Genomic DNA, 65,603 nt, shown 5'->3' with positions numbered 1-65,603 from the left:
ATCTCTGTGTTGATGGCTGGGAAATGTGAGGATTGGGTTTCTTTGTTTTGAGATAATTCTTGATTATAAATGGTAGCAGAGGGTTGTGCCAGCGATTCTGTTAACTGGGATTCAAGGTTTATGGCAAGAGAAGGAGGTGGTGTATGTGACGGTTGTATTGCCTGAAGTGGTGGTTGCATAATTTCTGAGATATGTTATCAAAATGCAGAGGATGGTTTTCTGGGTTTTGAGATCTTTGGGTAATGGTCAGAGGGGTTTGTGGATATGGCCGCTTTCCCTGTGATTTCGACTGAATATCGGAGGCAGGAGAACGAGGTAGGGTGTTTGATGAGTTGAGTTGAGTTCAGGCTTGAAAGCACACATTCTGGAGCCCAATATATAGAGGATATGTTTGGGTACCACAGCTTGTTCTGCCTAGTATTTTATTTCTTTTCTTATGTAAAAAACAAACCATGATCTCGAGTGCTTTCTCACATATCCTCGGATCTTACTGCAAGGACCATGGAGCTGACGAAGTTGCTGCAGCACCAGATTAACTTTACTAGGTTTTGACCTGTCTGAAAGTTCGAAGAAATAGAATGGAATCAATATTTTGATGTGGCAAACGTAAAGGGTCTTGACAGTGGAAGAACGAAACAAATTAAGTGGTAATGAACTAATCTCATCCATTCTATCCGAGAAGCCAGCAGGCCACTCTACATATCCGACTCTTCCATGCTCGGTTCTTTTCGCTATGACCACATGGCGAAGGCAAGAAGAGGACTAATTTTTCAAGTGTGCGCGTGCGTGTCATGCAACAAGCTATTTTGATTTTGAAAGTATTTTTGATACTGGAGTGTTGAACGTAAAAGTATGACCGGTGCAAAATGAAGTAATTTATTTTTTTATTTAATTTAATTGGGTGTTACTTTTTAAAATTAGTTCCAAACATGTTTTATGAAATTTTAAGTCTTTTTATTTAAAATTATTTTTTTATATTTTTGAATCATTTTAATATCCTAGTATAAAAAATAATTTATTTAAAAAATAATAATAAATATTATTTTAAATAAAAAAATATTTTAAAAAATAATCGCTACTGTATTTTTAAATATATTATAAAAAACATTCAACTTGAAAAGAAAGGCAAAGGTAAGGAAATGAAGAAACTAAGGAAACAATGATATATTTTTTTAGATAATTATTTTATCAAATTTGATTATAAATAAAATATAAAAAAGAGATTTTAATTAAATAATTAAGAGATACACATAATTTTGGACTTCAAGAATTACAGGTCCAAGCCCTCAACAATCAAACCACGCTACTTGTTACATTAGCCATATTTTCATAGACTTTATAATTGATCTGGTTTCTTCATAGCAAGAGATCTGATCAAAACAATACAAGCAGAAGCACTTCTACTTCAATTCACTTCCAACTTAACTTTATTAGCTACTTGTTTTAATTGTTAAATGCTTTTGTTCTTAATAAGAGCTAACTAAACTAGCTTGCTCCTATGATCTTAATCGCCATACCTGCCGTCCAAGTATCATAAAGCATAACTAAATTGATTGGGACATGCTCAAATCAACACTTGAGCACCTATGATATTTATTTTTGACATGCTAAAATCAACACTTGAACATAATTCCCTTAATTAGAAATTAGAATGGATGGATTACAATTAAGATAATTAAATATTATGAAACATTTGAAGTTCTGAACTCTCCTCTGAAGAGTCTGTCAAAAGAACACACAAGTGTTCCCAATGCAAATATGGGACGCCTTATTTGCACACTCATGTCGTGCTTGCTTGTGACCTTTGAGCACCTAGCTGCAAAAGGCAAAAGGAAATTGGCATTTGACCCCATAGCCTTGTATCCGACGAGACTCGCGTGTTGAGAGGGTAATTCTTTATACCGGTTGTGTTGAAAATCATCAATCCCATGACCATCCATGAGGAGCTGCGCCATAGAAGTGTCCGCCATTAGGACCGCGGATGTAGAACCTTTGGTGAGGAGGCTTCCATGTACATTCCTTTTTGTGGGATCCATGAGTTTGGAGAGGGGAGAAAAAGAAGGTAACCGTACCCGATCGATGATCGGCAATGAGGAGGAATCAATGGTTCTCTTTCTTTTCAAGACAAGGGATCTCCCGAACAAATCAAAATTTCTGCTCTTTATTTGAAAAATCACCCTTCTTTGTCGGTCCCACCACACTGATGAATTTCTAATTTCTATTGAAAAATATATTATTTTAGAATAGTGTAAAATATATTATGTTGATGATAGGTAAGTTTTGTTTTGGGTTGGAGGGTGTTTAATTCATTTTATATTAAATAAATTTTAAAATTTAATTAAGAATAAAATTTAGAATTTTTGTATGAACTTAAGTCAAGTTCATTAATCCTTTAAAATCTCCCTTGATCATGTTTAGAAAATTTTAAGGATGGGAGAAGGGAGGGCATATAAGGGGTTAAGTGATAACCAAAGTAAGTATGGAGTAACAAAAATGTCAAGATAGAAAAATTTACTTGTGCTTTTTTGATTTTTTGTTCAAACTCTGCATTTTTTTTAATACAGATAATCAATGGGTCTCGTAATATGTATTATATGTTAATTTTATTATATTTATTTAAAATTTGATTTGAAATTTATTGAGTCTCATAAAAAAATATTTTTTTCTCGAAACTTGAAGCCAATTTTGTAATAAAAAAGTTTTGACCCTAAAAAACTTGTTATGGTTCCATTTGGTAAGCAATCAATACAATTAATTAATAAAAATGAATTGGAATAAAAAATGAAATTATTTTATTATTGTTATTAAAAAAATTATGACTCAATTTTCAAATTCAATTTTGAATTCTTGATTGGGATTTGGGATTTGTGATCAAATTTAGATTTATTTTTCATGAATCAAAAAGTGCAAACAAGTACAAGCATATAATATTTCACAATTCAATCAAATACTTAGCAGAACAATATAAACATATAAACATATAATCCCATGTTCTAAATTAACTAATTGTATTTTTGATAAAGAGTTAATCAATGGAAAATAATTATATAAAAAGACAGAAAGTATTTAGTCTTTCACTATTTATTAAGACATAAATTATTATAATTTAAAACAGTATAAAAATAAAATTATTTTTAATATAAAAACTAGCTTAACATGTAATTAAGGGTAGAATTATCTTTTTCATGAGATAAATTTGTCATTAAAAAAATGATTGAGAAAAAAATGATCTCTTCATTTTTTTTGTTATAGTATAAATATTAATTTACACTTTAAGGCATAATTTTTAACCTTTGAGTGAGGGATTTTTTTGTCTTTTCAAAAAAACTAATAAACATTTAAGTTATAATTTTACCTTTGGAAGGAGAAAAAATATACATGTATTAAAGGGCTTCTCCATCTTTCTTTTTTTTTAAAATATCGAAAATACAAATTTTTAATGTCTGGGTGGGGGTTCTTATCCTTTGTTTAACTGAATTCTTCTTAAATTGTTTTTTAATAATATATTGATTGAGAATTGAGTTATGTATTTTTTCTATTAATGTGATGCTTGTTGTTAATGTTGGAGCGGTTTATTGTTAATGATTTATTTTCTTTTTTTTTTTATCTTTTTTCTCTTCTTTCTAAAAAATTATAGGTTAATCCTTTTTGTTATTGATATTCCAACTTCAGTTCATATTTTTTTAATTTTTAATTTTTGTTTTTAGCTTCTCCGTAAAAGTTTTATTATTTTTAATTTTATTATTCGTTATCAATTTATCTTCTATTATTTTTTAAAATTTGCTCCTTATGTTTTTATTTCTAATTTTTTTGTTCTTTTTGTAAAAGGTTTCATTTATTTCAACTTTCATCCTTCAATCCTAATTTGTTATATATTTTTTTTCCAATTGGGTCCTTATTTTTTTATTTGTATTTTATTTCTTGATTTTTTTGTAAAATTTTTATTGATTTTTAATTTTATTCTTCAATCTAAATTTATGTTATATTTTTTTTTCAATTTGTTCCTCGTTTTTTTGAACTTTTTTTTGTCTTTTTTAAGTTATTTTTCTTTTCCATTTCACTCTCTAATAAAAAATTGTTGTTGCCCTTTAATTTATTTTTTATTTTGTTTTTTATCCTCGTTATTTTAATTGATATTTTTTATTTTGGATCTTTTTGTGTGATTGCTTTTTCTTTTTTTATCCTTTAACATTTGATTTGTTGGGGATTGGATTTCATGATTTTTTTATTTTTTAATTTATGGTACTTCCAGTCAAATAACTTGATTCATGGGTTTAAAAAGTTAACAGGGATTGATATTTTTTTAATTTTTTTTTTTCAGTTTCATTATTCGACATTAGTTTTTTTTTTTAAATAGCTTTATGGTTTTCTTTGATTTCTTTTTTTATTAGGTTATCTTGATCTTATAACCTTGAACATGAATTTGATAAGTCAATTTGAGTTGATTTTGCTTTTATTGTCAAGATTGCATGTTTATCATGATAACTCAAGCTAATTTGTACTAGTTTTTTAATTCTATTTTTAGCCAATTTTATTTTATATTTAACTGGTTGAAAATTGGAAAACATTAATTTTCTATTCTTGGAAAAAGATTTTTTTCGTAGGTCATCTTGGTTTTTTTTTAAAATAATTTTGCCTGTTTATTATTATTATCTTCTCTCTCTTTTTTCCATCTTCTTAAAACAAAATCAACTTATTTAACCATTTAGGAGTATAATCCGAATCATTGAGTTTACTTTTTTATTTCTTTTTAACGTGATTGTGGAACCTAAACATTATTTTCTACACGCGAGGCGTAGCACCCGCGGACATCTAGCATTGCTTATCGGTGTTTTTCCCCCCTTATTGATAAAGAAGATGGGATAAATATATTAGTTGTTAAAATCTTTTAAATAAAGGAACAAAATCGACAATTATTTGACCACGGGCACCAACAACATCTGACTGGCTATGGATGCCTCAAGTTTGCTTAGCTGGTCTCCCACATTTGAATTAATGGCCTCACTCCTAACCCTTGCCCCGTGAATGTCTTTCCTATGCCCAAAAGGAGTATCTTAAATGATGGTTGGTGTACTTTGTCTTTGTCATCTGGATTCTAGAGCTATTTTCTTGAGAGAGAAAAAAACATGTATGCGGGGATGACATACAGTCTTTGATCTAGTAGCTTCTCCAATAGTGTTTGCAGAACTCAAGCATTATGTTTCATTCTCAGAATAGCCCTCATATGATCTATTTCCAAAATCAACAGTCCTGATCCCAAAGATGTCAGCCTATTAGAAACCTCGCTCCAGATAGCCTTTTGATTGATGATTAACACCTACCAAGAACAGAGTCAAAATTGTTGAGATTGCTACAGGACTGGAGCTGAACTTAGGCATGATTTATTGATCTCCTGTATCTTTACATTCCTTACAGGATGTGAAGTGAATCCCCGCCCAAATACATCCTGGATTTTTTCTTGTTAAACCTACCATCATCGCTTGCTGCATCCGATTCACTTAACCTGTTCGACCTGCAGCAGCACAAGTCTCATGAAGTATAATACCCTCCATCTGGTTTTAACTCTAATAGCTTCTTCAAAACCCTCTCCCCCATATACACATCGCCATGTTTTCTACAGGCTGCAAGCAAAACTCCCCAAACAACGTCATTGCTTGGTAATGGCATGCTGGTAATTAATTCAAATGCCTCCTCTAACCACCCTGCTTGACCTAACATATTTACCATGCAACCGTAATGTTCAATCCTTGCCTCAATTCCATGGTCTATCTGCATACTCTCAAAAAGCCTGTACCCTTCATCAACCAACCCCACACGTGCGTATGCACTTAAAACAGCTAAGAAAGTTACCCCATCAGGTGCAACCCCATAATTAAACATGTGACTAAATAACCCGAATGCATCTTCAGGGTTCCTGTTGTTAGCACATGCAGAAATCATTGAATTCCATGTAACCAGACTCTTCCTGCTCATGCTATTGAACACCTGCCACGCTCTATCCATACATCCACACTTAGCGTACATATCGATCAATGCATTACAAAGTGAAACCATCCATCCAAATCCATTCTCATCAATATAAGAATGCACACTAAACCCCATTTTCAAATCACCCAAATTAGTGCATGCTGAAATCACACTAACAAGAGTGACCTCATCTGGTCTCACTCCTTTATCTAGCATAGTCATAAACAACTCTAATGCCTCCCTCGAATACTTAGCTTGCGAATAAGCAGAAACCATAGTTGTCCAAGAAACCACATCCCTCTCTGGCATCTGATCAAAAACCCATCTTGCACGCTCTAATTCCCCAGCCCTTACATGAGCTAAAACCAAACCCGACCACGAGACAACGTCCACTCCCACCGTCTCATCAAACACTCTCCAGGCTACCACGGGATTCCCCCTCGCCGCATACAAATGTATCAACGCATTTCGAACAAACAAATGCGAAGAAAATCCAAGCTTTAGCAGGGCCCCGTGTATCTCATCGCACTCTACGACCAATGGGAGGTTACGATTTATATTCACTCTCACTCTTGACCGCGCTTTTATCAAGAAATTGAAAGTGAATTCATCTGGGTCTACACCATTTTGCCTCATCTGGTTAACTAAATGCAAAGAATAAGAAGGGATAGAGCTTTTAGCGTAGCCACGAATGAGGGTGTTATAGAAGAAAGTATTTGGATGGGGTAATTGATCAAACAGACGCTGAGCGTAGGCTAAATCACCGGAAGGTGAAACCGCAGCAAAGCGAAGCATCTTGGCAAGGATAATGGAGTGGTCGTGGAGGCCTGTTCGTAAGGAATGGGCGTGGATCTGCTTGAGGTGGGACATAGAGTTGCAAGCCTCTGCCATGGAAATAAGATTGGACGCCAGGGTGAGTATTGGCTTGCATTGTTGGTTGTTTGGCGGGTGCATGGAGGCTAAATTTTGAAAGTTTGTGCGGGAGTAAAAGCTTTATATATATAATATAACATGGATCTATTTTTGAAGTGATCTTTGCGACTGTTCAGGGAAGTATGTCATGCGCGTAGTTATTAAATCTAGACGGTCTAATATGTAGATTCAATTGATTTAATGGTTGGATTGATTTAGGTAATATAAAAAATTAGCAAGAGCAAAACAATAATAATTAAATTCATGACTCGGTAATTTGAAAACCTGATATAAACTCTTTATTTTTTTTTAATATATATTTTTTTAATTAGATATTTTTTTTATTTTTTAGTTGATTATTAATTATTTTTAAAATTTATTAGAAAAATATTTTATTTTTTAATGTGTAATTTAAAACCTTTTAGTGTATATATATATTCACAATAATTTTTTTTTTAATGTATAATAAATTTTTAGTTTAAATATTTTAACTTAAAAAAATAACATCTTTTCAAAATGGAATAAAAAACTTTTTAAAATAATATTTTAAATTTCATTATTTATAATATATCTAACTAATATTCAAACTATTTTTTAATTTTTTTATATAAAATATTAAAATTTTAAAAAAATTCTAAATTAATTCAAATTAATCTAAATTAACCTGTGTAACTCGAAACCGACCTCTTAATTGAATCAACTTTTAAATCAGATTTGATAACTATAATTACAAGGAGGTCTATACATATGTTTTAGAGCCTATTTTTGTTTTTTATTATTATTACTACTATTATTGTGATTGTTTTTTAAAATATTTTTATTAAAAAATATATTAAAATAATTTTTTTTATTTTTTAATATTAACACATATTTATAAACACATAAAAAATTAATTTAAAATAAAAAAATATAAAAAAATTTAATTTTTAAAAAATATTTTTAAAATACAAAAACAATTAAGAGCAGAGAAAGAAGTGAAGGGACGGAACCAAAACAAATAGTAGCAGTACTATCTTCCTTAAAAAAAACCAATAATTTGAACTAGCGTCTGTGATTAATCCATTATTATTCAAGTTTTAATTTCGATCAACAATTCAAAAACCAAAATAATCAATGTCTAGGTGTTTATTTATATATATGCAGCAAACCAAATAAAATAGAAAACCTACCAAAACTTGATTCAATAAAATAACCAAATTTGTAATTTAACTACTAAATAATAAATGCTAAAATAAAATCCAGAACAATCACACTATTAAAACTCCTAAATAAATAAAAACGAGTTATCATTGTCGTCATTAATTCTCCATCAGTCAGAGGAGGTCCCATATTCAAATCCTCCCTCCTCCAACGCTAAAGAAAATGCTGCAAATCAAGTAGATAAACTTGGGAGCTCCTTCAATTCAACTACTGCACTGGTTTTCAACTAATTAATATTCAAAAACATGCCCAAAATGAGATAGAGGTTATACTTTCTATTGTCAACATCTCTCAGCACTAAGAACTGCATGGAATCAACAAATTTGTTAGTGATGCGAGTCCTTGAAGTTTTAGATTGAGGATACAAAATGTTAATTGTTAACTGCTGTGAATAAATAGTTTGAGATACAAGAAAACCGGATGCTTTAAAAAGCAAAACTACAGCAGCTTCTTCCTCTCAAAATGTGACTTCAGATGCCAAAACTGTAAACCAGCCACAGATAAGCAAACCACAAGTGAAAGGAAACTAAGGCCAGCCATTTTGGAGTTCGTTGATTGATTAAGTTGTTGCATTTCTTCCTCCCTGGATCACCAACAGGGAAAAGGAAAAGGCGAACATGAAATTTAGAGCAAAAGTAATGCTTCTCTGTCAAATGAATAGCCAAAGAAAGAAGAAAAGCTAAGGAAAACTCTAAGATAATAATGCACAAGGACTTCGTTTTCGTGAAAACAGAGTAAATAAAAAGTTTTCTTTCTGGTATCTGAGGGTTATTAATTTAACCGAAGATATTTGGACTCTCTTATTGGAAAACTGTCAGCATCGACCATGTAGCAGCACATTTTGAAAACAATATCAGTGACAGCAAACTAGAAAGAGTGTTAAAATGCATAGCATCATGAACAACCAGTACCACTCACTAGCCTATCCAGACACGATATCAAGGCTTGGCTTCATAAAGTTATAGCGTTCATACCTCACACGAAGATGAAACATCTCTTCATTAATAGATGTGACAGTATCCAGTAATTTCTTCAACTCAATTTCCATAACCTAGAACAAGAGAAATTATGCATCAACCAAACATATTTAACAGGAATACACAATCACCCACCCTCACTCTTACCAGAGAAAAACGCCAAACAAATATAGTTGAATCCACCACTAAGGGTAGCTCCCACAGGATGCCCAAGGATAGAAATAACATTTTAGGAATGGAGTTCCAACAGCCAACAGAAGATTAGAATATTCCATACAAAAACTAAGCCAGTTATTCACAAAGTACATTCTTAGCAATAGCATACATTTGACACCCTGAGAAGATAACATTTGTAACAGAATTAAAAATCCCCTTGTGATTTAAATGCAAAACTGGGCATCAGAGGATTGACCCATGGCTTTTAGTATATTTCCTTCTTGCATGTACTTGTTATTTCATGTCACTACCTTTCGATTATTGGTTCATCATCCTAACAACAATTAGACACTCAAATTCTTTTGCCCCAAAAAACCTGATCACTTATCGACAGCACCATGAAAGTCAAAGAACCCACTTCAAAAGTAAAAAAATAACTCCAGAACACAACCCAGAGCTAACAAAACTGTTTATTCCTATCGGTTATGGTTGGAAGATAATGTGAGTAGATGGTACTTGAAGGATTCCTTAAAGCATCAATTAAATAAGACACCAACCTTTTAACCCTTTTAAATTGTTGATCTCCCCTTCCAGTCATCCCTTTCAATGACTGATAATACCATCTCAATTTAAAATGTCCTCCCCACGCTCAATTCACCCAGGTATAACTAAGAACCCAGCTCATATAGCAGATAATGCTCGCAAATGCATGATCATGCTATACTGTTCATTACAGTTGTAGAAGATAAAAATGGTCAGTGCATGTAATAAAATAATTTTACCAAAAATACCATCAATAATAAATCAGCAAATTCAAAAGATCTGTACAAAATTAAATTTTGTCACCAAAACCACCCAAAAATAGCAATATTCATTCAGCAAAGCAAAAAACATTTCAGGAGCAATATACAGGAGTAAACTTTATGAACAAATTATCATAAAATGTCAAATTAAACAGAAAATACAGGCCAAAGCAATCACTTACTTCAAGCTGTTCCTTCTTAGCAATCTTAGACCAATCCTTAGCAGCAACACCAGTTTTCCACTCAAATTCAATAGCTACAGTGGTTTCTGGTTTGTGATCAGGGGCCGTAAAGCAAGTAGTGTAATCACCAGCCTCAGCTGCAGTAAATGCAAAATTACCTGAATCCACCTGATCCCCATGGTGATAATTGTTCCCATATGGCGATGTCACCTGCATCACCCCCACCATTACCATCGCCAAATTTGACGCCAAAAATCACAACAAAAAACCAAAAGCAATCATTATTTATCACTGGTTAGCATTGCACTAATGTCCCCGACAAATCTAATGCAATTTCTCCACGATAAGATACCTTTCTAATATCAAAAGGTTTGATTTTTTAAATTTATTTTTATCAAAATAAATGGGCACAAACCCACATATGCAATTACAGATAGAAACCCAGATATGAACAAAAAATGCAAATATGTATAAATTTAACAGAACTTTTTTTTTTTTTTGGTAAATGGGTTTAAAAGAGTGTAATTGAGAGATTACCCTGACATTAAGCTTGTGGGCATCAGGGAGAGGATAACCCTCATTAGGATTGACAACATTGTAGTTTCCAACAGTAATTGCGCTGTTATTTATATCCTCTGATACGCATTTTGTGTGTCCTGATTGCAGATCAAACCTCATCGATTCTGAAATTGTCAAAAACAACCCAAGAGTTGTTATCATTAAGATAATTGATTTTGACATTTTTTTTTCCAAAGAAGCAAAAGGGAGCTCGAATTTTGGATTTTGAGGTGTTTCAAGGTTTTTTATTTAAGCTTTGAAAGAATTGGACATCTGTTTGTTTTGTCGTTTTAAGGGTCTTGTCTGGGATAATGCCCCTAATCCGGATTTGCCTTGCGACTGTATAATGATATTGTTTTTTAAAGTATTTTTTATTTTAAAATATATTAAAATAATTTGAAAATATTAAAAATATTAATTTAAAATAAAAAATAAATATTTAATTAAAAAAATACTCTCCCATCACAATACCTGCCGAAAATTTCTTATTTTTGTCTACCATTAAAAAAAAGGGGGGATAAAACTATGTAAGTAACTCTTTTCCTTTGCTAATGATAACCAACGACAATTTATCATGCTAGCATTTAAAGTTGATTGTATATGTGTTATTCTACATTAATAATTGTGTTATTTTAAATTGAGGATAAGTTTTCTCTTATTTTACAAAAACTTATTATTGATATTATTATTATTATTAGAAAAAAAAAAACTTATTCATCCTATGTTTAGCTATTAAAATTATAAAGTCTTGTTGAATTTGTATTTTTTATTTAATTATTAAAAATATTTTTCTATAGTAACATAGTTTTATTTTATTTTTTTCAATTTAAAAGTCTAAGCTTTTCCTCATATTATAAGATTCTCATATTTAGGTAATCAAAACAAACAACTATGTTAAATTCCAAATAAATATATTAAAAAGTAAGTTGCAAGGCCTAAAAAACATAGACTACTCCTGCAAATCAATCCTTAATATTAAAAAAAAATTAAAAATTAAAAATAAACGAAGGAATCACAAACCACTGTAAAACACTAATAGCTCTTAGTTTTTTATTTCTTATTTTTTAAATGATGTTATTGTATATTTTTAAGTTATTTCAAAGTAAGGAAAAAAACTTATTATTCATAAAATTAATGATAAAAGATTTATTTAGCAACAAATATTTCAATGGTATGAAAAGGGCTATCTTTATAAATCAGATTTTTAGTGGAGGTACATTATGAAATTTCTAGCTAAATATTTTTTTACTTTTTAGTTTTTAGCTCCCAATAGTAAAATTACTATTTTTCCCCTAATCAAATAACTTTTATCTTGGTTGATAAGGGTAAAGTGGTCTTTTAAGTTTTTTTATGAATAGGAAAAATACTAAAATGCCCATGGAGACAATATATACACACACACACTTCTGGATTTTCCTATTTAAATGCACAATTAGATCACTTAAATACCCTTAAGATCAAGTAATTAAGCCTTTGATCAAGGGTTAGTATTATATTTTTGTGTTGATTTTTTTTATTATTTAGTATTTATTTAAGGGTATTGTCTTTTAACTAAAATTAAAAACATTAAAGTTTTAGTTGATTCTAAAAAATTAATTTTTCATATAATTAAATATGTGATAAAATTAATTAAGTCTCATAAAATCTTTATTGAGTCCTTACTCATTTAAATTTGTATTTTCCTACTCCAAATAAAATATTCTCACTTATAAGGCTTTTTGTCATTTAGAATTAGATCATTAATTTGTAATTCTTGAACATTCTAGTCCTTTGATTTTTTTACTTGTAATTTGATCTTTCATAAAATATTTAAACAATATTTCACACTTTCTTTGTATGTATCCTCTTGTATTTATTATATTTTTTATTTTTTTTTCTTGATTTTTTTATGGGGTTAAAATGGATAACAAAAAATACCTTCTTTTTTACAATACTTATTAAATAAAAATTTCATCAACGTTTTGCATAGTGATCTTATAAATAAAAAGTGTCTATTCAACTTGCTGGATGATATACACATCTAAAGATTTTACTATTTTAAAAGAAAATGGTTTTATTATCACTGGTGACCTTTTCTTTAAAAAATTGATATATTCTTATAGGTGATTTATCTTTTTTTAAATTTTAAAAAGAATTTCAATAAACATTTATGCTTCTATGAGATTGGTCTCTTTTCACAGGTAATCAAAATTATACCTCTTAATGCTCTTTTTAGATGTGTTGGTGAGAGTTTTATAACATTAGAAAGACTCTGCTTTGTAGAAATGAGGTTATTATTTTCTTGTTTCTTCCACTCTTATATATTTTTTCATTGCATCTTTTACACTAAGAAAAGTTCTATTAGGGATAATATACTAGTGAAAGATAAATCCTCGTTTAAAGCACCTCGTGAGAATGATAGGAATAGCTCCTTCTTAGTATAAGAGTGCAAGTATTTTTATGTCTACTTTTTTGTATGTTATTATGTCTTTTTTCTTTAATAAAAAAGAGTTTTATTTGTATATTTAATGGGGAGTACATGAGAGTTTATTTTTATGTATAAGAAAGTATATAAAAATTTATTTGCATAGTTATGACATCATCATTAAATATTTATACATGATGGCAGAGTTGTTAGACATTTAAAAAAGCTAAGTTCATCTGATAAAGAGATTAATTACTCTTTTTTCATCCTAGAGTATCATTATTTATAAAAAGAATTTTTGATAAAAAATATGAAATGAGAATGAATTGGTTTTTTTATATATTTAGAATCCCATAAAAATACCATTAATGAAGTTGTGAAAAAACCACACATAAAAATTGAGATTTTCATGAGGTGAAATTTTAAGTCAAGATGTATAGGCTTGTTTATTTTGGAAAAGAATGAATATTTTGTGGAACAAAGAACTTTTTAATATTTAAATTAGTAAATGTAAAAAAAAGAAATAATATAAGAAATAAATAAGAGAAAATATATGTGTAGAGAAAAATATATAATGTATTTGTAATGTTGAAATCATATAATATTTTATATTTACCTGGTGTTAAAAAATATTTATAGAACTTAGTTATCTCACCTCACCTCACCTCGGAAAACATGAAAAGTCATGCGATAACTAATTGCTGGAAAAATTGATGTCCAATGGTGGTTAAAATGCCTGCCCTATTATTGGTGAAGAATTTGATGATTGCTAATGCTACATTGACGAGAAAGAAGGCGCATGCTTCACACAGAATATAGTGCCAAAAATGTGATGGTGTTTGCACTGTGCCATCGGTCAGAAGTGGTGCCAACCCTGCATAAAAGGGCAAACTTGCAAACAGTTTATGACTAAAGCTTATAAAGCTTTATATGCGTAGATGGTGTGCGACTCCACGTTTTGCTTCTCGAATCTCAAAAATATATCTAGGTGTGTGCCTGAGCACGGTTTGTACAGCCTCTGTGGTGAGAAGGAGAGGGGAAAATATGGGAAGAGGAGAGAAAATTTAGGTCGAGTCTAGTCATTTAAGCCCAGGTCCAAAGGGCTAGATTTTTTGTGTAAAAGAAACAAGCGCCCTCAATCTATGTCAATTGCAATGAAAGCATATGCTATGAATGCGTTCATGCTCAACATTTAACCCTTTTACCAATAACACGGACTTTCCCAAACAAAGGATTGCTCAAGTCTACTTCCACACAATTGTACAAATTTTCAACTAGTTGCAGGGCCAGTGTTCTTGTCAATCTTCACAAGTTTACCTATACTGGAGGTAATAGCATAGAGAATTTCACGACAATGGAAGCTTAAATATACGAACCTTGACAAGGGTTTTGCCAAGTTTTAACTTGGAAGGCGTAGAATGATGAAACTATATTCTAACAATAAGATAATGTCCCTGAATAGCCCAAGAACCCCTCGTCATCGCCTCTTCTCTATCCTCATTAATATGATACCGAATCTATAATATCAATCTCACTGGTAATTGTGTGACTTTCTCATACAAATATTCATTCCCTGTCGATTTTCTAAGGAACATGATGACCACTGCCTTTTCCCATGGTCGACTCAATTCTTCTATCAAATCTTACACTACTATAATATTTAGCAATAAATGATTCTCATGCTAAAACTCTATGGAGATAGATATGCCTCGAATTAATACCCATGTTATCATAAAACAAAGGAGTTAATTAAGCGAAGGAACCAATCAATCTATTTTTAAAGCAATGATTAGCATATTCATGTTATTCTGGAAACATATCCCTAGAATTTTGAATAACATCATCCATAGTTTCGTCTAGGAGCTTATAAGGAGGTCTAAGTTTTTTTATAGGAGTTATTTTTCATCATAATAGTTATCTTTATAGACGCGCACACACTTTTATTACATTTTAAGTATGTTATTATATATAAAAAAGAGCTCATTCCACCTTTTTTAAGAATTTTGTTTATTTTAAGTACTGTAGTAAGAGATGCCTTTGATACTTTTGCAGGTTAATTTTAATACTTGAAGTTGTTGAAACTTCAAAGATGGGCGGGCTTTTCAAAGTTGATAATAGACCGATGAACAGATTTGAAAGACTGGAATGAATGGACCTAAAGTCACTTGCAAAACATGTCTTCTCTGTGGTTTTAGGAGATCCTCCGATACTCAAGATAGTGTAATGAAGGAGGAAGATGATCATGAAACACATAGAGAATCAAAGCGAGTGTATAGTCAAGAGGCAGAGAAGAGGCATTTTTGTGACCTGCCTGTGATGAGTGGGTGAAAAAGGTATTTATACACCTTGATCATTCCCCAGATCACACAGCTCCCTTAATAAAGTAGCTTATCATGAGAAAGAAGTAGCTGGCTTGAGGAAGATCCTAATTGATTCACTTGAAGAGGGTGGCCCTTGATTGAATTTCTTGTAAAGCATGCTAGATGACCTTTTGGCCAATCGATAAAAAAGAGATAGTTTGAGAATACTTTTGTTTGGAATTTGTATATTCATGCGTATTAATTCTTTTGCGTGCCAACCATACAAAGAAAAGAGACAGAAGACACAAAGGATAACCTAACCATTTGATTGTTGGTCGAACAGTTTGGATTATTTGTTTTTGTTCAATTATATATGTATTAAAAGTATTATTGCATGAAAGTGTATCCAAGTCATTTTTCATACCTAGCAAGTAGGATAAGATGAACAACACTAATCTATGTTCTTTCACGATTTGTTCAGACAACTGACATCAGTTAAGTGATGGTGGTCTTAAAATTCAAAAGTTTTTTCATCTAAACAATTAAGTGACTCGTTCATAAGACTGCGACTTGTACATAGAAAAATGGTAAGTGCTTTATCTTTTATTTTTCTGCCTAATCAACTTAAGCTAATGTTTATATATCTTTTAATTAACTTCATGCGCATTTGAGTTGTTTAGACTTTAGATCCACTTTATGACCCTGTAGACATTGTTCAAGTCACGTTAATTTGTTTATTTATGCCCTCAAAACCAATTTTTTTAAATTAAAATAAATATTTAAATCAATTTACCCGTATCTTAATTAATTTTATAATATCTAAAATTATTGGTTATATACAGTAACCTGAGATTTTGGTTAGGTAGCTAATTATATGTTACCAAGAAAGGTTAGGTATTAATCTTATTGTCAACAATTAATTTTTAAACATCACCTAATACAACACTGCCCATATTTCATTATCATTGTGACAACTGCCAAGTAGGAAATCCCAGAAGACAGGTGCTCCCTTGCTCGATCTTAGGCTTCCATGCGGTAATGGGAGGTCCCATGCATGTTATTAATTAGCTATTTCCTTTTGTTTTGTTGCTAATGGTTGCTGTCTCTCCACCTCATTCTAATAAATTTATCATATAAATTAGATTCATCACGTTATTTATAAATCAAACCAATAAAATTTAAAGTTATATAGACAAGATACAATAATCTCTGCATGATGTATACATTGTTCGTAACTTTGTGTATGTTTAATGCCCATGATTAACTTAGAGGCTGTTGGCTCTTGGATGTATGCAATGTAATTCCCCACCCACCATTTATAGATAAGCTTTTAATGCTCTTGATTAATTTAGAGGCTGTATGCAGGTTACCTCTTAATAAAAAATATCAGAAAAACTAAAATGGATGAGAAGATATTGTGGAAGTAGATTTAGTTTATTATTCACCGCCCTATAGTACGATTTTATTTTTATTCTTAAAAAAAATGATGAACTTATTTTTAGAGATAATTTTATCTTTGCAAGTAGTCCATTAGTTATTATAAAATTATTCGGGATAAAAATAATTAGTATGAAAAAAAAATTAATAAGAGAAAAGGGAAAAAAATTTAAGAGGAAAACAATAAAATTAAAAATATCTTAAAAAAATTAAAGGAAAAAAAAATTAATTGTCGGTATATTAGTCATTGCTCTTATATACGCTATTAATCATGATGCTACTGTAGAAAATATTTTATTTGAAAATGATGATGGTATAGATACATTATGTGCTTTTAATCCCATTCAAATATTTTTACATTTGAAAAAAAAGATTTATTGATCTATTGCAGAGCGCGGGCCAACAAGTTAGTTATTATATCATTATGTAATGATTATTTTTAAAAAAAACATTAACAAATATATTAAGATAATATTTTTTTTATTTTTTAACATTGATTTTTATATCATCACATCAAAATAATATACAAATATCGAAAAATATTAATTTTAATTAAATAAAAAAATTAAAGCATTTTTGAAACGCAAAAACAAACATATTTTAATAAGAAAATTCAACCCAACCTCAAATAAAAAAATTATTATCGCCCAATTTGGTACAAACAATTGGGTAGAATTTAATTCTTCACAATATTTTATTCTCTTTTTTTAGATTAAAATTTAATTAAAAATTAAAAATATATATAAATTATATGTTCACAACAAAAGACTATTTGGCAAAATGAATGTTGATAGATTAGTCATACTTTTTTCAAACAGATAGGATCATACAACTAATAATCAATTGTTAGATAATCAGGAAATTTATGTTAGTAGTTAGTAATTAGTTGGGAAAAAATCATATTACATTTTAAATATATGTTTGAGATATGGTTAAAACTATATTTTATCTTAATTATAATTTTAAAATATTTTATTAATCAATACACCACAGTTTTTTAAAAATATATTTTTTAAAAATACTATAACAGTAGAAGTTACTACAATCTTAAATACATACTAAAACTTTATTAGAAAGTGTGGTAAATATGTTTTTAAGATTTTATTTTTTTTTGCTATTACTACACCAAAATAATCAAAACATACTATAAAATATTAATTTTAAAATTATTTAAAAAATCAAAATTTTGAAAAGAACAGTTAGATACTACTATTGTAAAGTCAATGAGGTATTCTTGTCTATTTTAATAATGTATAATTTTTTTCTGAACTTAAATAATATACACGGAGGATTTTAACCAAAAAAAGAATGCTAGAATTCGAATAGGTAAAATCTTAAAAGCCAATGATTTTTTTTTGGATGGAAAGTAATTTTTTAAATGTTTTTATGTTTATTTGTTATTAAAAAAATTGATCAATTAAAAATATTTTTTGATAAAAAAAATAGATTAGTTTCTAGGAAAGTGTTTTCTTTTTATTTTGGTCAGAAAACACTTTTTAAAAGTTGTGAAAAATTTAGAAATATCATATTATTTACTGATTATATCAAATTTAGTCTTTAAAGTTTTGATATATATATTGAATATTTTTTTCAATTTTATTCCTTAAAATTTAATTTTTATATTAATTTTAGTCTTATTTTTATCATTGTTATTTACTTTTCTCTTATAATTTTTTAATTGAAATTTTTTTATCTATCAATTTTAATCTTTATTCTTTTGATTGTTACTTATTTTATTTGAAATAATTTATGAAATAGTAATTATTATTATTTTAATTTTTTTTATTTTTCAATTTTTTTATTTGTTAAATTTAATCTCTATTATTTTGATTATTATTTATTTTATTCGAGATAATTTATAAAATTATATTTTTTTAATATCATTCTCATTCAATTTTTTAATTTGTAAGATTTGTTTCTTATTATTTTAATAAATTTTAAAAAATAAGACATTAATAAGTTATTTTCCAGCTTATTTTCTATAATATAATCAAATACTAATATTTTTCATTTTATTTTTTATTATACCATCAACCACTATAAAATAATTTATCTTTCTTAAATATATTTTTTTATAATTTAATTTTTTTAAAAAAACTATTTTACAGTGAACATACGGCCAAATGAGTAAATGCTTTGCTTTGGCATCTTAGGAAACGTGGAAGGGGATGTGCTGTTTGCTAGCTGGAATGGACCACCGAGTAGAAACATAAAAATCCAAGGAAAAAAAAAAGACAAAACATAGCTGTTTCTTTCCAAATAACTGGATTTTTCTACCGTAATCAAAGGCTAAATATTCATGATTTCCTTGACCAACATGTCTCGTCTTCAAATGGGATATTTCCAATTTTCATGTGTTCTGTTTCCAATATCTGGCGTTGTGGAAAAATAAATTATATATATATAAACATTTAAGCACATCCTGCTAGTTTTACGTGATTAAAGACTGATGCTATTGCTAATGGCTTGCTAATTGCTTTGTGGATATGAAATGGGAGTAGAAAATTGTACTTGCTGTGTCAGAAGCTTCTTCATATCTTCTCTTGATCAGCTGGTAACAATCATTAGACTGTAGGCCAAGAACAAACATCGGTCATCTGCAGAATCATTTTGCTTTCCAAACAAGATGAAGTTTGGGAAAGAATTTGCTGCGCAGATGGTGCAAGAATGGCAGGAAGCATACATGAACTACAACCATCTCAAAACAATCTTGAAAGATATCTTGCGTTCCAGAATGCTAAGAGGCGCACCGTCAACTGTGGCAGCAGCAACCTCACATGGTTCTTTGAAGAGAAGGGTATCACTCTATAGAGCATTTAGTGGCCTAACAGGCCGGTATAGAGGCTCACCAAGAAAGAGTGAAGATGAAGTGATACTAGTAAGTGCAGCACAAGAAAGTGGAGGAGATGAGCATTACCAGACCTTCTTTCTCAATGCATCAGATGAAGGAGGAGAGTATGAGCTTGTGTTCTTTAGGAGTCTTGATGGTGAGTTTAACAAGGTAATCAACTTCTATAAGAAGAAAGTAGAGGAAGTGATGGGAGAGGCAGATGATTTGAGTAAGCAAATGGATGCTTTGATTGCGCTAAGGATCAGGGTGGATGATCCGGTTGTTGGTGGGTCTAATATTGCGAATCGTGCCGTCCCTGGTTTCTCCTCAGTGTCCGCATCGGTTGTTCATCCTCCCATCAACAGCACAAACCCAGGTTAGAGAGATCTGCGCTGAGTCTTGAAAGAATTATGCTGTTTTCGATAGTTCCCCATCCCCCCTTCCTTTCTCCGAAACAGATGTTTTGTTCCAAGATTTCCTGATATTCAATAAAGATGATATTTAATTTAATTTCTAAAGAGATTGTTGGTAGAGATAGATTGGAGCACATTTTGGTTTTGTTTGTGCCAAATGACTGATTATACTTGAATCTAAATTCTACACTATTTCGAATGTGAAGGATGGTCACGTATGGAGGTGATTCAAGAAGTTGAGTTGAGCGCAGAAGCAAATTCAGAGGATAGTAACAAGGGGACCATCAATGAGAATTCCAATAGCCAGAGGAAAACCAAAGGATACAAGAAAGATATGAAGACCTTCAAACCGGCTTCGTTAGAAGTTCTGGATCATGTTAAGATCAATGTTGAGCCTGAAACTCCGGTGTCCACAGTAAAGAATGTCATCTCAAGTTCAAAATCAGACTTGTCGTACAGCAAGGAAGAGCTGAGGAAGGCAGAAGAACTTATGACTCATGCTTTTGTCGAATTCTACAGAAAGCTTCGACTTCTAAAAAGTTACTGGTAATTTGTCTTTCCTCCTATCTCTGTATAGAGTTACCAGAAAACATAATACTTGAGTTTTCAACACAAGTGACTGAGTTACTGAATGATGTAACAGCTTCTTGAACCAATTAGCATTCTCCAAGATAATGAAAAAATATGACAAGGTACTGTGGATTCTGTATGCAGCAATTAATCTTAACTGGAGTTCTTGGTATCAATTGTACTGTCTTTGTTATTGCAGATCACTATGCGAAATGCATCCAAGTCTTACTTGAATATGGTGGACGATTCTTATCTTGGCAGCTCCGATGAGGTTATACTACTTGGGAATGCTGTTTATTCACTTAGTGGATTTCTTTTTTTGAATTTTCACCGACTTTTCTTTTTGCTTCAATTTGTTCCCCGCACAGGTTACTAAGCTCATGGAAAGAGTGGAGGCAACCTTCATCAAGCATTTTTCAAATGGGAATCATAGAAAAGGAATGAACACCTTAAGACCAAAGGCTAAAAAGGAAAGACATAGAATTACATTTTCAATGGGTAAGATATGCTTGTGAATCATATAAAGTTGCATGATGCTAATGTAGGGTTGAGATCATGCGCAAGAATATCTCTAAAGAATTTGCATATGCTTGTATGAATAATGGCTTTCTAGTGATGATCAATCGCCACTTCGTAATTTTTCTCAAAAATCTTGAATATGAAACATAGGCCTTCATATATGCTTTTCAACAGTTGAATCCTTCTACGTCTGCAGGTTTCTTCACAGGCTGCTCAGCAGCGCTTTTGATAGCACTCGTTGTGCTTATACATGCCAGGGATATCCTTAATAGTGAAGGAGGTCCTCAATATATGGACAACATATTTCCGCTTTACTCGTAAGTTGTGGTGTTTTTAGTGAAAAGTACAGTTATTATACCCATTTCCGTATCCAAAGGATGGCATCCTTCAACCATTTGAATGCATATGCTCCTTTCTTGCTAGACTTTTGCATGTTTCTTTCTGTTTTGTATAATAATTTTGCTTTGCTTTACTGCAGATTGTTTGGATTCGTTGTCCTGCATTTGCTCATGTATGCTGCTAATATATACTTCTGGAAGCGTTATCGGATCAATTATGCGTTCATATTTGGGTTTAAGCAAGGAACAGAACTGGGCTATAGAGAAGTCCTCCTTCTTGCTTCAGGTCTTTCAGTGCTTGCATTGGGTGGTGTCCTCTCAAATTTGGATATGGAGATGGACCCAAGAACAAAAAGCTTCACAGCAATTACTGAATTGATTCCTCTGGCCTTGCTCATTGTATGTAATCATCTATACGCTGCACTTGATTCATTATCTCATTTGTTCGAGGGTAACTTTCTTAGTTAAATGCTATGTTGTGATTAACTTGTGATAAAATAACATTTTCTTTCCAAGCCTGAGCCTTGTTCTTATTTGCAGCTTGTGCTTGTCATCATATTCTGTCCTTTCAATGTCATATATCGATCGAGTCGGTACTTTCTGATCCAATGTGCTTTGCACTGTCTTTTCGCTCCTCTTTATAAGGTAACATGATTAAGAAATTCCAGAGGCATAACAATATACTTTCTCTTACAAAACTCAGGTTTTCCTTTTTGCTTCTGTAGGTTACCCTGCCAGATTTCTTCTTGGCCGATCAGCTTACCAGTCAGGTGCAGATATCTCCTACAGTCTCTTTTTTACTCGATGCTAGATTCCACTATAGTTTGAGGTTGTCCATGATTTGATTTTAGATAAGTTGTCTGGATGTTGTTACTCCATTTATTACTTGGTGACAAACTACCGACAGATGTGGTTGTGGCTTCTAGACAGATGCCAAAGCGGTTTTCTTCATAACCTCTCAAAAGATACGGTCTAATTCGTTAACGTTTTCGCTATCAAATACCAGGTACAATCTCTCAGGAATTTGGAGTTTTACATTTGCTACTATGGTTGGGGAGACTTCACAACGAGGACGAACACATGTAGTGGAAGTAAAGTTTTTGAAAGCTTCTACTTTGTTGTAGCACTGATTCCATATTGGTTTCGGTTCCTTCAGGTATGTTGCTGTTGAAGCAAGAGTTCATCTATAGCATCATTCTCCTCCAATATTTCTCTATCTTTTTCTTCTCTGTTCTCATTCTTGATGCACAATGCTATGTGCTTGAACAATTTTTTTCTGACAATAGACTGCGATGTTTTAGTGCCTTCGCCGCCTGTTTGAAGAGAAAGACTCAGGGCAGGCATACAATGGACTAAAATACTTCTTAATAATTATCGCTGTGGCCGCGAGAACAGCATATGATTTGAGAATGGGAATGACTTTGAAGATATTTGCTGCAGCCACTTCAGGTGCTGCAACGATTATGGCTACATATTGGGACATTGTAGTTGACTGGGGACTTCTTCAGCGAGATTCAAGAAACCCATGGCTGAGAGATAAACTTGTTATTCCTAACAGAAGTGTTTACTTCGTAGCAATGGTAACATGTTATATAACTCAAATGTCCTTCTTCTTCCTACCGCGTGCTCATTTCATTCCTAATTAACCTTAACCCATGGGAGATTTGCAGGTGCTGAATGTTGTCTTAAGACTTGCATGGATGCAGACAGTGTTAGGTTTTAGACAAACACCTTTCTTGCACAGAAAAGCCTTGACAGCAATTGTTGCCTGCCTGGAGATAATACGCCGTGGCATTTGGAATTTCTTCAGGTATGATTCAACCCTTCCTAGTCCTCCATTCTTTCAATTTTCCACCAGAAATTGAAGAAAAAAAATAACTAGTTGAAGTTGCGATAAAAGTGGTTAGATTTTTTACTTCTTAGGTTCAATGTTGTCGGAATTCACTGTTAGGTGGCCTAATTTGTGACAAGATTTTAAACAATCAGGTGGGAAGCAGAAGCCTTTCTTGCAAATGTATGAACACTGAAGTTAGCTTTTTCTAAGGTCACCAACCTTTTAATCTACCTCATTTTCCTGCCTTAATAAATGCCAAGCATGCAAAGCTGCTGTTTCCCGTATGGATGTATGTTTTGGACAGTGTACCTTTGCAAGTTCAGCTAGCGGGTCGGATAATTTTTTATTAATAAAAAATTTAAATCTGGAAGTTTTTTTTACATAAAAATATTTCTTAATTATTAATAAAAAAATATTTTAAATTAAAAATCAATTGTGTAAATAAAAGAGGGGAAAAATCATTAACAATAAATAAAATTAAAATTAAAAAGTAAAAATAAATTAAAATATTTAATCTTATAATACTAGCTATTTAGCCAGTTATGTTTAATGAATTTATTTATTAAAATTATTTTTTATTAAATAAAATAATAATAAAAACTGACATATAAAATTAATTGAATAACAAGACTTTAAATATTAGAATTATTATTCAAAAATAATTTTTTATTATTTTTAAAAATAAATTTAATCTATATAAAATAAAAAATAAAAAAATATACACACACACAAATATATCATACTAACTTCTTAAAAACTTATACACTATATAATTAAAAAACAATCACTACTTAAAAAGAGTTAAATAAGCATAAATAAATTGTAGGAATTTGATGACTCATCTCTCTATAACTAGAAAATGAAAAATAATATAAATAAATTTTTATACTAAAAATAGATTTTAAAAATTTAAATAGATCTAAATTATATAAATTATATTATTTTTAAATATTAAGAATCTAAATATATGTTTTGCAAAATTTCTATCACAACAATAATATTTGATGTTTTTTTTATTTTAGTCTTTCATTTTCTAATTTCATTATTGTTTAAAAAATTAAAAACAATTAGATTTAAATTAAAATTAAATAACCTAAAAAATCTTTTAGAGCCAAAATAAATTGTTAGAAAATAAACAATAAACCCATAGTGTTTTGTTAGCGTACAAATAATGTAGATCTAAGAAATTAATCCACACTAAAACCTTTAAGTGTGTTCTATAATCTATAATTATGTAAGAACGTGGTGACCATTGAATTCATGATCTCTGATACATGTTTTGGTTTTTACGGAACAGACTGGAGAACGAGCACTTGAACAACGTCGGCAAATATCGGGCATTTAAGTCGGTACCCTTGCCTTTTTACTACGAAGACAAACGTGTATAAACATGTAAAGCAGAGAAAAGAGTTGATGGAGGACTGAATAATACAAGTACCAAAATCACATGCATAACACCCCACCATTTTGCTCTTCTTTTTTTTCTTTTTTTCTTTCTTTTTATTAATATGGGTTTTTGAACTAATTTTTGTGTATTTTAACTAATTATACAAGTTCTAGAGTTAATAATTATATAAACTTCTAATAATCCTGAAATTTATAAAACTTAAATTGATAAATTTTATTTTACTTGTGTGGATTGTCAGTAGAATGAAGATGTATGATAGAAAGGGAAATATTGAGAGGACAACCATGCACAAAATTATAAGAAATGTAATTTAATTGATTAGATTTTAGATTTATTTTCTAGAAGTCACGGATTCTTAAATTTATTTTCTACAAATCACTAGCTCAAATCCCGTAAATTTTAGTGCTATTAAAATTTTATATAATCGTTAATTTTAAAATTTATAAAATTAATCAAGATACATTTAAGTTAATTTTCATGTTCATATTAATTTAAAAAAAAAAAAACATGCAACAAGTAATTTCTATGATTATTATTTGATTCGCCTCCAAATGCCGACCCTCATGAAGCAAATCCTACAAGTCTAGAGGAATTCATGTATTCAGTTGAAATAAATAAATAAATAAAATTTAAGGAGAAATAATGGGTGACGAGAATGGTGCCATAGAATGTGCCGTGGCATGGTCATGGACATAACATTGAAGACTTCGTTCCCAAACATAAATTGGCAGACCCAGTGACAGGGGAAGCTGCAAACGATAATCAAATCCCGCATTTGAGACCAGAATGTACTCGAGTTTCCGGGAAATATCAGAATCTCCCTTAACACATGAATATGTTCTCTCCCGCTAGATTATCTGCGCCAAGGAAAAACATCTACAATTTTATATTTTGTTCGCAGCTTATAGCATCTGGGAAATAATGGTACACGTTGATTATCCAGCTTATACCAATTGAAAACTTCGTTTCAAAAAAAAAAGGAGGTGGTTTACAATGCAGGATATTGTTAAACAGAATGCACATCTTCTTGATCAATCTCCTCTCCATCATGCATTGTGGCTGAAGAGTTTGAAGTTGAGTTTGCAGCTGTTACAGCACCAGTACTTCCATCAGCCTGGACCTTGAAGAAAGATGAAAATGATAGTGGATTGGAGGTGGAGCTTGCCTTTTGAAGGCCTCGTATGGCTTTCATGGCTGCAAGGGTGCTGCGATATATGTCGATGGTTTCCTCCCCCAGTGTTGTTGGAGGCCCAGGTGAGATACTTGTGTTATTCAGAGATGGATTTGATTGATCTTGTACGATGTTGGTCGATTCAATGACTTCTGCCTCCAATGGAAAAAGGAGCTCAAGATTATCCTCGCATTCATGGACCAACCTTGTTAGAGGCTCTGTTGTGAAAAATGGCTGATGAAGGGCAAGTTGTGTGAAAGGTAAGCGCAACAATTCTCCTGTCCTTTTGTCATACTTCTTCAAAATCTTCACTAACCCTATCAAAGGAGAAAAACATGAATATGGTCTTAGCAACCAATCTATATTTAACCCATAATGTTTGATACAATACAAAAGTCATTAGCTACAGTGCTTGTAGAGAGCTAGGTGTAAAACAATAGATGCATCTGCAATACCTGCAAAATTTAGGGAGCTATAATTTTTTAGAAGCACCATCTCTCCATGAATGGTGACCAAGTCTTTACGAATATCCATCATTTCTTCACTAAATTCACTCTCTGATGTAAAAACTCCATCCTTGCTGCTTTTTTCCTTTAGACTTTCAATTCTTTCCTTCAGCTCCTGTTGAAATCAAATATACGAATCAGTAAAGAAACACACCAGCATGAGTGCATAGCAACTTATAACTCTGAACACGACAGGTCACGTATAAACATGCACAAAATTCTTCAGCAATTTTTTTTTATTTATTTTTTGGTAATGAAGACTTTCTAAAGAAGTCGTTAATAAATGTACAGAAAAAATTCAGTATTTCAAACGTCCCAGAGGCATAAACAAAGATTTAGTTAGAGCTGAATATAGATTACCAGCATGAGTTTTACAATATTCTATTAACCATGCAAGCATTAACACTGAGGAAGAAGAGTGGTTTGGTGTGGATTTTGTAGCATGCGATAACTAGAAGAGGAATCTACTTAATTTTTATTGCAAAAGTGCTAAAATATTTAGTATAAAAAATATGACTATCACACCGTGCTATGTAAATTTACTATAATGAGTAACCTGGCCATAAATGTGGTAAAAGGATGACTTATCACGCAGGAGAGAAGAGGGAGGGAGGGAGGGAGTCGAGTTAGAGATCTTATTGGTTCTAGGATAATTTTTCCTGTTTCAGTTCAAACAAACCAGAATAATGATCCATCTCTTCTGCATCGTCTTAACACTGTTTAATAGCGAAGAAGGGTGATGGTTCTAAACTGTGCTATGATTGCATCATGATTATACAATTAGCTAAATCTTGAGACCTGCTGTATTCTGTTTAATAATGGAAAGCCTTGCGAGTAATGGACTTTGTACATTATGAAAAGACATGCTTGACACTAGAAAGGATTGGAAGCATTTTCCCATCAGAAAAAACCTGCTCAGACACCGGATCCTGGTCGTTAAAGTCACATAATTTGTGACAATGCATCAGGCATCTTAATATCAAACGACCCTCCTCAAGGTGGCATCTTCTTACAACTTCATCCAGTATGAGCATGATACGACCTGGCTAGTTCTGTAACGATATGGAGGTGATTCTAAAGACATCAAATTGGAAGCAATAAACCTAGAATATGCTTTTAATACTGATGAATATAGAATTATGTTTCAGAGACACTGAAACTAAGATTAATAAATAAAACAAAGAGCTGTAGCTCCCAACTGCATGGGTTTGGCTGCAGAGTTTCTTCTGTGGCTACTAATATTATTCACAAATCACAACCCGATCTATTCTAGATTATGATATAACATGATCCCTCACCGCCCCCCTTTTCTCTCATTTACGATCTGCAGGCCCTCTTAGCAACTTTACTATCCCTAACTAATCTCAAAACAAATCCGGTCAGATGAAAAGGGAAAAATCATACAGTCCAATCTGTCAGTTAGCTTTTCTGCATGGTCAGAATTCTCATATATTGACGACCTGGCATTTCATTTGAATATTCTCATTTCAGAACCCTCAATTCCCTCAACTGACTTCCAACAATCCCATTGTCAGCTATAATTGACGATGGTTGGCCTTATAACTATACTACAAGATACTCTGCTCTACTTCAGCAAGTTCCACAAACTGGAAAATTTATCTTAACTTTATCAAGCCCCTCCAATCCCATCGACAATCTCCTCTTCACATACTGTCTGACAACACCACCCAGCACTACCAGGGAAAGGAAAGCCACTTTTATGCGTCTTTTTTCCTTGACATCCCACTATTCTCCTGTTCCAATGAAGTCACGATGTCTTCTCCATTCTACTCCTCTCCTGATTATTCAAAAACTTACAAAACCCTTTAACCAGACCTATGAGTTCGGATTTACAAGACATGCATATAGGAAAAACCTTAAAAGCCACCATCAAACCACAATACCTTAAATTCTCAGAGTTACAATAAACAAAAGCCTCGAAATTAAAAACCCATATGCACAAAGCTATAAACATGTAAAACAAAGAAAGAAAAGAAAAATCAAGAAAGAAACCTGAAGGCGTATAACAAAGTCTTCTTCTTTATCAACATAGAAATCATTGAACTTGTCAAGCTCTTCATTAAGAATTCTAACAAACCATTCTTGCAAATCCACCAAAGGCCTATTAGTATTACCATGAACATCACCAGTGAGCGGAGGAGGGTGTGGATGGAGTTGAAAATTAATGGGGCGATCAAGGTTGAGAGAATCAAGGGTGGGAGGTAATTGTTTGAGGAGCTTCTTGAGGGGTTTGTAGCAGAGAAACTTGTCCCTCCACTCAGGAAGGGTTTCTTCTAGGTGGGTCTTGAAGTCTTTTCCAAACTTCATGGCTTGATGCTATGCTTATGGATTTGTGCTGTGCTGCATTCTATGTATTTGTAAAACAAAGAGATAAGAGTATCAAAGTGTATACAGTAAGGGGGGGGAAACCATGATAAAAGAATACCAAGGGTGAGGAGGAATTTTGGAATATTTGGAAAGTGGATGGGAGATGTGACTTAAAAAAGATAAGAGGAATATGCAGGCTTACAACTATCTTATATATAAAGATGGATTAAATAATATATGAGAATTGTTCAAAGTAAAATAACGTCTCAAAAAATGTTTTCATAAATACTATTTTGTATTATTATTAAATTTGATATAATATATTAATATTAAATTTTTTTGATTTTTTTAGAATTCACTCACATAAAATCTAATTGATCTAATTGATTTGATGTATTTAAATTAGTAGTTTGGTTTTAAAAGATATCTAGATGATATTTTTTTATTAATAAAATAATAATATATTAAATCAATTCAAATTTTATAGTTTAGGTCATAAAATCCACTAGCTTTAACAATATTGTTTTTCTAACTATTTTTATTTAATAATATAATAATAAAAATACATTAAATAAAATTAATCATCAACCAAATACAAGTATTATGATAACTTAAACTAAACAAAAAAAAAAAAAAGAGAGGGGGGAACCGCTCCTCACTCCTCTAGGGGTCATGTTCTTTAAATAATTTAATTTAATAGACAGAAACCTTGTTAATTAAATAATAGTATTGACTTGATCTTAAAGAGTGTGTGTGTGTGTGTGTCGTCAGCTCTCTCTTATTTCCATATCTAAAAGGCAGTCCGCCATCGATCGATGGTTCCTGAGCCGAGTGCGAGTACAACTTGCATGAAGAAAGCCAGAGTTTTTTTCGGCTCCTTTCGGCCTTGGTGACGTAACTCCTCAAGCCTTGTCCCTTGGTTTTTACCCAAAACGGATCTCGCCGAGGTCCACTGCTTGCTTCAAGCATACGTTGATCTCTTACAAGCCAATCGCTTCACAAAATCATCTCAAAAGAAGGTTGTCTTTTGTGCATAGATAGTGGACCCAGTCGGGTTTTGATTACCACCGTTGAAATGGCAGTCGTACACTTCATAATGACAAAAAAAATAAAGAGCATGAAATGCCATCCAGCTATTTCCCAAGAAGAAAAGGCCCATGGCTCTACGCGCTTTGGATCGGCTGAGAAGATTCATCGATGATTCAAACAAGGAAAACAAAGATCGTTTCTAGCCAAGAATACGAGCACAAGAGTCAACGCTGAAAATAGAAAAATGGCTAATAGGTAAAAGGTTTCGTAGTGTTTCGTCAACAGAACAGAAACTGTAAATATGGTGATCAAACGCAGTTACGAAAGGAAAACTCAAAAAAAAAAAAAATTAAAGGGGTAGGTGAGGCGACGTCTATGGTCTCCAAGCTTTGACAGTGCATCGAGCCTTCAAAGCAACTGCTCCCAGGCAGGCACCTTCAAGCACTCTCTATGGTCTCCAGAGCTTGAAGTATATCAGCCTTCAAATCTTCGAAGTCTTCAACTCCAAAGCTGAACCGAACCAAGTTGTCCTTAATCCCATACTTTTCTCTCTCTGATCGACTCAGATCCCTGTTTTCAAATTCAAGGGGAGATTGAATTGATGATATATCATAGAACCATGAGCAAGCATTAACATAACTCCAAGAAGAATTATAACCGTTGCATCTATGTTGTTAGCCCTTTCCAGATACCAGAAACTGTCACATAAAATACAGACCTTCTAAATATATACTGCTGCTTCAACCAAAAAAAAAGGGTAATATTTTCATTTACACGGTTGAAAAGAAGAAATATCTCCTCTATGTTAATGCAAGACAATTTCTACAGTAACACAATTAAAAGTGTATTTAGTATTAGAGTAGCTTAGCTATTGTATTTATGATTTTAAAAAAAATTATTTTATTAGTTGAAATTAATTTGAAAATATAAATGTTTAATTAAAACTATGGTTAAAATTAAGATTGAAAAAAATAGTTTTAATATATTTGGTTAAAAATATTTTTAAAATTAAAGTTCTAAAATAATTTAAAAAATATATATATTAATATTGATGATTTTTAATTTAAATATTATAAATTTAACTATTGCTATTATATTATAAAATAAATCATAATTTATATAAAAAAATTACTTTAAAAACTATCTATAATGGAACATATAATTCATCCAACAAGAAGCATAAAATTAAATAAAATATTATTAAAAATAAAATTAATACTATAATCCAATTATATTTAATTCACCTTAAATTAATTTAAAAAAAATAAAAAAAAATTATTATTTATATTCATGTAAACAGTCCAAGTAAAATTAACTAACTGCACTAATTTAAAAAAAAAAAAAACTGTTCAGTGAATAGTGAAGACATGCTACACTATTCACTGAACAGGAACATGAATTAGATTTTGGCCGTGCAGTAGCTGCTTCTCATTTTCTTGCGTTTCAAACTAGATTTTGGCCGTGCAGGAAGCAACTCATAGCTGCTTCTCATTTTCTTGAGTTTCAAACGTAGCAGCATGTAGGACCCAGCAAATAATAACACGCGTTTATTATTAACCAAACCAAACAGCTTGTTGCATAAAATCACACAAAACATAGATGTAACCACGTTGCCAAACGGTTTCTCAATCCTTAATAGCAAGATTGTGGTTTTCTTCCTACCAAAACGTTTATTTTTTGTTTCTTAAACAGATCGACTAAGCTCATTGTCAGCAAATCCACAACAGAAGGGAACACGAGGAAAATTAATTACATACCAGTAAGACATAATGGCTGGCTGATCTACAATGCTCTCGCAGCCTCCAAAAGAAGGGGCAATATAAGGAATTTTCAATGCATCCACAAATTTTGAGGTGATGAGCAAGTCTCCATCAACCTGCAACATCAGAGAGGAGCGCTCAGGAATATTATATAACAATTACAGATGTACTGCCAAGCCATTAACACATTCAACTCAAGCAGTCAGAAACACCCACCTCGAAGCTCACCACACCCCCAAAACCAGTCATCTGCTTCTTGGCAATGTGATGTTCAGGATGACTTGGCAAGCCTGGATAATAAACGCACCTCACCTGCAAGTATCATTGCTTGAGTCTTCCTGAGTTTTGATACGCAATATAGTAGCTTTATGTTCAAAACCAAAAACCATATGCTCCCTCGGTTCCAACAAAAGGGTTTCCGTTTTTGTTTATCCCAATATTTATATCCATTATCTCAAACATCCTATTTTGTTTTTATTAAATTAAACTCCACAGTTTTTTTCCAACTGCCTTCATCATGGAAGGACAATATTCAAAACCAGAAAAAAAGAAGAAGAGATGACTTCACTCAAAATTCATCAGTCATTCTTAATTGTGTGCGCAGTCAAAGAAGACACTTGTGGAACAAAGGTTATATCATGTATACTTATGGTCTCCTTGCTATACACTTGTTATATATATATCAAAAAGTTCGATGAAAATTGAAGAGAAAAATGATCCACTTTCTTATCAGAGGACCATATAGCTCTGCATGAAGAAAACATTTTAGAATTAAAAGCACTAAATAATTCAGTAAAAATCTCTTATACACCATCAAAACCACTTTGCTGCTTGATTATACAGAGAAGGGACCAACATGCTTGCATGCTTTACAAAGGTAAACTCAAGTTCCATATCCAACATAAAACAACTAAATGGATCGATTGCAAAAGAAGCTAATTTGGTAAACATATAGCTTGACGTTTCTCAGAAAGTTTTAACAATGATGATCCCTACTATGTGTGGAAAATATAAATCCCCTTTAGTATTTTGTATACAATATTTAGGTATATCAATGTCACTGGAGAGGATTCATCATCAGAGGGCAGAGATATATAAACATTAGAGTACATTATAATATACATACCTTGGGATGCGCCTCTAAAATTTTGGCCATCCTCAATGCTGTTGAGTTCTGTTGCTGTACACGAAGATGCAGTGTCTTCATGCCTCGGATGATCAGATAGGCAGCATTCTTTAGAAAAAGAAGAGGAAAAAAAGGAACCTTAAGTTATTCTTCATAGCAGCATGAAAAATTTATATATAAAATTCTGAATTATATATATCACCCAGAAGTTTACTTAATCAAAGCACTCACCGGGTTGAGTGTACCTCCCAAAACATGATGCAAATTACGAATCTCTGAAACTACCTTTGTGGAACCACTTATGCATCCTCCAAGAACCTGGAGTAGATGCATGTATCCAATGCTTTATGTTGGAGAAAATTGGCAGTTCATTTGTTGACAAAATTTAATTAAATGATTAAACCAATTTCGCAAACCTACATCATTGTGTCCCCCAATGAACTTTGTTGCAGAGTGCAGAATAAGATCAGCTCCAAGAGCAAGGGCTTTCTGGTTTAGAGGTGTTGCAAAGGTACCATCAATGCAGACTAATGCTCCTTTTCTGTGGCAAAGCTCTGAAACCAATTCAATGTCAACACATCTCAGGAATGGATTGGTAGGAGACTCGGTGAAGAAAAGAGAAACCTGCACAGAATTATTATGCCATGCAATTTAGGATGACATGTCATTAAAGTAACATGCTCAAAGAAGACTTTCAATAATATAATAAACTATTCTACACTACTGACTTTGTTGATCTCAAGTGCAGATTCCAAAGCTTTCACATCTGCAGGGTCAATCACAGTAACCTGCATAATGAATAATGATCAAAATCATAGCAGAATGACACCAAAATATCCCCCCAAAAATATCAAGCAAAACGTGTGATTAACCAAATCTTAAAGAAAATAAGATACAAAATTTGACATGGATCTACCAAACATGAAAGAGTTGATCTATGTATTATTAACCTCAAACAAACTCTCGTCGACAGATTGCAAGGAACTCCTATATTCAGAAATACAAATGTACATATTTTTGAAACATGACAAAAGAAAAGTTATGCATTAAGATTCTTTTGTAAAACTGCAGTTAATTCCCAACATTAGAAAAGCAATTTTTACACGTTATTACAAATTCCACAAAATTAATAGTTAAATACTTGATCTGTTCTCTTGAAACAAAATAAATGATACAACAAGTTTTCACAACTCAAAGGACATTGTAGATTACCACAAAACTAATCAAATACCCATATTCGTAACTGAAAGAATCCATACCGAGATCCCCATCTTAGGAAGAAAAGTTTCCATGAAAATCCTAGTCTTCCTATAGCAATCTGTGGTTGTCACAAGATGACCGCCAGCAGGTACCAACGCCAACAACATGACAGTACTAGCACACATCCCAGATGCCAAAATCAATGTTGATTCCGCTCCTTCAAGCTCACTGAATTGAAAAAACAAACACGACACAGACACACTCCTATTAATAATCATGCAACCATACAAGTCGAACAAACCCCAAACTAACCACTAAACACAAACCTTATCTTGTCCTCCAAAACCTGTGTGGTCGGATTTCCATACCTACCATATTCGTAACTTGCATGGCGCTTCTCCTGTAACAACATTGTAGATTACCACAAAACTAATCAATACATTATAGCACATCATTAATCCATTCTCGTAGATTTCATTAATACAAATAGGATCATCACGTAGAAATAATTTCAACGTATTACTTGGAAGCTTTTAAATGCATAATTATGATATTATTATTACCTTGAAATCAATAAGCTCTTGGGTTTTCTTAAAGAAATAAGCAGAAGTATTAACCACCGGAGTCGTGATTGCATCTGTCACTATACCACGACCTAATCTTTCACCTTCAAACATCCATAAAGAAATTAATAATAAGAATAATAATAAATTCAGAAAAAGAAAAGCGAAATCAGATTTGAATGCTTACCAGCGTGAACTGCAATGCTTCCATCAGAACTCAAAAACGACTTCAAATCGCTACTCAAATCCTCCAACTGTACAACACTTACATTCTTATTATCACTGCTATCAATTCCCGCCACCTCATTTCCGGCCAAGGTCTCGGCCGGCTCGGCTGCGGGGATTGCGGAGGCAGCAGCAGCCGCCGCCGCGGCGGAGGGAGCACCTGCGGCGGAGTTGTTAGACCACGACGCAGCAACGATTTGCGCGACGCCGATGTTGCTGCAGTTTCGGCGAGCTTTGGTGCTAAGCTGGCGCACGAAGTTGGGGGGAAATTTGAGAATCAGAGAGGACATGCCGGCGCCAGATAAAAAGGGTGTGGTTCCATGGCGAGCGGAGTTGGATCGGCCTTGACTCGGCTGGTCCGCGCTTGAGGAGGAGTCGGAACGGCACTCGAAAGAGGAGGCGACGAAGAGCTTAGGACACGGACAAGAAGAGACGGCCATGAGGTGGAGAAGTTTGGTCTCTCTTTGGCTTCACTGGAAAGGGAAAAGAAGCAAAATAAAAAATGGCCTTGCGAAAAGCGAAATGGTCACATAAGTAGGCGTTGGGTTTTGTCGTTTTGTTTGATGAATTACCCTAATTAGGTTTGGGTTAGTTTTTAATTAACTAGAGTTTAGGGTATCTAATATTATATTGAGTAAATAATGGGTGATTAAAGATAATAAGGGGGTGGGACAGGTTGGAGTCGGCTATTTCTCGATGTTTGTTGGAATGTGGCAAGAGATTCAAGAGGTGTGCTTGATCTAATTTAGGAGTGCGTGGCTTTTTTTATTTATTTTTTATTTGGAGTCAATTCTTAACTTAATAATAGATCAGCTCATAGCTGGCATGCAGTATATATTTGATCGCTATAATCATAATTTTAAATTTTAATCTTGTTTGACAGGCTGCTATAGAATTTAACTAATTTAAAATTAGAAGTAGACTGGATTAAAATAATTAAAAAAAATTTGATATAACTCATATAAAAAATAAATAAAAAAATATAATAGGACTCAACTAATTCTATAAGTTGATGTAGTAATCTGGTAAAATCTAACCAAAAATCAAGTTATAATTTATTAATTTTTTTTATTAAAAAATATTGTTTTGATTTAAAAACAAATTAACTCAGGCAACCTGATAATCCGGTCAAAACCGAAACTCAAACCTTGAACCTAGCTAATCATTAAACTAGATTTTAAAATTATAATTATAATTTTCTCCCACAGAATATAATAAATCTCATCTATAATTTTTTAACCCGTGGATTTTATTTACGAATAAAAAAATATAATAAATCTCATATAATTTGAATTAAAAATCAAAATATATTAGAGAGAATAAATAATAGACTATCACTCCTTTGGGACTATAAATTATTGAATTACCACATGGGAATCAAGATTGAGAAAATGGTGGTTTTATCAGCGTTAACTCTAATCTATTATAAAGCTCCATTAATAAACCCACTTGGTTTATTTATTAAAACTAGCTATTTAATCAATGCTCCATCACAAGTTATAATTTTGAAAAAAATATATTAGATATAGGATGCTTTTAATGTATTTCCTTACATAAAAAAATCAAAATAATAAATTGTAATTGAAAGACTAAATTAAAAAAAAAATTAAAGAAATAAAAACAAAATAAAAAAATTAAAAGAATAAAGATTAAAACAATAAAAGAAATAAGAATAAAATCAGAAATTAAAAGAATAAAGAGCGAAATTAAAAATAAAACATATAAAAAAATATAATTGAAGAACTAAATTGCAATAGAAAAAACATTTATAAAAGAAATAAGTATGAAATAAGAGATTAAAAGAAAGAAGACTTAAATAAAAAACAAAAAGGTTTAAGATAAACTTTATATGTCAAAAGAAAAGGAAGAAGAGGGGAAAACAAAAGATCATATATGACAATTCGATTATTATAAACAAACATGTGTCACTTCTTATAAAAGAGAATGCGGTTGTGTATCTAAAAAAATGATGAAAGACTAGATTTGATTACCATATAGTATCACACACTTTACTTGAATGACATGAACATTATTCATTTGTTGGCATGTGATTAGCACGCCCCATTAGTTTTTTTATTCAAATATTTAAAAGTAAATATTAAACTACCAAAACATCTCTTATGACCACATTAATCATACAAAATACTTATATAAAAATATAAAGATATCTTTAAATAAAAAGTAATTTTTTTTTAATCAAATCCAAGGTTAAATTTGTACTTATACTATATATGGATAACGAAAAAATTAAAAAGAATTCTTGACCAACCTAAAATTTTTTGTTTCCACGAGCAAAAAAGTATTTTTACTATTAAAAAACTTGTAAAAAGTCAAGAAATCTCTTAGTAATAATTTTAAATTTTATTGATTTTATAAGTAAACTGTTTAAATTTTTTTGAAAAAAACAAATACACCTCCAAACAATCTTTTAATAGCTAATGACTAGTGAAAAAAAAAAAAAACCAGCCTTGATGTCTAATTTTTCTCACTAAAAAATAAATAAATAATTTTATTATAGCAATCTACATCTACATTTAAGTATATCTATTGCTAGAATAAAAACACCATACAGTTTAGAATTTTGTTAAATATATTCATGATAGTTATTGAATAAATGTAACCATAGTTTTTACTTAAAACTTGTAATGCATTGCTATTTATTTTAGTTGTCATGCTTAGTCATGTGTTTTTCTTTAAGCATATTTAGATTATTTTATAAGAAATATTTATCAGATGTTTTGCCTGAGGGATTTTTGTTTCTCTTTAAAATGGATGTACGGGGTTATGATAATTATAGGCAAAGGATGGGAGATGACGAGGATACAGATGAGTACATTTCCATCCTCGTCGGAGAGAACCGCACCATTGTGATCTAGGTAAAATATAAAGACATCCATTTATAGAAAATTTAAAATTTTCTATCAATGCACAGAGAAGAGATGAACCAGTAAATAAATTATTATGGTAATTATCATGTGTCTTGCACTAGAAATCCCACCTACGTCTCGCAAAATAAACTTTAGCGACTCAAACCATAATCTCAAGGCCCGGTTTAAGTTTTTTAAATATATAAAAAATTATACAAAAACAAAAACACATAAAATCAAAATCAAAATATTAAATATTAAAATTAAAATACCAATCAAGAAGTGTAAACTATATGATTTAGTGGAATAGTAAGAGAGAGAAAAAATAATTCATGGACAGCCAACCAAACTAAATCACCAATAACTACACATGTAATTTTATATTGAAAAGGATATAATATTATGATAAAAAAATATTTTTAAATACTAAAAAATGTTATATTTATCACCCAAAATACACAAGCACCTCTTATATACCTCTTGATACTATACAATCACTTGTTTATTTTTGTTTTTTATAAATACCACACTATCATTAAACTAACATGATAATAATGAAAAAAACTATTATGAAAAGATTAAAAAACCTCTTAACTCAAGTTTTAAATTTCTTGTTTTTAAACTTATTTAGGTTATTTCACTATATTTTTTAATTGTTTTTTATTTTTTAATATTTGATCAGTTAAGAAATTATATCTTATTTGACATTATATTAATGAAAAAATTATTGTAAAAATAAAAAAAATCCCCCAAAGCTAATTTTAATTTTTTTTTTGTTTCTAATGATATTTTAAATATTTTATTATGCAACTCATATAAAAACTTATTTGTCACTTGTTAATTTACTAATAAATAGTGAATCATGTAAAAAGATTTTAATATCTTGAGAAATTAGTGTTAAATTTTTTAAATTAAGAGATAAAATTATCATTATATTATATTGTTGTAGTGAATAATATTCTTAAATTTGGAGCTATAAAATTTTTTGGAAGCCAAAGAGTTAATCTTTCATGGAAGACACCTCATTAATCAATCACAAAATTTATCACTCTTAGCATGCTCTTTATTTATTCTTCATTAAAATTAATATAACACTAATCATTATCCCTCGTGTTGCAAGGCTAGCTAATCTATATCTTAATATCTTAAAATGATATTTTGTATATTGTAGAGAATTTTATAAGCAATTTATAATAATTTATTTATTTTTATAAAGATCTCTACATATAACTTATAACGTTACACAATATTTATTAACACCACAATAATTGTGGACTAATCACACCATTAATAAAATGACTAATTGCACCAAACCTTCTATTTATTTATTTATTTTTCTCTGTTATTTCAGAAATTATTCTTTACTTCTAACCAAAAAAAAAAGAAGAAGCTAAAAAGCTTGATTTTAGTAGTCATGGTTATGCTATCCACTTCACTTTCCATTCCAAAACCTACAACTTCGAATGACACACTTGAGTTCTCTGTCTTCGCCATTTCTGCTCAACGCAGCAACAACAAACCTCATTCCTAGTCTTTTCTTTTAAAAACATTGGTGTCATGGCACGCGGTAGAACAGTGAGTTTTTAACTTTTTTCTTTTTCTTTTTCTTTTTCTTCTTTATTCAATGACCCTGTCTTCTCTAGACCTCGCTTCCTTAACTATTAATAAAAGTTATAACCTTTACTTTACTGTTTACTGCATTTGAGTCTACATACATAGGAAATTTCCCATTTGCAGAAGAGATATTGAATGATCTCTCACTACAAAAAGGAGACTTTTGGGTAGAGAAGAATAGGAGGCCAGCAATAGGACCTGCTGTCGTTGACCTATCCTACCTGTTTATGCCGCTGAATTGATTAGAACTCCAATAACTTGATCCTGAAATGCGTTCTTCATGATGGATAGCTGAAGTAGATCTCAACAGCGAGAGATACTTCCAATGGTTGATGAAACCTTGTGTTATCTAAAGATATTTTTAGGGTTAGAATGCTGGAATACAGCTGACATGCATGATGGATTATAGCGAACCAACTTGGAACTAGCTGTGCAATTGAAATTGCACCTGATTTCTCTGGAGTCATTTATCACTCAGGCTCTATTTTGGACAATTTCATCTTTAATTTGTTCTTAATTATTTCAAGTTTCCTCGTACTGCGTATTCTAATGTCCTGTAATAACCATGAAATAGGAGAAAACGGCCGGGGATAACTTGAATATATTACAGTTTGACATTCTTCTCAGGATTGTTTTGATTCTGGCTAACAATTCAGGGGGTAAAGCAGGGCTATGCTAATCGGCATGTTAAAAAGATTTAAACTTGTAACCAGGAGAAAAACCGGAGAGAGAGGAGTTTTGCTTGTTGTATCTTCATGTTTTGATGTGATTATATTGAAAATAAATTTTAAAAAATAAAAAATATTATTTCAATATATATATATTTTTTAAAACACTTCAAAACCACTACCATAAAATGTAGAAAAAATACGGAGAATAAAAATATCGTTTTCGGAAAGAGACAGTGCATATTACGCTTTGGTTGGACCAGCGTCAGCCTTGCTTCTGGTGAGGAGTGGCATCAGCAGTCTTCTGCTTTGGATGGACCAGCCTTTTGAGCAATAATTCTGGCATATTACGCTTCCACTTGCACAAAAGTAGGTGCTTCGTAGTGTCTAATAATTGCTCTCAACTGTTTCCTGGCACGAAAGAAAGATTGATGGCCACAAGAATCTGAGTCCTCTTTGTCAAGAAAACTACAGATTGGTGTGGCTAGCAGCATCCAGCATCTAAAATCGCACTAGGGTTTCAAGGATAACTTGAACACCAACAGTATCTCAAGCTATCTCATGAGTAGTTGTTTACTACTCAAAATAAACATCTATGAATCTAACTATATAAGAATAGCAGGTGTTTATGAATACCAAACAAGAAAAGAAAGGCTAAAATAGATCAGAAAAGATAAAAAACGATGAACTAAAAGAGATAAAAGTCATGATGGATTAAAAGAGTTAGAAAATATGATTAATCAAAAATAAATAACTGATTATAGCATAGTTTTAAAACCCGGCCCGGCCCGGCGGGTTGACCCGGGACCCGGCCGACCCGGATCTGGAACCGGGCCGGGTTGATAAAAAAATAAGGTAAGTCATGACCCGGCGTGCCCCGGCCGACCTGGCGGGTTGACCCGGAAACCCGGACGACCCGGCAAAACCCGGTCAAAAACCCGGTGACTTTTATTTATTTTTTATTAAAACGACGTCGTTTTGAATTTTTTAAAAATAGGAAGTGGTCCGGCCGACCCGTTCGACCCGGTCAAAGCCCGGAACCCGGGCTTTGGACCGGGTCAGCCACCGAACCGGATTTAAAAACTATGGATTATAGAGATAAAAGGAGCTTGCATGATTGACTAGAAAGCCAAATCCCGTTGAGAATCAGAGGGCTCAAGATATTAATTAAAACTGGCAAATATTACATTTAGTTAGAGTTTATATGTAGTAAGAAAATTGTATAGGGCTAGAAATTATTGTTCATGTAAAATTTAATCTTTGTAATAATATAAAAGACCATCCATTGACTAGAAATGAGGATCAACCCCCTATATATATAATTTCTTTATGCAACTTACTTTTTTTTATTGCAATTTATCTTTCATTTTTCCTATACAACCTTTACAATTTTTTTTTATAGTTTTTTTTTAAATATTTTTGTAGGTGCTGTCCTCATGCTTGGTAGTTTGTAAGTTAGGAGATGTGAAGGCTGGCCTTCCACTTTCTTAAATTTTGGTGCCGCATTCTTCTTTGTATTGTTCTGTTCTGGAGTGATTTGGGGGGGACAGGCGGACAGCACTTCAGCTTGGAGTTTGGACTGGTTCGGTCATGGAAAAAGTGGAAGAATGCGAGTTGTCGTGGGACTGGAGAAAAAGACGTGCTGTTACAACGGCGGTATGGTTTTTTTATTTTAATTAATATTTAAAGAGCGTATTTAAAAGATTGTTTTTTAAAATAATTTTTATTTAAAAATATATTAAAATAATATTATTTTATTTTTTAAAAATTATTTTAACATTAGCAATTAAAATAATCTCAAAATATATAAAAAAATATTAATTTAAAATAAAAAAAATAAAAAAAATAGAAATTTTTTCAAAATTGTTTTTGAAAGATAAAAAGAAACAGGACTGAAGGCTATTATTAAATTCAGTCGTTCAAGCTGATTAGTATATTAAAATATTTTTTAAATTAATTTTTATTTAAAAATATATTAAAATAATAATTTTTTTAATTTTTTTAAAAATATTTTAACTTTAACAAATCAAAATGATTTGAAAACACAAAATAAATATTAATTTGAAGCAATAAAAAATTTTAAATTTTAAATCTTTTTAAAAATACTTTTAAAATAAAAATACAAGATCAAAGGCTGTTATTAAACCCAGTCTTTCAAGGTAAGATGACATGTTTTTGAATGTTATATTTGTTATTTTTTAAAATATTTTTTATTTAAAAATATAAAAAATAATATATATTTATTATTTTTAAAAAATTATTTTTACTACGAGTATATCAAAATATTCTAAAATCACAAAAAAATAAGTTAAAACAAAATAAAAATAATTTTTTTAAAAAATATTTTTAAAATACAAAAATAAACATCCCTTTTATCTAATTATTTACTTCTAAGCCAAGCTGATTTCTAAGTTAAACCAGGCAAGAGGTCATCCACTCAAAATAAAATAAAAATACTTTGTTTATTAAAAAAATTAAAATAATATTATATTAAATCTCAAATACCTAAGTGTTTAAAAAATTGCATGGAGGAGGTTGTGAGGGTCTCGGTAAAGTCAATTACCAAGGCCAAGAAATACTTTGTTTATTAAAAAAATATTATTTTAAATCAAAGTACATAAAAGTTTAAAAAATTGCATGGATTAGGTTGTGAGGGTCTCGGTAGACTCAATTACCAAGGCCAAGAGTCCACTTAAATAATTTGGTTGAGTAGAGTGTCGGCCGGCCCGGTCCTACAGTTTACAACAAAGTTTAAAAAATTCAGGCAGCGTGAATAATGATCATTTCTATATATATATATAGTATAACAAAAACAATTTAAATTTAAATATTAAATTAATCCAAAGAACAAACATTTGTTTAAGTTCCACCATGCAAATATATATTAATTCATACTTTAAAAATATTCACAATTGCAATTATTTTTTATCTCTCTTTAATCATAATTAATTAAAATATAAGTAATTTAATTAATCCTAACTACTAAAAAACTCAAAAGAAAGGCTAAAAATTTAAACAAGCGAGACAATCATAATATATAATTAGCCAAATAAAAATAAGAATAGGATATTAAATCAGACCCGCCATGGCGTTATATATGAAAATGATAATATTTTTTATTTGTAGCTATTCAGTTTTAATATTTATATCACCACAGTCCACATGTCCAGCTGTGTAGTGAAGCTAAATTAAGATCGTACATGTATTTTAGTCGGAAGTTCATATTGACTATAACTCTATTTAGTTGTTACAAAATTAAAATTTCCGACTTTAGGATAAATTCAAATGGACATGGCAATCAATGCATATTAAACATATATTTTGTTAGTGTGTGGTATGCTGGATAATATTAATTAAATAAAAAATTATTTTGTCATAATTAAATTTATTTTATTTTGTGTTTAGTAGATATTATATAGAACATAGTCGACTTGGAACTTGGATTGATCCGAGTTTCAAAAAAAAATAAAGGAAGAATTAATCTTACTTGATCTTGTCAAAAATCCATTGATTTTTTTTATTGTCAAAATAAGGTTGCTTTAATTTTTATTTTTTTAAAAAAAACATTTTGGTCAACTTGGATTGACCCTTTTGATCCATTACTCATGTCTTGCACCAAATCGATTTCCGAATCAAGTTTTAAAACTATGATAATAACTAATTTTATTTATACATTGACTTAAGTCAAACTAGAATTGACCCTCCGACTCGTGACCCGATCCTTGTCCTGATTTGACCCTTAAAATCAGGTAATAACAATATCAATGATCAACTTGACCTACGACCTAAGCCTCATCCTAGGTCGATCCCCGAGTTGAGTTTAAAACTATGATAATAATCACTTTTATCTTTATATTAATATAAGTCAATGATATACTCGACCTGTGACCCAAGTCTCGCTTTAGGTTCTCGACCTGTGACCCAGGTCTTGCTTTAGGTTTACTCTCAATTCGGGTTTTAAAATTATAATACTAACAATTTTTATCTTTATATTGACCCAGGTCAATGGTCAAACTCATCCTTAACCTAGGTCAATAGTTAACCCAATTCGTGACTTGGGTCTTGTTCTTGGTTAACCTCTTAATTAGATTTTAAAACTATGATTATAATTATTTTTATTCTTATATTGACCTAAGTCAATGGTTAACCTGACCTATGAACCAGGCCTGACCCTGATTTAATCATTGAGTTGAGTTTTAAAACTATAATAATAACCTATTTTATCCTTATATTATTCCATTTCAATGGTCAACCTAACTAGTGGCCCTGACTTTGCCTTAAGTCAATTCCTTAATCAGATTTTAAAACTATGATAATAACTATTTGTATCATTACATTGATCCGAGTCAATGGTCAACCACATACTTGACCAGAGTCTAGTTCCGAGTTAATCCTCGAGTTGGGTTTTAAAACTATGATAATAATAATTTTTATTTTTATTTTAACTCGGGTCAATAACGAGCCCAACCCATGACTCAGGCTTTATCTCTGGTAGACCATTGAGTCAGGTTTTAAAAATATAATAATAATAATTTTTATTCTTACATTGATTTATGTCAATGATCAACCCTATAAATGACCTGGGCCTTACTCTAAGTCAACTTCTTATTCAGGTTTTAAAATAATGATAATAACTATTTTTATCTTTACATTGACTTGAATTAACCTGTATTAACCTTTTTTTATAGAGATTTTGGATATTTGTGACAAAACTTTCTCTCTTGGAATAATTTTGAACACGATAAAAATCTATTTTTATACTATCCAAAGATGTGCAGTGTTATAACCTCCTTTTGAGTCCCTGTGCTAAAAAGAAAGAATATATATATATATATATATATATTCAGAAGAGAAAAAAAAATAATAACAATGAAAAAAAGATGCTAAAAATATTGAAATTTAGCAGTATATTTTGTTGACTGATGAGAGTCTTGTTGATAAACAAAATTTTATTTGTGGAAGAAAAGTTCAAAATCAGATATTTACAGACTCAATTAAATTTTTTTAAAGGTAATTGAATTTATAGAGGTGCGATTGTAAGAAAATTTGATTCTAGAGTTAATTTGGGCTTTAATTGGAAGAAATTCAAGTTTTGAGGTCAAAATACAATTTTTGAGAGTTAATTTGGTTAAATCAGGAGCTTAATTGCATAAATATTGAAGTTTGTTGGCCAATTAGGGACTTAATTGAATAAACCAAAACCAAGAACTAAAGTGAAAAACATGCATAAATAAAGGGGCTGTAATTAAACCAAATCAGGGGCCAAATTGAAAAAATTAGAAGTTTATTGCTCAATTAAGGTCAAATTGCATAAATTCAAGACCAAATATCAATGTGAAAAAAGTTGCTAACTTTAGGGCCAATAATTGAATTTGGCAAGGATGCAATTTAATTGATTTTTACAATCAAAATTGCAATTAAGGATTTGACTGAATAAATCACAAATTGAGGATCAATTTAAACTCTAATATATGTTTGCCACCTTTTTTTTTAAATGAAACGGTGTGTTTTGTCCAAAACGACACCATTTCATAAACTGTTCATGCAAAAAAAAGGAGAATAAAGGGTTTAACCTCACCACACACAGGATTTTCGATTCTGGTTAAAGAGGATTGGTGAAATGAATCCCAGTTTATCCTAACCACAAATGATTTTTTGGTTTTTGTTAAAAGAGATTGGCGAAATGAATCTCAGTTTATCCTAACTACACAGGATCTTGGTTCTTGTTAAAGGAGATTAGCAAAAGAAATCTTAGTTTAACCTAACTACACAGGATTTTGGTTATGATTGAAGGGAATTATCAAAATAAATCTCAATTTAGCCTAGCCACATGATTTTTAGTTTTGGTTAAAGGGAATTGGCGAAAGGAATTTTAGTTTAGCCTAACCAAAAGAAATCTTAGTTTATCCTTTGGTTCTGGTTAAAAAAGATTGACGAAAGAAATCTCAGTTTAACCTAACTACACAGGATTTTGGTTCTGATAAGACGGGATTAACGAAAGGAATCTTAATTTAACCCAACCACACACAACCTTTTAGGTTTGATACAAATAAATAGCCGAATGGGTTTTCAGATCAACCTAAATTTTAGAGAAGATCATCGTTGAAAGATCGGTTTTGTTTATCTTTACAAAACTTACAACGCAAAGTCTTTGCTATGTAAGCATTGTAAATGGGGGCATCTGTTGTAACTCATTTTTGGGTTCTCACGCAAAAAAGAAAGAAAATAAAAAAATATATACATATATATTTGGAAGAGAAAAACTAAAAAATAATAACAATAAAAAAAAAGGATGCCAAAATGCTTAGAAAATAATTAAAAATTGGTTGAAGAGGTTTAAAAACACAAAGATTGAAATTTGACAGTATATTTTATTGACTGATGAGAGCCCTGTTGACAAACAAAATTTAATTTGAGGAAGAAAAATCCAAAATCAAATATTTATGTACTCAATTAAATTTTATTGAAGGTTTAATTGAATTTATAAAGAGTGTGATTGCAAGAAAATTTGATTTTGGAGTTAATTTATACTTTAATTGGAAGAAATTCAAGTTCTAGGGTCAAAATATAATTTTTAAGAGTTAATTTGGTTAAATTAAGGGCTTAAATATTGAAGTTTGATGGCCAATTAGAAACTTATTTGAAGAAACCAAAACTAAGGACTGAAATAAAAAATACGTGTAAATAAAGAGGCTGCAATTAAATCAAATCAGGGGCCAAATTAAAAAAATTAGAAGTTTATTGCTCAATTGAGGGTCAAATTACATAAATTCAAGAATAAGAACCAATGTGAAAAAAACAGCCAACTTCAGGGTTGATAATTGAATTTGGTAGGGATGCAATTTGAATTGATTTTTACAATTAAAATTGCAATTGAGGACTCGATTGAACAGATAACAAATTGAGGATCAATGTGAATCTGTGTGAGGCAAGGGAAGAAGAAGATTTTTCTTCCACCTGTTTTCACCAACTTTCTTCCTCTGAAAAGCATAAAAAAGAAGCCAATCAAGGACTCGTACTTACCCAAAGCTTTCCACGTATTGGAGGGGCGGCAACACGGTGGTCGCCCCAACCTCTCTTTTTCTTGTTTTTTTTCCTATAAAAACAGGAGAAGAGAGAGCAAAAAAAAAGAAAAAAAAGAGTGGGGCAGAAGAGAAGAGAGGACAAAGTAGAGAAAAGAGAAAAGAGGAGGAGAAAAGGAAAGAAAAAAAAGAAAAAAATAGAAAAGGAAGAGGAAGAGGAAGGAGAAGCACTGCCGGCCACCACTAACATCACCGTTGCAACCACCACTGCCAGTAACATTGCCTCGACGCCACCATAGTTCAGTTTTCTCTACAATCATCACCATCCCTACCACACCTCCACTGTTCACGTAGTATGTGAACAATGGAGAGAATTGTTCACACGGGCTGGGCTAAGCCCAGGCCATGTAGTTGGGTCGGGTTTGGCCCAGCCCATTTAAGAAAAAAATAAAAGAGAAAGTATAGGTTCATATTTGAAGTTGTAAAAATATAAATCCAGTATTAAAATACCCGATTTTTGTCAACTTACAAAATTTTTGAAAAAAAAATATTTTTGTGCATACAACCAAATGTTTTAAAACTAAAAAATCATATTATGTTTTTTCATGCACTAAGAAAAAAAATGTTTTAGCATGTATTTTGATTTTAATAACCAGTTTATTAAAGCCAACAGAACATTAACCAAAATTTTAAAAACAACAAAATTTTTATTTTGTTTGTCTTTTAGTATTCGGGATATAACATAACACGTAATATATATTTTGAATATTAAATTTTTTTTGAACACTAGAACGGTTAAGTTTTATCTTATTAAGATAAAATCTTTCTTACAGAAGAAGACTTTTCTTAAATTTTAGACATATAGGACAAACAATTAGAAACCACAACAAGTCCTTAGATTTTATCACATAATAAAATAATATAGTTTACCTTAGATAAAATGTATTTGAGATGTCAATATCTTCTATTTACACAACTAGTCTTCATATCTCATCTCTTAGACTAGTTAGGGTTTTTAGTGACCAAAATACTAAGTGACCACTCCTTTTTAATTTTTCACTGATAAAAAATAAAAATTTCTTATTTTTTTATATTTATGAGATGAATAATTATATTTTTTTAGAAAATAGATAAATCACTGCAGTGCTGCCTACATCCAACAACATGCAGTAAACAACATCACAAAAGAATTTACATGTCCACTCTATTCTTATCTGGCATAAAAAAAACAGTACCCTAATGCACGAGTCCTAGATGTTTTAAATTTGTAGACTCCTTTAGGAGCAAACAATCAAGGTGTAACTTTTAAACACATCAGAATACGTAAGGACTGAATTCGATCCTTCATTTGTTCAACCAAGTGCTTAACACATGGTCACCCAAGAGGTTACTTCTACTATATATACTTCTGGTCATGCTAACAGGCAATTTAAGTCTCTCATGTCGAATTATAATGGAGGGAAATCTCGTATTCATGTGAGCAAAATTACTTCACTTACTAAATGGCCAACAAAGAGCCATAAATGAACAATCTTTTTTTTTTCCCTCTCATTTCCATGGTCGAAAACAATTTTGAAAAGAACTTGGTTCAGTCTATTGATGGTGATTCGGTCACCACAACAATATAAAATATTAAGCCAATGGCTAGCTCAATCGAGGCTAATATTGTGCCCGAGGTTATGAAAATCACGTCCATAGAAACTGTTATGCTAGAAATTTTGGCATACTTGGCTATGATCGTGGCCAACATTGTGTCGAGTTTCTCGAAAGACATGAACTGAGATCAAGTAGTTTGATAGAGATATGCAGTTTATGCAATCTTCATAGTTTCCAAATTTAATAATTAGAGTGGTTTTACTGTCATTCGTATGCTCCACTATATCTTGCACTGCTCTTTCGTACCGAACTGTCGTATTTCTTGCCTTGGATTGTGACTACTCGTAAGAGGATTAATACAGTTGAAATTGTTGAATATGCAGATCAGGGAAATGGCGTTTGTGTTTGAATGGAGAATGTCACCAAAAACCATAGAAAACAGTTTCAAATTTGAATGGTTAGAACAAAGAATTAACTACCATGAAAGTACTGATATCAAGTTTGAATGGTCTAAAGGGGTTCCATGACTCGAGATAAGTCATCAATGGGTTCGTTTGTTTCTCTTTTTTAGGCTTCTTAGGGCAAGGAAAAAGAGTTTCATAGGAGTTTACCCAGAATTCTTGCTAGCATTTGTATTATCTATGTATAGACTATGCTATGCAATACAAATAATAATGGCGGATTCCAAAGGTGATAAATTAGAATAGCTGAATATAAGTCATAGCTGCAAGAACTGTTTTTTCCCCCCCTAAAGTCAATATTCTGCAATTGTAAAGGGTGTACCAAGAAGTTTGGATTTAATTCCTTGTGATTTTGCTTTTGTTACAAACATTGACGGCAGCTGGGACACATTCAAGGCAGCTGCCAGTGATCAATAATAGAGATATGAGCTGAAAGAACTAGGTGTGAAATGCCAGATTTTGTAGATTTGTGCCATGCCATTTCGTAAGATATGTAGGAGATCCTACAAATCTTCCACAAGCAGGAGACTTCAATGAAGTAATATCCCTACCTCATATCTACCCATCAAGCAGGCTAGTTATTCTTGTTTGCATTAAGATGATTCAAATACCTTTTCCAATTGTGATTATATACAATTTAACACTTTCTTGGATTTGTGAATATGAATGTATGTTGTGGCGTTTTGGGGGAGCAAACATTATCATGATCATGAAGTTGATGATTTACTCTAAAACAAATGCCCGTAGAGATCAAAATAGCTTTTCAGTTTTTGTAGCTAACAATTGAAGAGCATGAATGTGGGTTCTAATGACTGATTATTTCTCATCTTGTCAAGTTTGGGCCGGCTGGTGGGTTCTCTGCTGCCTTACTATTAGAAAATCAAGCTGGCAAATAAAAAAATGCAAATGCTATTCTATGCTATCCTGAAAGTATATTAAATGTAGTTAAAGTAACTTCAGAATGCTAATATACTGTGCATTCGAGTAAATGGTCTAAATACTAAAATTTGAATTAGGCTAAAAAAACCCATAAAAATCAAATTTAATTTGAAATTGACTATAAAAAAAATCCATAAAGATCAAATTCAAACAGTCTAGTTAAAAGATAAAAACCCAAATAAATTATATACTTGAATTTGATCATAAAAATCTAAAAATACTACAAGTTTTGTCAGTTTTCCACTTAAAAGCTCAATGAGTTAATATCAGTTGATTTGAATTGGTTTTTGATTCTAGCCAATTTTGAATCACTATATTAAAAAATTAGTTTGCTTGATTTTCTTTATAAAAATCCAAATCAGACTAAAAATGCTTCCCTCTAATCCAAAATAAGAAGTTTTCAATTGACAATTAGTAATTAGGCTAAATTGCAAAACTTTTATTATTCATAGATGAAATTCAAATATTGGAGAAACATGAAGGAAGAAATAAAGATAAAGACGATCCCAAAGTTCTATACAATCGTGAATTGTACAATTGGAGTAATAGTGCGGCAAAGGAAGTAATTTTGGTAGCAGCACTTGGAATCATTTTTCGTCAACTCTATCTTATTATTCTTTAGCAAAAAGAATTATTGTTCAATTAAAATTCATATATCTATATAATATTTTTTATTGTTTAGTCTAGCTTATTTTTCAAGTTTATTTGGTGATTAAGTATAGTATTTCCTCTAAATATAGAATCAATTTCATTGTAATTTTTAACTTGTTTCATGACACAAATTTCTACTCAAGTTTTTCTCTCAATCTCAATGCTTTATCTTTCATGCGAATTATTTTTGTAAGTTTACTACTTTGGTTAATGTTTTTTTTTTTTTTACAGTTTTCTTTAATGTTTTTTTTTTAACCTTTTTTTCAGTGTAATATCTAGTTTTGTTTTAGTTTTCTCTACTAAAAATATTTTGTAGTTTAGTAGGTTTTTCTATCTCGAAAACCATAATTAATTATTTCTTCTTTATTTATTTTGATCCATTGATATTCTTAGAACGTTACTTTTTTAAGTGATCAATTTTATTCCATTGGGGTTTATTAGAGCCCTAATATTTTAGTGATTTTCGTAATTCCACTTACTTGTCTTTACTTTGATTAAATGCATTGAGTTTGATTGCGAGATAATTAGGAATATCTATCCTAAAAAGAAAATTTCAATTGATAATATAGCAAAATTTTTGAACTTGAAAAACTCTCTTGCAACAATCTAGTAACATACTTTGATTGCTATTACAAATTGTTTTTGACAAGAAATTTTTTTTTGGAGCAGTTGTAAATATGTTTTTTTTATTTTTCTATAGGAATTTAGGACTAATTTACAATGACAAATCTATCCCACTTTATATTTTGATAAAAAATCATATTAGAAAATAATATAAATCATATCTTAGAATATTATTTAACAGTTTAAGTTATTGAGTTGAGATAATTTTTCGACATGGTATCAGAGTCTTGATAACTAAGTAATCAAGAGTTTGAATCTCAAAATTTTCATTTATTTGATAAAAATACATAAGGTAATATAAGTTTGTATAAGTTTTAAGTTCAAATGGCTTTTACTTGAAAAAATATGTTAAAAAATAATATAAATTATATTTTAAAACTTTACTTAACATCTTAAACTATTGGATTGAAATGATTATTTGACAAATCAACCACAAAAAATTAATTTTTATTTTTTAAAAGATCACATTTCAATTAGTAATAATTTACTTTTCTAAATAAAAATATTAATAATAGTTATAAAAAACACAGGTTAAGTACGCCTCTAAATCAAAAAATATTTAAATAGATATTATTTTAATATATATATATATATATATATATATAAAGAATACTTTCCGCCATACGAGACATGTATAATTCTGCATAACATGCGAGCCATTAACGTCCACGTTATGAATTTGTCCGTTTACCTTGAGCATCGTCACTAGATGTCTACATGTTCCTGCAAAAGTGCTTGAATCACACATAAATTGATCATTAAAATTTTGACGATATCTCTATTTCGTTGAACTTTGTAAAATACAATGAATGTACATTTGATACAGTGAATGTAATGTGATTACGAGCTAGCTAGGAGACATGAAAACACAATAAATTATTATATTAATTTCTTAGGTCTATGGTGCATGTGGTGGCAACATAGATGCATGCTCAGCCTGTGCTTCTCTGGTAAATTTGATGGTCAACAGGCAGAGAAATCTTTAATGCAGCAAAATATAAGGTTTTAGATTAGAGGCGAATAATTGAGTTTTTATCGAGAATTTCACTGTAGGTTGCTTGATGCCACAGCCGCATACACTACACAACCTCTGGTATGTCTACAGATTAATTAATGATGAAAAGCATAAAAGGTTAAGAAAAAACGAGAAAAAAAGAAAAAGAAAAAAGAACTCATTAATAGAGACGGGATCGTTTTGCACTTTGATTGATTGAAACGATGATATTAAATCAAAGGGCTTAAGACATGACAACATCTTTTAGAATTTCTTTCAACAAAATAAATAAATAAATGAGAAGGGAAATTCATTATTATTATTACTCTCCTCACAGGGCATTGAAGCACTGTTAATTTGAACAATTTACTTAACAATATTTTTAAAAAGGTTTATTTTATTTTATAAATTTCAATTTTATTGTTAAAGATAACATTTTTTTATTTTGGTCAAGATTGAAAAATTAACTCGTTTTTTTAATTTTTTCTAACTTTATCTTTAGTTTCATAATTAATTTAAAATTAATTTAAAATTAAGTTTCATAATTTTTTTTTATTTTCTATTAATTTATATGGATTTCATTAACCGAGCCACAAGTTTAATTGTTTAACCCGGGTTAAGTCAAATTGCTTTTTTAATTTTTATTTTATTTTTTTCAATTTTATCATTTAATATTGGATTGATTAGAAATTAAGATTTATAATTTATTTCAATTTGCTTCCTATAGAGTTATCCTAGTTACATGACTTAAGTTACAAGTTTGGAAGGTTAAGATACGTTTACTAAAATTATTTGTTTTTTGGACTTTTTTAATTAATTTTTCTCTTTTACTTTCATATTTTAATATTGAGTTTCATAATTTATTTTGATTTATTTTTCATGGGATTATATCGGACTTATAAATCGGGTTGTGGATTCAACAAGTTAATTCAAGTTGACCTGGGTCAATCAAATATTTTTTATCTCAATATATAAAAAAAAGATGCGTTGAAATTTGTTTTAGTGAAAATATATTTTTAATAGTCATCTAAATTATTTTTAAATTTATCAAATTGATTAGTTAAATGTTTGCTTTGCTGAAACCAAGATAGCGACATCTATATATTTTTTACATTAAAAAAATTAATTTAACTTAAAATGTAACACGTGATAATTACCAGGTTAATTTTAAACTCCATGCTTTGGTGAAATATTTACGAAATTGGAGAAATGCTATGCATACAAATGATTTAATGATCTAAGGTTCAAGACTTTGAATAAACAATCTTGTCATGTGATAGTTGTTTTGTACAAAACATATGTATGAATTGTTCAAATTCATGATAATAGTTGGCTTGGGAGACTAATTTGGTCATCAAAAACTTCCAACATAAGAAAATTATAAAATACCAATGAAATTATCGACATGATATTTTTTATCGGTAATGTCCAATTATAATAGTGATTCAGTATTTCTGTTAGTAATTTCTAATCTAATTACTAACAAAAACAATTTCGTCATTAATGCGATACATCATCATTTTCTAATGAATTTATTGACGATATTTTTTGTCACAATATTCAATTGAAAATTTCATTAGGCAATTTAAAATTTTTATAAATGACATTAGCCTTATTCTTCCTTTTCTTATTCTTTCTCCTCCTTCTCTAAAATTGGAAATCAAAATAGTTTCCCCTCACCTATCTTTCCATAAATCTAGGCCTCATCATCACAAATTCAACCCCTTAATACTCTATAGTGTTAGCATCAATGTCTTGATACCATTTTTGTTCTAAATATTCCATATACCAAGTAAGCAGACCTATCCATTTATATTTTAAGACAATGCATTAATTTTTTTACTAACTGAATATAAAATCATCATAGAATTTCAAAGAATTTAAGAAAGAATTTAGAAATGTAAACTGACAGAAGGATTATATGATGGACTATTTTTTATCGGTGATATTATATACTAACACAATCATCAATGAACAATAATATCATTAGAGAATTTCAAAGAAGAATTAAGGATTTTTTTTTATTATTGGATGTTTTTACCAACTAGATATACGATCATTGAAAAATTATAGAGAGTTTGTTGGTGTCCAATCTATTATTGACCCATATTCTGGCAAGTTAATAGTAGAATAAAAATTGGATTTAAGAATGTAAGGAAATTTGTTTGATTTTTAGGTTTACAAACAAGGAAGTTGTTCGAACAATAACATTGATGATGAAATCATTAATGGAAGTTCTCATATTTCAATAGAGCCAACTTAAAGAGCGTCTTTAATGGATGCCCGTGGTTGAGGCTTGATGAGAAAAGTTTAAGGTTAGTACATATACAATCGATACTTGTTTTTAGTAATAAAATATGTTTTTTTAATTAATCTGTAAACTAATTATTTTATGAAATGATTACAAGAAAAAACTTTGGTGGAAAGAGACAAACTCGTAGGTGGAAAAACAAATCTTGAAAAATCAGAAAGCAATTAGGTAAGTTTTAACATGTAAAGTTTAATTAAGTTTTTTGTTGAATTGTAATATTTTTTTAGTTATATTTTTTTATTTAATGGATTTTTAAATCAAGTTACATGATTTTTGGTATGACACATGCACCTATGCTAGGAAATATATCAAGTAAGAAGACTTTGAAAAGTAAAAGAATTGTAAATCTCCCCACATCTCTAAGAGCAACTAGGATAGATATCTAGAGTTGTTTGTGTGGAGAGGTTTTATGAGGCATTCATGGAGTGAGTCTTTGAAAAAAAACAAAGAGACTCACAATTTTATTGGTAAGCATACTGGCAGGTCATTGTCTGTTACCAATCATGTAAAGTCCCTAGTAAAAAAACATGTTTTAATTTTAAATATTTTTTTTAAAATAATATTTATTATTTATGACAAAGTTTAACTAAGGATTTATTTTATAGGCCATATAGCTTATAAGAAAGCCAATTTCAATGGAGTTATACATGGAAACACATATACAAAGAGAGAAGAGAAGATGATGATGCATTTATTGTAAGTTATTTTTTTAACTTTTTGTATATTGGGTAGACTAATATTTTTTTATTCATATAGTTGATTTATTTATTTTGTTATGTATTAATAAATGACAATGGCATATATGCCAAATATGAAGAAGATCTTTCAATCTATTTAGAATATGATCTGGAATTATAGTTAAAGGTTGGAGCGTGAATATAATAAAAATTAAATTTATAGTTTTTTTTATTATCATCCAAAATAAGAGGTTAGATAATTCAACCATGTACAATTCACAATAATGCACGAGTCATCAATCATAAACCGTTTTTTTAAAAAAAACTCCTTTTCCATGTACATAATATTTCGTTGGTATAATTCATTTTTCTAGCGGTGTTTGACATATGCTCGTCGGCCATTAATTTTATACACCTCATCATGTTTATCACTGACAAGATGTCTAGGTATAGTTTTCTTCAAAAACATGGGCGGTCTAGCTTATTGTTCATGGTTTAAAATAAATAAAAGAAAATCGGTGGTGTAGCATACCTAGTTGTTTCCTTCGATCCAGAGTAACCTTAATATATGCTTATATGAGTTTAATATTCATTTGATTTTGGTTCACGACGAGAGAATATTGAAACCAGAGGGCACAGTTCCAACAAGCTAAGGTACAGAAGTGATGCATTTGAGGCAAGCATATCATAACGCTGCAAAGTTTTCAGTTTGGTAGGACCGACGTGCATGGTTCTCTTTTGAAAGATGAAGAACTCATTCAATAAGCACCGATGCATGCCACAGGCAATTTAAGATCCATGTGATCGAGGGTATGATGAAATAAATGTTGTTTCTGTACTCTAAAACATAGAAAAACCTGCACATATCTTTTTCAGATAACGTGGTCTTTATTTCACCATTGCATGGACTGTAACTCTCAACACCGGCTTGCTTCACGATCCACTCATTTAATGGGAAAATTATGCCGCCCATAATTCTCAGTTTTTCTGTTCAATAATTTGTGCGATGATTGCAGCGTTCGCCATGTGATTTTTTTGGGTCTTCATGCCCAAGACAGGGAAGAAATTTATGTAGATGATGATGGCGTGTATCTGGCGCAAGTTATCTCCATGTTGATGGGTTGTGCCATAACGAATATCCACAGACGTCAAGCACATATCCTTGTATTTAATGACATTTTCTTCAGAAAAATTAACTGCAATTGATTTAAAAATTATGTATAATTAATATGGAAGGAAATTAATAGCACCCCTCAAACTCAAAAACCGATTCATGCAATGAAACATAATGAGTTTCTTGATTTAAGCACAATAATGTATGATAATATTATTAGAAAAATAAATATTGAGAGCCATGTAAATCCCTGCCATAGTGTTGGTCCCTTGACTAGTAAATCCAAATATAAAAAGTTATTATATAGACTAATTAGTTCAAGTCAATCACATTATATAAAAAGCATATAAATGAGAGAAAAAAAGCATTGAATTTATATAATCTTTTGAAGCAATAAGAATTAACACCTTCAGTGATATGGCTTGGACCGTTCTACTTGCCCGCAAGATAGAATGGAAAATCTATTTTTAGGACGTGAGAGAGTTACTAGAAATTCAAACGATATCAATCCCAAAAGTTCTTAGGAGGATTTGGGTAGAAAGAGCACAAAATAAATGACGACTTTTTATAATCTTGTAAGGGTCAATTGACTTATCTTATCTATGTTATTATCATACTTTTATCTATGTGTTTTTCTTAAGAGTAGACATAGAATAAATTTATCGAAACTACCTCTTGATGTTATACTTAATATATGGTTTAATTTTCATAGGAAAATAGTGATAATACATAATGTTAATCTTTTCAGAGAAAAATAAGAATTAAAAATTGAAAGAGGTTGTGAGTAGAGTAATTTATCAAAACTTTTGCAATTATTTCCAACAAAGTTAATGTCAAGAAACTTGATGTTTTATTGACTTGTTAAATTCCCAATGTAAAGATTTTGTTATTTTTTAGAATAATTCAGAAAAAAATTAAAAAAATAAGAATTTTTAATCAATAATTTCATAAAAAAATAATTCCAAGTGCAAAATAATTAAGAAAAAAAATATCATCTTTATTTCTGTCTAAAACCATGAAAAAACTAAAAACAGAAAATAAAATTAATTTCAAAATCATTAAAAAATACTTTCAAATATAATTTTAATTTTATTTATATATCAATAGATCCCTCCAAGTTTTACCTCCAAATTTGATTGCCGTCCAACTTTTATCAACAATTCAAGATTTTGTCTAATGAGAGTATAAAATAACCGGCGATAAATGTTGCCTGAATAACTATAAAATAACCGGCGATAAATGTTGCCTGAATAACTCAAATCTTCCCTAAAGTTGATTTCCCTCCATCCTAAAATTGTTTTGCTTCCTCCTCAGATTTTTTTTTATTTATATTTATTTTTCATTCCTAAAACATTTTCCTTTATCCACCAAGCACAGGACCAGCAGGAGCTGTTTGGCTGAACGATCCCAGTGCCATCAAGTCCATCACTAGCTAGCTGACACCTACCGAATGCAGCTCCATTATTCTCATTCTCATTTTTATTTTTGAAACAGGACCGGATGATTCTTTTTACAGATATATGACTTTGACTATTTGTGCAAGAAACTCTCTCGGTTAAAACTCTTAGAACTAATGTTAAATGTTTCTTAGTTTTTACCTTAAAAACATATTGAATGATTTGTGATCACTATATAATAAGCAATTTAATTAAAAACAATAATACATACATACATACATACATTAAAGTCCATTAATTATAAACACAATTTAAATATATATAATAAGCAATAAATTCGCTCGGTATCCCAAATTTAGAAATATTTTATCATTTATAGAAAAGTGAAAACTTAATTTCTAATTCATCTTTTATCATTTATAGAAAAGTGAAAACTTAATTTCTAACTCATCTTTAATATTTTGGTAAAGCTAATCATGCATTGAACTCTTTTTTTTTTTTTTACCATAGATAGTATTAGTTAATTTAGCACATGATTTCACATGTGCTTGGAGATTTACTATAAAGAATATTGTAAGCAAAAAAACTGTGAAACTAGGGATCTTGATGGGAACCTAGCATATAAATTGAGTTCATAAAAATTTCCCATCAAGATTTTTTACATATTCATAGGGAAAACTAGCATATAAATTGCATTTTTTATATAAAAAAAGTTACACCTACACACCATCCCAATGCATCAGGAATTATACTTGCGAAACTGTGAAGGTTCCATCCTCATATTACAGAGAAATTGTATTTTCATTCCATCATTAACTCATGCACCAGCAGCTACTTCATTTCCTAATATCGGATAATTAGAGCATAGGAATCTTGAGTTCATAAAAAAAAAAAGAAAAAAAGAGAGGAAAGAGACTAGGGATCTTGATGGGAACCATGAGAGCAGCACTGCTTCTGCACCATGAAGCATGGCACTATGATCTTGTCCTTAGCCTGTCTCCATACATTATTGTGAAATTTTCAAAGACGAACAGCTAGCACGTGGAAGCTCTAATAGCCATCCATTTAGCATATTCAGGAAGATATACAGTAGAGGTTTTTAAAAATATTGATGTCGATTGATCCCTTGGTCCCAGTTCATAATAAATAAAAATCAATGATCAAACCCAGATGAAGGACCATACTGGCAATCTCGGTAGGATTAAATTGTGCTTCTGCTGTAGGCAAAAATAAAAGCCACTTTTTGGGTGGACCCGAAACAAGGTTATCATCAATACCTCGCTGACAATTACAGTTTTTGCAGCTTGCAAAATCTTGAAGAATTAAAATTATCATATAGTCTATCTCGGTTATGATTGTTAGTTTTTACTGGAAATTCATTCTCTGATTATGCAAAATCATAGTGGCAGACAGTGTAATATATGCTTGAAAAGACATGAGCTACTATCATTCATATAGTTTTCAAGCTGGCCCGAGCCTGACATTACCTAGATATCAGGCAACTAGCAACTGAAGGTGTGGGTGGAGTTTAAATTATGTTTTTATAAATTTTATTTTATTTAAAGTAATTTTTATATATTTATAGATTGTTTTAATATATTGGTGTCAAAAATAATTTTTTTAAAATAAAATAGTTTTATTTTAATATATTTGTAAGTAAAAAATACTTTGAACTACTATTGCCACCATTCCAAATATATTCTAAGTAGTTAAGTCTTGTCAATTTAAAAAACTATCATTTTATATTTTTTATCTAATAAAAATTAGTCAAAAAAATAACTTTAGTGTGGTAAAATAGTAAAACACCCGACACTAGCACTTTTATTTTTGTTTAAAAAATAAAACTATAATACATGATTTCTTAATTTTTTTCTTTAAGGAGTAATTCACATATTTGTTGATAAATTAGGATACTAGATAAACAAATTCTCTTAAAAGTAATGTTAATGATACTCTTGAGCAATCATATAAAATAACTCTTTATCTTTGACAACAAATCCTAAATTTCTATAATGAAAAGCTAAAGACTAGCAAATTCTAAGTGCTATTCTCTCTTTCCTTTTTGTAGAAGCTTTGGCTCTCACAATAGATCTCCTTAACTTATGTGATGTTTATCTTGCTCTTGATCGTGTCTTCAATCACGGATTAAAGACTTGTGAGATTCATATTAAAGATGAGTTACAATTGATAAAGAAAGAGTCTCAATCCATTGCTAAATTTCCCTGAGATTTTAAATCTCTTAGTAACTAGCTGCTAATCATTGGATGTCTTGTGGATAAAGTTGATAAATCTCACTAGTTTCTCCATGGACTTGGTACTAACTTTGCTAGTTTCTCCTCCATGTAGTTAGCACTTTCCTCGCTACCTCATTTCCATGATATTATTCCATTAGATCAGAATTGTGATTTTTTTCCAAAAATCATTGAAATCAAACTCTTTATCTTTTATAACTTTTACAATATTCATCCACTCCTCATCAAATATGGACATCATTTTGAAACTTATCGCCCTTGTGGTGGTTCTTGATTAGTATTTAAAAGTGCATTTTTATCAATGTTTTATATCATCATTTTGCACTTGAAGTATCAATAACTCCTTAACTAAAGCATGTTTTATAATAAGATATCTAATAATATAAGATACCTTTAATTTATGGTAAATATTCATTTTAAATGCAGGCCTATCACATAAATGAAAGGATTGATTGATGACTTTAAGAACTTAAATTGCAAAGGCAAAGAGATGGCCAAACTTAGAAAAGAGATGTCGCCAAATTTAGAAAAGAGATGTCGGTGCAATCCAAACCGGAACACTGTTCGGTAATTGGGTCATATCTGGACCTGCAGATCTCATATTTAGATATAATTTATATGGATGGAAAGGTAAGACATAGGCCTACAACTTTCATACGGAGCCCAAGATCTAAAAAGACAATTTTCAAGTCCAAATTGTAGCAACAACAAAGAAGTCCGAATCTGTCTTCCAGCCCGAGCACTGTTCAGTGTTTGAACCATATCTGGAGTTCTAGAAGTCCACATGACTTGAAAATTTTACATAAGAAAACTAAGATAATTTCCTACAACTTTTATGTTTTCAAGTGGCTCCAATTTTGACGTTATCAATGATGTTTTGGGCAGACAAGAGAAGATAAAGATTGTCACCAAGTTAAGAGTTGGTCACCCACTCATTAATTAGTCATCAAATCAATAATTTCTAATTTTGTCCTTTAAAAGGAGGCATTTACCATGCATTTAGACATCTTGGTTTTGACATCAAGATCATGCTCTTACTTTCTCTTTTTGTATTTTTTGTAATGTTTATGTTTTGCTTTCATTCATATCAAGTTTATGCCTTTCATTTCCTTTCATTTACTTAGTTAACTGTTATCTTATTTATGTTCTTATTTTGTTTATTTATTTTTCTTTCTTTTATTATGTTTTGCTAAGTTTATTATGTCAAGGTGAAAAGGTTACACTAATGGTATAAGAATAAGTATAGTGTAAACTTAATATGGACTTTAATGTTTGATACTAACATGTTTTGTATTTGTTATCTTATTCACTCTTTAATACTTTGCTTGTTAAATGACTAATGGTCTCTTCTTTTCTGATTGGTATCATGACACTGATGTTTATACTTATATGACACAAGATTCGATATCTCTAGGCTCCTCTGAATAGTATATTGGTAAGAACAATATTGTTGTAGGAAATAGGGCCTATTTACCCATCACCTGTATTGACACTTCTCAATCTTTACTTGATGTTTTTCCTTGACTTAATGTTTTTCCTTGACTTAATGTTTTACTAGTTCTTTGCCTTACCAAAAATATATTATTAATTAGCAAACTAACTTCTTATTTCCATTTACAACTTATCTTTATTTATTCTTCCTTTATTGTTCAGAATCGCACGTCAAGAAAAAAGGTGACAATTAAAAAGTATAATGATGGTCTCTGCATATTAGAGCATGACAATGCTAGTTACCTTTATTTTTTGTCCTCAATAAGTCTACTTTTAAGGCATCCTATAATTTATGGCATATACATGTTTTGAGCATGTTAATCATTCTGCTATTTCTTTAAACTTGTCTATCTAAAAAATAAAGGATATGACCATGACTCTCCTAATTCACCACCCTTCCTTGCCCACCAAACCTACCTTAATCCACCACTTTCCCCTTACCACCGCAGCAAGACTAGACCAATATACTCATATTTTGTTGCAATCATCTGTAGCACCTTTACTATCTTTTCAAAATCCAAATTGCCTTATTACCTTTGCAAAAAAATCTACCTTTACCCCTACCATATCCTTTACATCTAACACCAAAAGCCTTTACTTGTCAACTCATGATATTGTCCCTCTTATCTCGCAATCTATTAAGCTATTTTTTGAGAGATTTCATTCCTGGGTTGATTATCAAGATCTGAAAAGGGCTTTCCTTAAGTTTGGACAGGTTATCAAGTTGTTCCTCTTCAAGTAAAAAACTTCTCTTGGTTGACACTTTGGATTGTGGATATACTATCTCTTATGTCTATTAATGACCAACGTGATCACACTAACAACCTTTTGTTTGACACTTACAAGCTAAGAGTAAACCCAGCCAAACATCATCCCTTTAATCCTATTTTGATACCATCAAAAACCCTAACCAAACCTACTCCACCTTATAAACCTGAGCTTCTATTCAAAGATACCAGATCTTTTATTGAGGTACTCACGTCCACAAAGCCCAATGATGAGAGGAGATTGATATAATACAACTCTACAGATGAGGATAAGGAATGATTGTGTAAGAGCTTAGTGGGAAAGGTCTTGCTAAATACTAATGTAGTAACTATAGAAGAAATAGTATTAAAATCAATTAAGAAAACTATGAGCTTTAGATTTTTAGGAGCTAGCTAGGTGATCGTTACTTTTGAGGACTAGTTAGCCTCTTTGAAGGAACAACAAAATACAAGGTCTATACTATATTCTTTACTTAGTGACCTTAGACAGTGTGAAATAAGGATTTGCTCCTATGATAGGTTTGTGTGGATATCCATATTTAGGCTACCGATGAAAGGTTGGAATAGGAATTGCATTAATGCCTTCTTGCAGAGTTGGGGAAATGTTATTAGCTATGACACATCATGTGTTAGCTAGGGATCCATATCGGGTATAAGAGTTCTTATTAGAACCACTGAACTCGAACCTTTATAGGGTCAAGTGCTACTCAAAGTTGATGGAATTCAAGTTGAGTTTCTTTAACATAAATAAATGACAAGTACATCCGCTCCATAACAACAGTTAAACATTCCATGGACTTCTCACTTTACACAATATTGGTGCTCTCTGATGATGAAGAGTACGATTAAGGTGATGCTTTGATGAAGGCAATATTGTCCTATAAAGCTATAGGATAACATGTAGAATTTGATTTTGATCCTATTGATGTGTTGTGCAATAATAATTTGATTGACAATGCATTCAACGAGCATGTCATGCCACCTATGTACCTCTATTCAGAAATCACGGAGCTATACAAATAAGCAGCTTTAGCTGAGGAGAGTGTGTACGAAGTTGATAACTATTTAGCCCTGGTAAGATATGATTATGCCAAGATGGTTACAGCTGATTATAGGGTTTTAGTTAGGCAGCCCGTTGTTTGTCTCTTTGAGGGAGAAGAATTGGATCAAGAGAGAGGCTATACTAGTGGAGAGCCTAAGAAAATAGGCCAAAAGCAAAGGCAAAAACAACCCATTATAGGTTAAACAATAAAGGTTACCTCAACAGACATCGGGCCATCTTTTGCAAACTTTATAAATCCCATTGCTGACCTATCTGAGCTTTGCAATCTTAAATTAAGAAATAAAAAAATCTCAGAAACATCGAGCAAAGAGGATCAAACGCAGAACACGCCTTTTTTCAAGAAGGAAATCATGCAAACTGGCAAACCAGAGACCTAAGCAATCTGAGACAACAATTATAGAGTATTTAGTATCAGATAATGCAATTAAGAATAAAAATGCAATTATTTTTTCTGGGAAGGAACTGGCAGGTGACGATGAAGTAAGTAGCTCGCTTTATCAATCCTCTCAACTCCTGGTACCTAAGCTTATGATCCTTTACTGTCTGGCTCTTGGGAGGAAGCAAATGCTTGCTAGGAAGTGGGAAAAGCTATCCTTCAAGTGCATGATGATAATCGCTTGAAGATGCAAACACTATAGGGATTCATAGAAAAAAAAGTAGGAGGAGTAGCTACGAAGGAAAAAGATGAATGTCAATTTTCTTATCCAGTTTGATGGTATGGTTCTTTCAACCTGTTTTTATGGGTAGTATTGTTGTTTGGAATGTAAGTGGTCTAGGGGGTATAGATAAGAAAAGATGTTTGAGAAATTTAGGTAGGAAACTTACTATTAATGTTCTTGGTATATTAGAAACAAAAATGAAAAATATTAATGATTATATTATTAACTCTATTTGGGGTCGTCATTCTAGGGACTGGTATGTAGTTCCCTCACCAAGCCTCTCTAAAGGGATTATATGGTATATAATCTAACTTCTTTTTGTGTCTTTAGATGTTCAATTGTTATCAATGGGCGTATTTTACATGTTGAAGGTATCTTTACTCGTTTCAATTTGAATTGCATGATATCCTTTATATATGCTCCGAATGATGGTATCCTGAAGAAGGAATTATAGGACTACTTGGTTACTTTCAAAGATAGTGTTAGCTTACCATGATGTCTCGTAGATGATTTTAATGAAATTTTGTCACCCTCGGATAGAAAAGGTGGTTCTAAAGTATATGCTTTTATGACAAGATTTAAGCACTGTATTGATGGCTGCGAATTTCTTGATCTCCCCTTAAATGGAAAAAGGTTTACCTGGTCTAAAGGTAAGTGGCAAGTTGCATAGATATAATTTTCATATCTAGTGATTGGCTATAGTTTCTTCCAACCTCTACTTTATTTGGCCTCTTAAAGTTTTCTATTGATTATAAACCCCTACATCTATTATTAGACTCTTCAAATTGGGGCCCAAAACCATTTCGGTTCATGAACTACTGGTGGCTGATGTTTGATTTCAGGCAAATGATACAGAGTTTCTAGAACTCATTCTCGGTTCCAAAATCTGGTAAAAGGAATATGGTCTCAACTTTCAAGCTGTTAAAAGAGAGATGTAAGCACTAGAGTAAAGATGTTATAGGCAACATGTCTAACCAAATCAAAGAGTTGGAACTAGAAGCTGACTCCCTCGACCATCTCAAAAAATACAGAGACCTGTTAGCTGTTGAATTGACTAGAAGTAATATCATTACCTTTAAACTAAGAACTTTGTATAGAATGCAAAAGTCTGTTTGACAATAGATGTTAGGGTTCAGTGGTGCAAGCTTGGAGAGAAAAACATGTTTTTTTTTTCATTTAGTTGCAATAATAAGATAGAAAAGGAATCAGATTTTATCCTTAGAGGTTAATGGTAAGATGTTGTCTAATCTTGTAGATGTGAAGATAGCTGTCTTTAACTTTTTCATTAACTTATATTCCCATCATGACAGACCAAGGCCCTTATATTGTCTTCTGGAATTTAAAATGCTAATAGCCCTCATCCTCAGCTGCTTTGTAATGCTCGTTTTCTACAGAGAAAATCAAAGTCGTGGTTTGGGATTATGAAGAAAATAAAACATCAGGTCCTGATGGTGTTAATTTTTTCTTCATCAAGAAAGGTTGGAGCATTATAGGTGGGGATATTACTTGAATGTTGAAGAACTTTATCGATATAACCTCCTCCTTTCAGGCATCAATAACTTCTTTGTTACCCTCATCCCAGAGATAAATTATACTACTAAGTTGGCAGATTTCAGGCCTATCAATTTGGTGGGAAGTTTATACAAGATTATATCAAAAATACTAATAATTAGATTGAAACATGTTATGTTAGATGTTATTATAGATAATCAAACTACTT

The 65,603-nt window shown here is 31.0% G+C and overlaps 4 protein-coding genes across 4 annotated transcripts; 1 reads left to right on the top strand and 3 right to left on the bottom strand.

The window, feature by feature from the left end:
* Positions 1-8,295: 8,295 nt before the first annotated feature.
* Positions 8,296-11,084, bottom strand: LOC105133473 (transmembrane emp24 domain-containing protein p24delta9). The gene is made up of 4 exons (XM_011037494.1): positions 10,735-11,084; positions 10,198-10,407; positions 9,054-9,130; positions 8,296-8,662 (listed from the first exon to the last, which is right to left on the bottom strand). The coding sequence occupies exons 1-4, from the start codon at positions 10,936-10,938 to the stop codon at positions 8,518-8,520; spliced, it is 636 nt and encodes a 211-aa protein (XP_011035796.1). The 5' UTR covers positions 10,939-11,084; the 3' UTR covers positions 8,296-8,517.
* Positions 11,085-19,044: 7,960 nt separating this feature from the next.
* LOC105133474 (EXS (ERD1/XPR1/SYG1) family protein) lies at positions 19,045-24,874 on the top strand. Its single transcript, XM_011037495.1, has 13 exons — positions 19,045-20,102; positions 20,346-20,685; positions 20,783-20,831; positions 20,909-20,980; positions 21,078-21,207; positions 21,425-21,545; positions 21,707-21,965; positions 22,107-22,211; positions 22,292-22,336; positions 22,573-22,722; positions 22,868-23,146; positions 23,237-23,376; positions 24,698-24,874. Exons 1-13 carry the CDS (start codon positions 19,523-19,525, stop codon positions 24,786-24,788), a joined length of 2,361 nt encoding a protein of 786 aa, XP_011035797.1. The 5' UTR covers positions 19,045-19,522; the 3' UTR covers positions 24,789-24,874.
* Positions 24,875-25,553: 679 nt separating this feature from the next.
* Positions 25,554-29,001, bottom strand: SPX4 (SPX domain-containing protein 4). Its single transcript, XM_011037493.1, has 3 exons — positions 28,499-29,001; positions 26,435-26,600; positions 25,554-26,296 (listed from the first exon to the last, which is right to left on the bottom strand). The coding sequence occupies exons 1-3, from the start codon at positions 28,811-28,813 to the stop codon at positions 25,815-25,817; spliced, it is 963 nt and encodes a 320-aa protein (XP_011035795.1). The 5' UTR covers positions 28,814-29,001; the 3' UTR covers positions 25,554-25,814.
* Positions 29,002-30,025: 1,024 nt separating this feature from the next.
* On the bottom strand, positions 30,026-35,225 carry MTO1 (Pyridoxal phosphate (PLP)-dependent transferases superfamily protein). The gene is made up of 11 exons (XM_011037491.1): positions 34,679-35,225; positions 34,492-34,595; positions 34,255-34,328; positions 33,988-34,156; positions 33,457-33,516; positions 33,149-33,352; positions 32,960-33,046; positions 32,729-32,836; positions 31,819-31,914; positions 31,600-31,718; positions 30,026-30,412 (listed from the first exon to the last, which is right to left on the bottom strand). Exons 1-11 carry the CDS (start codon positions 35,154-35,156, stop codon positions 30,280-30,282), a joined length of 1,632 nt encoding a protein of 543 aa, XP_011035793.1. The 5' UTR covers positions 35,157-35,225; the 3' UTR covers positions 30,026-30,279.
* Positions 35,226-65,603: the final 30,378 nt, after the last annotated feature.

Source organism: Populus euphratica, unplaced genomic scaffold (assembly GCF_000495115.2).
Source record: "Populus euphratica unplaced genomic scaffold, PopEup_1.0 scaffold129.1, whole genome shotgun sequence".
Taxonomy (NCBI): Eukaryota; Viridiplantae; Streptophyta; class Magnoliopsida; order Malpighiales; family Salicaceae; genus Populus; species Populus euphratica.
The sequence above is the reverse complement of the archived record's forward strand: the minus strand, read 5'-3'. Positions and strand labels throughout refer to the sequence as shown.

What these genes read in the sequence shown, in the direction of transcription:
- SPX4 (XM_011037493.1), bottom strand. Translation starts at nt 28,813, where the DNA reads ATGAAGTTTGGAAAAGACTTCAAGACCCACCTAGAAGAAACCCTTCCT. An exon ending in ACTTTGTTATACGCCTTCAG is followed by an intron (nt 26,601 to 28,498) that starts GTTTCTTTCTTG and finishes TGATTTCAACAG; the next exon opens with GAGCTGAAGGAAAGAATTGA. An exon ending in TAGCTCCCTAAATTTTGCAG is followed by an intron (nt 26,297 to 26,434) that starts GTATTGCAGATG and finishes CTCCTTTGATAG; the next exon opens with GGTTAGTGAAGATTTTGAAG.
- MTO1 (XM_011037491.1), bottom strand. Translation starts at nt 35,156, where the DNA reads ATGGCCGTCTCTTCTTGTCCGTGTCCTAAGCTCTTCGTCGCCTCCTCT. An exon ending in CTGCACTTGAGATCAACAAA is followed by an intron (nt 33,353 to 33,456) that starts GTCAGTAGTGTA and finishes AATTCTGTGCAG; the next exon opens with GTTTCTCTTTTCTTCACCGA. An exon ending in TTTTAGAGGCGCATCCCAAG is followed by an intron (nt 31,915 to 32,728) that starts GTATGTATATTA and finishes TGATACTTGCAG; the next exon opens with GTGAGGTGCGTTTATTATCC.
- LOC105133473 (XM_011037494.1), bottom strand. Translation starts at nt 10,938, where the DNA reads ATGTCAAAATCAATTATCTTAATGATAACAACTCTTGGGTTGTTTTTG. An exon ending in CTAAGAAGGAACAGCTTGAA is followed by an intron (nt 9,131 to 10,197) that starts GTAAGTGATTGC and finishes CTCTTGTTCTAG; the next exon opens with GTTATGGAAATTGAGTTGAA. An exon ending in ATGTTTCATCTTCGTGTGAG is followed by an intron (nt 8,663 to 9,053) that starts GTATGAACGCTA and finishes TTGGTGATCCAG; the next exon opens with GGAGGAAGAAATGCAACAAC.
- LOC105133474 (XM_011037495.1), top strand. Translation starts at nt 19,523, where the DNA reads ATGAAGTTTGGGAAAGAATTTGCTGCGCAGATGGTGCAAGAATGGCAG. An exon ending in AACATATTTCCGCTTTACTC is followed by an intron (nt 21,546 to 21,706) that starts GTAAGTTGTGGT and finishes GCTTTACTGCAG; the next exon opens with ATTGTTTGGATTCGTTGTCC. An exon ending in GGCATTTGGAATTTCTTCAG is followed by an intron (nt 23,377 to 24,697) that starts GTATGATTCAAC and finishes TTTACGGAACAG; the next exon opens with ACTGGAGAACGAGCACTTGA.